Raw genomic sequence first — 72089 nt, 5'->3', positions numbered from 1 at the left:
TCAAAACAAATTTCTGAGTGGGATTCAACAATTTAAGTGGAATGGGTCATCTTGGGAAGTATCGGAAGAAGGGTAAACTATCACTTTAGATCTTGTTCCATTAGGACCTATTTGGTTGACTTCCAGCAGATCAAGCTGACAGGCATCATTCTTATCAAAGAATGGTCTAATACACCATTGAATGCATGCTAAAAGCACAAACAATGATAAATTCTCAGGTTTTACAATTTTTTCCTATTTTCACATTATTTTTTTAAGAATTGTTTTGTGCTAAAAAAAAATTTGGTTGATACAGGCCTGTATCCATCCAATATGGGTCTGTTTTTGTGCCTGTCCGATATTCCCACCAAAACCGTATTCAAAACCTTGTTTACTTCAAGGATTAGGATGATAGACTGCAACTAATGTCAATCAATATTTATTTTCTTCTCTTTTGTGCACGTTTTGAAGATTTATGGCCTTTGTTTCCCCGACTCTCGTTACTGAGGGGATAGAGGTCGAAGAATGGGCTATTCATTAGAATATGGACAGCAACCATTAAAAGAAGAATTTTCTTTACATAACGAGTTGGCACTGTTGCTTATCTTCATGCAGGTTTACATATATTCTAGCGGTAGTAGAGAGGCTCAAAGGCTTCTCTTTGGAAATACAGCATATGGGGACTTGAGGAAATATTTATGTGGATTCTTCGATACGGTGATAGGGTAGGTTTCCTTTTAGCATTCTTCTGGGAAAACATGTATTTGTTCATATATAGGCATTCCTGCTATTGTTACACTGGGTTCAAAGGCGACTTCTTATTTATTTTTTTCCCCTCCCCTTTTTATTTCTGTTTGCAGAAACAAAAGAGAAACATGCAGTTACTTGGAGATTTCACAGTCAGTTGGAGTTGATAAGCCATCTCAGATCTTATTTGTGACAGATGTCTTTCAAGAAGCTGTGGCTGCAAAGGCAGCAGGTAATTGTTTGCGACTTCTCTAAAGAATAATGAACTGTTTCCTTAACTTTGAACCTTTCTTGTTTTTTTTTTTTTATTCTGAAATGATCATTGATATCACATGTTCATCTTTCAAGTCATTAAGTGCAAGCTAGCAAAACCCTATTTCATCCACATATTCCTTCAAGGAGATGTGCAAAGTCCACTTGCCAGAGTATTATTTTGCATACTACTCTCAATAGGGCACATATGCGTGAGACCTAGGCTCTTAATCAGATGAGCCCCACTTTCCTATACCCTAGCCAGTAAATCAGGTTGGCCACACTATCAAAAAATGGAAGTAAAAAGAATTGGTCAATGGTCCACATTTGATGTACTCGTGACCACCTGATGACTGCAACAACTTGATTTTTGATCCATGAAGTAAACACGGCAGGGCCAACCTGATGGCCTGAGTCTTGCACAAACTAAGCTGTTTGATTCAAGATCTGATGATCTTCAGGAGTCCCCAAGGTTTTCTTTCTCGAATACCTTCTGTGACTGGTGAAAGAGTGTTTGAGATAAGTTCCGGTACATTCATGCAAAACTTGTATGCATGGATTTTACCTTTCCCTCGCTGATATTTCAATTACTTGCTGATGCTTTTCAAAATTGTTTTTCTTTGTTCTTTTGTGGTCTGTGTATTTGGTAGGCTAAATCATTCAATGATCCTTCACTAATTTAGCACGTTGATGCAAGAGTTTGATGCTTTGATGATAAGCAGGAAAACCTATCCAATGACTCAAAATTTTAGTTATTTCAACTTGAAAGGTTGATTTTTTTATTTTTTTATTTTTTGGTAAATTTCTAGTCTGTTTAAATTCTAATATGTTGCTGGAAAAGATGTCATATCATGGGTGTTTTACTAATCGATACTGCAAAATCATTGTGTTTCAGGTTTGGAAGTAATAATCTCCATCCGTCCAGGAAATGGAACTCTCCCAGAAAACCATGGGTTTAAGACAATCAAGACCTTTTCAGAAATCTAAGCAAATGCCATCTAGAGAGAACCTTGAATTGTTGCCACTTCTTTTCTTTTCTTCTATGGGTGAAACTTATTAATGGCCTGGTTTTCATAACCACGGCAAATGTGTACGTTCATCAGGCGCCTTACCTTGGATGGTCTGTATCCCAAAATTTCCACATATTGTACACTCCTAAGTCCTAACCCTTGGATTGGAGGATTCTCTGTGGTGGGCTTCTTTCCAATAACCATCCATTTTCTTTCCCCCTGGGCCTCCATTGATAATGGTTAGGATTGAAGATGGGTATGATTTCTGAGAGTATGGCTCATCTAAGGAACAGGATAATTGATGAATAGTTCATATGTTGCATTCGTTTGCCACGTGTTTGAAAATTGAGCTTCTGATAACTTTGGTGAGAAAAAAAGTGACAAACAGTAGTCTTGCCCTATACTCTGCATCTTTCCAGATGATATTGTTACTGAAAAAATGTTATATGGAAATTTCAGGATACTAATAAAAGTTTTCTATTACAAGTTCCCCAGTTTTCTTTGGTAATTTGTTTTTCTTTTGTGAAATGAAACCATAAACGGATGAATAGAGTTGCTATGATGCCTACATATACATATGGTGCCCCCCCTATGCATATGTGGTTTGTGGGTATGGATAAAATCCTGAATTAAAATAAATAAATAAATAAAATATTCAGCTTCACATACAGGCACCATATCAGACACAGATATAGGGCCCATCTGATTACCATTCAAAGTTCTGTTCAGCTTTGCTATTTTAAATGGCATCCGTCAAGCTAAGGCCTATCTGAATAGGCATATAATGGGTAGGCTTTCTTCATTACTGACTACTGTTTGTCAAATGCCGTGTAGACAAGCATGCAAACAAACGATACACTTGTAGATACTTGCATATGTGGCATGTGGGTCGCTTGAAGATGCATGCTGACAGAAGTTGGTTGCTTGAACATGCGCAGTTGCATGTGAAGCCTAAGCACATGATTGTTGGCACATGTGGCACGTATTTGGCGCTTGGCAGTTGGATGTGACATGTAGGGTGCTTAATGGACCTAGTTTGGATTTTGCGTCACAGTTAACAATCCATGGCATGTTTGTCAGGGCTAGCCAGTTATGGACATGCTTTTGCTATTTGATTTCGTTCCATCACTTGTTTATCAAACACCTTTGGAGCATGGGCAAGATAGATGGTGGCACACTTGAAAACTTAAAGATTAGTTGATAACACAACTACACATTTATGCGTGCAACCAACACGTTTCACAGTTTTTAGTACCTAAGATTGTTGGTGACACCCACGCACACACACACACTATATATATGGATGGTTGCACACACGGCGCATTGGACCGTGCCATACATATGTATGGATGAGTGTGATCCTCACGTGTGCCAAAATCATATCAATGAGTTTTTTCTCCCCGTAAACCTCAGCTTCTACCCACTGGGGTTTCTGAACTACCCTAAACTCTACTTTCCAAGAGTAAACCCCTGCCATACCAATTAAATATTTGTAAACGAAAATTCCCTTGCTGTATGGATTTTTTTTTTTTTTTTGGTTAGCTTGTTAGTACACCCCACTGTCAGTTCACACTTCACAGTTAGCTACCCCCATTAGGGAATCTATACCAAGACCTTCACTCGGTCTACCACTTGAGCTAATATTCATCTCACTCACTAATATCCAAAAACCTACATATGCATCTTCTTTTCATCATTTTTTCTTCTTAAAATTTCCATTGAATCTTCGTATATTATCATTTTACATCTGCCATCTTGCTCAAGGTTCCATTCATTCCTTCAATCTGGTTGCATTGATAAACTTGGAATCTTTTGGGTTTTCTCCATTCCTTCAAAATGGTTGCATTGATAAACTTGGAATCTTTTGGATTTTCTCCATAAAAGTTTTTTGCAATCTTTCAAAAGATTTTAAATTGTGTTTCACTTCAACGCATTCTTCTTCTTCTTCAACTCAGGTTAGGAGGTAAGGATGTTTTAAAAAGTTAGTGGGTTTAAGGTGAAGTTTACAGTGAGAAAAATCTCAAGAATGAATATATATATATATATATATATTCATCAACTATATGTGCAAATTCAACTAGTAATTTACTGAGAGTACTCAATCAAATTCAACAAGTGCTCGCTGGAAATTGATGAAGAACTCGCAAAAATTGAGCTAAAACTTGTTGAAAATAGACTGCGAATTCGATGAGATTGACGGAGAACTCGCTGAAATACACCAAGAAGTAGATGAAAATTGACCAAGAAGTTGTTGAAATTTACCAAATACTCAGGCAATTTCACCGAGAACGCGGACAAATTGACCGATAACTCATAAAAATACTCGTTGAAATTAACCTAGAACTTCATGAAATTTCACCAAGAACTCTTTGAAATTCATTGAGAACTCGGCTAAATGCACCAAGAACTCGTTGAAATTGACCTAAAAGTTGTTGATTTTTTACTGAGTAGTCATTACAATTGACCGAGAAGTCGGGCAAATTGATCGAGAACTTGCTGAAATTAATTGAGAACTCAGTGAAATTGACTAAGAACTCACAGAAGCTGACCAAGAATTGGTATTTTATTGAGAACTTAAGTAACTTCAAGAAGTTTTCGGTCAATTTTATGAACTTCTCAGTCAATTTCATGAAGTTTTCGGTCAATTTTCGCAAGCTCTTGGTTAATTTCAGGAAGTTCTCGACCAATTTCATGAAGTTCTTGGTCAATTTTAAGAAATTCTTAGCCAATTTTATGTAGTTCTCAGTCAATTTCCGCAAGTTCTCAATCAATTTCAGGAAGTTCTTGGCCAATTTCATGAAGTTCTCTGTCAATTTCGTAAAGTTCTCGGTCAATTTTCACAAGTTCTCAGTCAATTTCAAGAAATTCTCGATTAATTTTGTAAACTTTTCGACCAATTTCATGAATTTCTCAGTCAATTTTATCGAGTTCTTGGTTAATTTCGTGAAGTTCTCGGTCAATTTCATGAAGTTCTCGATCAATTTGACCGAGTTGACAGTCAATTTCATGAAGTTCTTGATCAATTTCGTGAAGTTTTTAGTTAATCTTACAGAGTTCTTGATCAATTTTGTGAAGTTCTCAGTCAATTTCACTTAGTTTTCGGTCAATTTTATTGAGTGCTCGATCAATTTCATGAAGTTCTCAATCAATTTTACTGAGAACTTCACGAAATTGCCCGATAACTTCACGAAATTAACTGAGAACTTCAAATTGATTAAGAACTCGGTAAAATTGACTGACAACTTCATGAAATTGGTTGAGAACTTAGTAAGAACTTGGTAAAATTGACTAAGATCTTCATGAAATTGACTGAGAACTTCATAGCACCGACAATTGCCAACCAATCTTACGTACAAGAGACGGAAATAGGAAGAACAGAAAAAATCATATCAAAATTGGTAATTGCAACTCCAGATACCAAACGGATATCTAAAGAAAAAAAAGAAAAGGGGAAGAAAAGAGCTTCACATAAACAAACACATCAAAGTGATAAAGATCTCATAGCTGAGGAGAAATCATCTTTACCATTATTGGTTCCAGTAGTTTCACTAAAGGAAATAACATCGAGTTGATTCTCCATATCTTGCAAGAGCTTCATCCAATGCTAATTGCGACTCAAGACTAACAGCGGATGAGGATTCTGCCTCTCTTTCTATAGTCTTTTCACGTCCACTTTGTTCACGATCAGAACTAGAATCTGCACTTGATGAAGCTCTTGTCAAATCAATGCCAGTGCTAGCCTGGAGAGACTGGTACATGATTTCCTACAAAAATCAAAATAGCCAATCATATTACACAATTAAACGGAAGATCAAAATCTACTTCAACCAATTCAAAGTTCAGTAACTGAGCATATGTATATTTGCTGGTATCAGCAGTTATCTGTGGCAGCTGAAGAACCAGAGATTTGTTACTTGACAATGAATAAGCTTAACTTGTAAACCACTCTGTGAATTTTCCACCATCTCTCAATTGCTGGGGACTCCTCGACTGCACATGAATCATACATGCATGCCAATCCAGAACACCTAAATCTTCGCCCCCCTTGTGTATAGAGAAAACCCAATATCCCAAATTGGATGATACCATATGGATGGTCTGGATTGTCCAATCAATGTCATTTGCATAATATGCTACATCTAGAATGGTGCCCACAATTTAGATGATCTAGATTGATGTACAATTTTTCTTAACCAAATTTAATTACTTTTTTGACTAAATATTCATGGAAATATATGAGACTTGGACTAAAAATTTAAAATTAAAGTGGTTAGGCTGTAAATGATTTGCAGGTAAATGAAATCACAGCTTTTCGGAGTGATTTCATTTGCAGCTAAAAGCTGTAAATGATTTACAAGCTGTAAAATTATTTACAGGCTTTTTTCAGGATCCAATAGCTGTAAATGATTTACAAGCTGTAAAATTATTTACAGGCTTTTTTCAGGATCCAAACACTGACTGGCTGTAAGTCATTTACCTGTATTTCATTTACAGCTAGCCCAATTTACAGGCATCCAAACGAGCCCTAAGAAACAATCAGGCATAAAACGAATTAGAACTTGGACACACAGAGACATCTTACACATCTCTCAAGGCGGCAAAAATGACACAAGCTGCAATAAATCATTATCTATCTCTTTACCATCAACAATGATGAGAGATACTAATCAGAGCTCACCTGATCTTGGAGAACCTCTTCGATGGAAAGATCACCATGCACGAGGTAATGCCCTTTGAAATTCTCTTCGACCACACAAAGGGACACCAGCATGTACAAAATGAACTTCCACATCAGTCCTGCCTGACGTCAATCTTCTTCTTCAAGATGAACGAAACGTAAGTCTCTCTAGAAAACAACTCTCTAGAAAACAATAGGAAATTTTCAAAATCTGCAAAGATAGAATAATCCCAACTCAAAATTCATCCCAGAACCCATTGATCAACCATATCTGCATCGAACAATCTCCCATTTTAGCATTTGGGTCTTTGTATCTTCACATTTTCTTCATCTAAATCTCGCGGTGACCAGGGAACGAGTTTCTAACCACCCTCTCATAGACTAAAACAAACACTACTTGGAGCAAAACCGAATAGGTTGTAATTCCAGAAAGCTCTTCATGGGTGTGGTGAATTATAAGAAACTAGTCGTAATAAACTTCAGTTCGATACCAAAACACGAATTGTGAGCATAAATTGCAGAAAATCAAATGACCCAGTTCAGATTTGAGCTAATGAAAAGAGACGTGCCTTTGAGAGAGAGAGAGAGAGCCTTGCTCTACTGTTCTCCAATCTCAATCATATTTCCATTGAATTATGAGTGATATTAAAATGTTCGGTGCGAGTGACAAACAGCAAAAGCAGAGCTAGAAAAAACAGAGGCTTTTCTTTGAAAATTCTTCAATGCAAATAGATACAAGAGGATCCTTGGGTCCCTCTTTTTAACCTTTTTATGTAGAGTAGAAAAAATGCCACTAGGCTTCACCTCTCGTCCATGTTTTCCACTTCGAACAGCAAAGACCCAACTAGTATATTCAGTGGGACCCATCATGGGTGGGCCACAGAACAAGATCTCACCACATTTATGTATTATGGAGGCCTCAAAACATACAGTTGAAAACAAATCATGGCACAAAAGGACGGATAATAGTCGGTATATAATGGGCAAAGTTTATTACTTTTTCTTATGTGATCGATTGCGAGGCTTGCATGGACGGCATTCAAGACCTCCAAATTGGACGCAGATTGGCTGGTCATGATGTATGTGTTTTATCCACTCTGTCCATCCATTTTGCCAGTTTATTTTAGGGCATGAGCCTAAAAATGAGGCAGATCCAAAACTCAAGTGAACCATACCATAGGAAACGGTAAGGATTGAAGGCATACCAATGAAAACTTCTTACAGGCCACTGCAATGTTTATTTGCCATCCAACCTGTTCATAAAGTCACATAACCTTGAATGAAGAGAAAACACAACTATCAGTTTGATCCAAAACTTCTATGGCTCCCAAAAAGTTTTCAACAATAGGCATTCAATTCCAACTGTTTCTTGTGGTGAAATCCACTTAAGCCGTGGATCTGCTTCATTTTGGGTTCATGCCCTAAAATGAGCCGGCAAAATGGATGGACAATGTGATAAAACACATACATCATGATGGGAGCCCACGGAGCTTTTCCTCCAGCTACCTGGCTGGTGTAGGGGTCACCGGCCAATCCGATGGCAACCACCCTTTCACTTCTTTTTAACCGTCCATTGCATTGCTGCCAATGCCATGTGGATGGTTGCCATCGTTGATCAGTGAGTTTTTCAATTTCTTCTCCATCCACAGTGGGTCCTATGATTAGAATGATCTGCGATTGCCCTACTGTATGCCAGACGGCTGCATCATGGCCTTGCATGAAACCCCCCTTTCACACCACGGTCTCACATGCATGCGGGAGAACATCTGGACCGTGCAAAAGCTGGGCCAAAACATGCAACCACCTGCCGCGACAATCAGGAAGATCCACGTAGAAAAGGGTCCCACTCGAACACTCAACCAGACCATTGGCCGTAGTTCACAACCGTTCTTCTGTGAGATTACCCAACTTGTACAGCTCATTGCGGATAGAGCTAAAAGCAGCTGTTTGTCGAACAATCATAGCCATCCAGATGGTAATTAATCAAGTAGATATAAAGTGTAAAATGGTCAGTAGCCAAAACTTCAAATTGCAAAATCAAAAAGGCTGAAATGATGGAATCTCACTGTCACATGCCCAAAAAAAGGGGGGAAAAAAACCATCCAAGCCATAGAGAATTTGGCCCTGCATCAATTTGAAGGATGACCCTTGTGTTTTCTTTCTTAACCTTTTCTTTTGTTGGACCCATATTGACATGTTGAGGATCCTCTTAAAGTGGTTGGGGGGTTTTATTTATTTATTTTGCCGGGACCATGGACAACGCACCATATAAAGTCAAGACTAGGGCCGTACACGCAACCGAGTTAGCTCCGTCAGCTCGCTCGACTCAACTCGAAAAAGCTCAATTCAACTCAGTTTGAAACTAAGTTCGGGCTGATTTTTTGAGCTCGAAAAAATTTAGAACCGAGTTCAAGCTTGCCCAAGCTTGACTCGGATCAAACCCTAACTCAAATCGAACTCAGATTGAACCAATTTGGTGACTCGATTACTTTGATATTGATTTTGCTCACCAAGTGTTTGATGAAATGACTCATTGAAGTGTCCACTGGTGGCAAAGAAGGCATGCATATGAAACAAATACTCTTTGATGAAATACTTGTAAAACCGTTGCGTTGTTGTTTTAAATATAGTGAGAATTTGAAGGTGTGGTCCATATGTTTGTGAAAATGCTGCACAGGTGAACTCAGCTCGATCTTGGCTCAAACTCACCAAACCGAGCCGAGCTGGCTAGTTTTAAATATAGTGAGAATTTGAAGGTGCGGTCCATATGTTTGTGAAAATGCTGCACAGGTGAACTCAGCTCGATCTTGGCTCGAACTCGCCCGAGCTGCTGACCGAACCGAGCCGAGCTGGCTAGTCAGGCTTGAGGACCGACCTGAGTTCGAGCTGGGGTCAGCTAGTGGCTGAGCCGGTTCGACTCATGTGCACCTCTAGTCAAAACGAACAACGGCCCCACTTGGACAAAGTACTAAATTGCTGCATGACCCCATGGCTCTTGCTATTATCCATGCAATTCCGTAGCTCTCATGGCTCTCCATCACATCCATCCGACGAGAAATAAAAAAAAATAGCCCCCTTTTTCTCCAGTCTTTATGTAAATTAATCCAAGGAATGGAATACACGCAGGCATCTTCATCACAGGAGGTCCCCGGGTCCTTCAGAAGTTTATAAAAGAGTACAAGAGCAAATCTTCCATCATCATCAGGATGCCCTTTTTTCTATGGACGTTATGATTACGACATACCAACTCGTGCCTGTGGCATGTGCGGATTCATCATGTATATTTGACGCATACATGGCATGGGGCCCACCATAGATGAGTAACAACAACCCATCTCCACACTGAATGGATGGACGGTCATAACTGGCCTGTCGGTGTCCTACCAGTGAGCCGTCAACATATAAAATCAATCAACATCAAGTAAGCAAATGTCTGTTAACCATAAGTTAAGATCATTTAACGGATCTGATTCTGGGGCCATACTCCCCCATCTTGAGTAGGTCCCATCCCCATCCATGGAACATGCCACAAGTTGTAAACGAAGAGAAACAAAGTTTGTACAGACCATACACACTAGTTCTATAGAGGTACCAGTCAAGATCTACACACCATGAACAGGACTGATATAAGTTTTGTTCCCAGTAGAAACCTAACAGGAATAGGATTGAGATTGGTTGAGATGTAGAGAGATTTGCCTTCATCAGTCACCACCAACTTGCCTCTTCCAAGAGTCTTCTACAATCAGCTCATCAACCCCCCAGTCCTCATAACTGCCATATTTCAGTGTTAACACCATCATGCATGCATGCCATAGGAATAGGGGAAATTAATAATAATAATAATAATAATAATAATAATAATAAGAATAAGAATAATAATACGAAGAAGGAAAATCTCACCTTCCATCTGGTAAATAGCGACGGATCGTAAATGGTATCTTGCGCTCCCGAAGCTCTTTCATTGCAATCTAAAATCACAGGGTGATAGATCAAACAATCTGATAACAGTTGCCATTTCCAAAGAAACCTAGTATCTCCAAAAGGCTTTACATATGGCAATGTGGCTGTTCTGACTTTTCAGCAGTGGTTATAGAAAACTGAATTCATTTCACACAAGAAATGCACGAAACAAGAGAAATGCAAGCATAATCACATTGGGAATCTCATGGGCACACTCTTTGGCATGGGTGGCATATGTGTGAGAATCAGACTGCTATCAGCTAGGCCCCACCACACCCTAGCCTAAAAGCAAAGCTTGTCCATGTATCAGGTCACCACATGGTTTTTTTTTTTAAGGGTTTTGCCACATGTAAATGTTAAATGCAACTTGTTGACCCTTATCAATATCCATCCTTTATTTCTGTAAATGAGTGGATTGTCCTGTCTATTAGGCCAGGAAATCCACATGGTTGCCCACACAAGGACAGCCTGGATCTCACGCATCCCGCCGATGTTGGCACATGTGCCCTCAAGTGCCATTAGCAGTGCTCCATGAGAAATTAACAGTTGTCATTATTTAAGTCTGATCTTTTACAAACATAAGTGGAAAATACAATGCTTTTATAAAATAAGTTACCCAAACTATCAACAACCTAGTCATTTATGATAATCATCTTCTTAAGGTCCTGTTTGGTTGCCACTTAAAAATGAGTTCATTTCATTTTTACTTAACAATAATTATGTATTAGAAATTGCTGGTAAAGGATTAAAAGCAATCTTGGTAACCCATAATTTACATTAACTATAATTTCTAATACTAGAATACATAATTACTGTTAACTAAAATGAGATGAACTCATTACTTTTAATTGGCAACCAAACAGGGCCTCAGTCATTTTAAAGAATGAATACTGGAAATTGGGTCAGGCAGACTTCCATATTTCTAAACATTTGGGGACATTTCATCCAGCCAGACTCTGCAACTAGCTTACCTCCAGCGGATCGGTCTCGCCCTCCAACTCAACCATCACTGGGGCATTCATGCTGCACCAAAACAAAAGAGTGCAAGTATAATAAAAGTGTTGCCGTGATTCATTCCAGTTCAGAACAACAAAGATGCCAAGAAGTTTCAAATACCAAACCTGATCTGCAGGGCACGGGTGCCCAAGATTCTTGCACGCTCATACTTTGTCATGTATTTTGACGTCTTCCGAGGCCGTTGTACTGGTTGCTCCTCTTTCTCCTCACCTTCAGTCCCAACAAAAGCATCAGGAGGCTCTTCGTTATTATTTTCCAAATCCTCTTCTGCTCCTTCCTGCAACCATCCAAATGGTGGTTAACAATATCAGTTAGATCCAACAAAAAGTCAAAATAGTCCTCCAGAATGTTTGGGAGAAAGTAGAAGTTGCAGGTTTAACCTCAGGCTCAGGTTCTGGCGGCTCATCATCATATCTGTAGCAAAACAGATCATGTCAAAGAGTTCGTATTTGACCCGAAAATAAGATCAGAATGAAAGAACAACACAGGACAGAAGAAAGGTTGAGAGATTTTGAAGATTATCAATGAAACTGCTTTAACAGTCATCCAGGAAAACTGAATTCTCAAAGGAAGTGCTGCAGGCAGGAAAAGTACAAAATGGAAAGCAAATGAAGTGTGCTATATATGTATCTTGAACTCACAGCCAGCTCAGATTGAAGTCACAACAGCAATCTGGGAGGTGTTCCTAAAGCATTTTAAAATATGTTTCATACCTCTGGAAGAAAATTCCAACGGTATGTAGAACAAAAGGGGAGGTTGAGATCCTAGAAATGGAGAATTACTTCTTTGTTTTCAAGTTCACCAATATGGAAGACATGAATGAGGTTATATTCGGCGGTCCATGGGCTATGAAAAAACAATACCTGATGCTCTAATGATGAAAAGTGAATTTCTTCCAAGTTAATGTGGTAAATAACATAGACGGTTATGTAGATCATATTAAAAAACCTCCTAATGGAATGTCAAAAATGGAATTCGTCATCCACAGTCATAGGATAAGTCAAAAGATTGCTTAAGAGTGACAAAACCAAGGAGAATTAGAAGAGGGTCCAATTCATCAGAATAAGTGTTGAGGTCAAACTCTCAAAACTGATAACCAATTTCATGGAAATTGAAATGAAGAGGGGAACAAATATCTGTTCCATCAAATTTGGCGTCATTAGTTGAAGCCATCACTCGAAAGGACATCGTGTTGGTTCCAATCTACAAAGGTGGTTCATCAGTCTCTTACTTGCTTTTTGCAAGCAACACATTAATTTCCTTAAAGGCCACAAGAGGAGATGTGAAAACATATTGACCATTGAAAATCTGTACAATGTTGAGGTGGGACAAAGTATTAATCACGAGAAGTAGGTTGTCATTTTCTCTGCAAACACTAATGATTGAGTGAGAAGGGCCATAGAGAGCAATTTAGGTGTTTCAATCCTCCAATCTGATATGTGGGTACCATGGTGCTTGGGTTTAGGCCTTAGTCCCTCCAACTCCAGGAGTTGATGGAGAGAGTCCAAAGTAGGATCCAAGGCCTGGAAAAGCAAATTACTGTGGCGAGCAGGAAGAGTCCTACTCCTCAAAGCAGTGATAGTTGGGCTTCCTTCTGCATCATGGCTATAATTGTCCTTCCATGCTAGAACGTCAATTAAAGGCCTCCAATGGAATTTCATCAAGTGGAACACAATCATGAAACCTAGAGACCAAAGGACCTGCAATTCACCTACATAGAAGGTTCAACAAGGCTCTAATCATGAAGCTATCTTGGAGATTCATCTCTACTAAATACAACCTTTGAATTATGATCCTACGGAAGAAACAACTCAAGGAAAACCTTTGGCAATGCCTGAGCCTCTCTTATCATTGATATATCCAAAAAGCCTTTTTGAATGGCAAACAATGCTTCCCAAGGAATCCTTATGGAAAATAGGGGAAGCCAATTGTGATGCAGGACAACTAACCACTTGCTCTGAAAGCTCAAATTGATAGAGCATGGCAAATCAATCCCTTCATCTCATAGCCTAGGTCCCACATCGCATGGGTTAGAACCTCGGCCGAATTCCCCTCGTGGGCCCCACTTCATATGGGTTCCGCCTCACATGGGCCGCCCACCCCAAGTGTGCCCCTGCATCCCACATGCCACACCACTCGAGCCCAGTGTGAAAATCCCCTTGTATTAGTCACCCACAGTGAGGAGTCTCGAACACGAGACCTCCTGCTCTACTACCAATTTGATGCAAGACAACTAACCACTTGCTCTAAAAGCTCGAAGTAATAGAGCATAGTGAATCGATCCCTTTATCTCATAGTCCAAGCCCCACATCGCATGGATTAAGACCTCAGCCGAACACCCTCGTAAGCCCCACTTCACATGAGTTCTGCCTCGCATGAGCCACCCGCTTCACACAGGTTGGGCCCACCTCATACGGACCGCATACCCCGAGTGTGCCCCTGCATCCCACAAGCCACCCCACTCGAGCCCAGTATGAAAATGCCCCTACATTAAATTGCATCAGCATTTGGAAAGATAAGTGTTTCCTTCGAACAGGGATGCCACTAGTCTTATCTCACAAAACCTTAGGCGAACTGGAGCATGATCTCGTTAGTGAGCTTTTGTTGCCGACTGGCAGCTGCAATGAAGACCTAATTTGATATTTTCAATTCAAATTCCAAGCAATGTGCTAATTTTCTCTATTGGAAAATGGAACCCAAAGGGATCTTTACATTAAGGTTAGTTGTTAAGCTACGAAAATAGTACCCAAAACTTCCCAATGATGAGAGTCTAGAACCTTCCACGTACCCTATAGATTCAAATATTTGTGGAAGGTGGCCCATCACAAATTGCCTATGCTGAATAAGAAGAAAGCATATGATCCAGCACATGTTACCACTTGACTGTGGACTTGAGGAGTGCCTTGATCATTTGTTGCTTAATTACAATCTTGCAAAAGGTGTGTGGAACACTAGAACCATATGTTAGGTGACATATGGTTCTAGAGTCGGACCATGGGAGGAAAATTTCTTGGGAGCATGAAGGTTATCAAGTTCTATAACCCTTGGAGACAAAAACATGGACAACCATGCTCATCAAGCAGTCATAATCATGTCAAGAAGTCAAAAGTTCGTCAAATGGACCCCTCCAAAGCCTAGATGACCAAGCCCAACTTTGAAGGGGTTGTTATTGAAACCCGTTGATGGAGGGTTCTAAGGCCATTATTCAAAGAAAATTTGCAAGATTAATTGCTCCAACTAGCTCAACACATAAGAATTGCAATAGCAACTTAGTTGAATGTTTTGCTCTATTTCATAATATATATCTTGCCCTGAACCTTAAAATCAACCACCTTGGGATAGATGGTGATTCCCTTGTGGCCATCAAAACGATCAAAGGGATTTTTACATGGCAACCATTGTTCTCGATTGCAAAGGGTTGCATCGCATCAACATTTCTCTTATTATGATATGAAGCACATCTATAGGAAAGGAATGCCACAACCGATTACACTGGTCTCTATGCAGACTTGGATTCATGACCTTCCTCTATGCATTTGTAATAGCTTATATCGAGATGCTTTGGCCCTTGTTTCTTTTATTTATATTGAAGTTCCATTTCTAACACACACAAACAAGACTCTTTAAGTGAAACATCTTGCTCAATGACCTGACTCAATGCTATACCCACTTAAAATGCATAATCAGTGAGAACCTTCATTCCATATTCCTCCAGGTTGTGTATAGTTCAACCATCAAAGCAAAGCTATTCTATGCAAACTCCATCCTTCTTTGTATTGGCACCTACCCACACCCTTTAGACCAGTGAGAAATCAGTAACAAGTGCAGCAGAGAAACACAATTTCATCCAATGACGAATGCATTCTCAATTACCACGATGCACCTTATCAAACAGTCCCCCTTTGACAGGAACATCCTCTTGAAGCACTAACGATTCTCCTAAAGAATGTGATATCACAAAATTATTCTTTCCACATATATCCCATAAAACACTAAGGGTAGGAGCTTATTTTTCAGTCTCTGGCCTATTCAAAAAAAAAAATAAAAATTATACGATGAATTGACAATTCTGATTTGTATTGACTAATTCGGTATATTCCACATTCATATAAGTACATCTATGTTTCTGCTTCACAAATATGATATTTTTTGGGCATTTCTAATAATATCAAGCGCTATTCCTATACTGGAATTTCTAATTTCCGGGGTTTTAGCCCCGATTAGTAAATGGCCAGAGAAGCTTTCTAGTTATGAATTAGGTACAGAAACCCATGGGGATGCTTGATTACAGTTCTGAATCCGTTATTATATGTTTACTCTAGTTTTTGTTGTTTTTATTTATTTATTATTTTGAAATGGTCTTTCTTTATCCATGGCCAATGAGTTTCGATGTATTGGGTGCATCTGTATTTATCGAAGCTTTAATTTTCTTGTTTGTCACAATTGTTGGTTCAGTTTATACATGGCGAAAACAAGTATTGGAATGGTCTTAGCTCCTGAATATTCGTTTGAGTTTCCGTTACTTGACCGACCAAACAACCCAAAATTCAGTTACTTCAACTACATCAAACGATCTTTCGAATTGGCCAAGACTCTCCCCAGTGTATGGCCGCAAAATATCAAGGGCCAAAAGGAATTCTTCAATGCTATCAAAATTATCAGAATTTTAATAGATATTGGAAGCTTACAGCAAGTTTTTCAGAACAGTTCCTATCTCCATAACATCTTAGAAAAAAAGAAAAAGAAAAAAAAAAAGGTATGTTTGGATGGCTCTACGGAGGCAGGGCAGGAGAGGTCCTACCTGAAACGTTCTTAATATTGATTTTAGGAAAATAAATGGCAGAAAACAGTATTTCACCAATCGCAGTTCCCATTTCCAGATGTACAGAAAACGGAAAACTATGCATTCCGCTTGAAATTTGCGGTACATCCAAAAACGAGCCCTAAACGACAAGCTCAGGTTAGAAAAAGGAAATGAAATTGAAGGGGGCCTTCGAAGACACAGAAGCATTCTCCGTGAATTGTGAAACGTAAAAGGAAAACCAAAATCTAGTCATCAGTTGTTTCGATTTTCAGCGAGGAAATAGCACAAACACTACACAGACAATATCAAAGGGAGAAAAGGATGGATATATATATATATATATATATAGAGAGAGAGAGAGAGAGAGAGAGAGAGAGAGAGAGAGAGAGAGAGAGCAAGACGTACGCCCCGATGTCGTCGTTGTAGTCTTCGTCAGCCATTGATGAAAATCTAAATCTCTCTCTGCGTTTGTTCTTGCTCTCAAAACCTAACCCCTGCGATGGGGAAGTTATTTATGCCTGCTGTTTTGGAGAGAAGCGGATTGGCTCATGTACCACGCACCAGCTATATATAGCTGATGTAGGTACGTGTCGTGCGAAGACGGGACGCGCATTGCGTACTACCCCAGCCCGTCACTAGCTCCGAACGGGCATGTCTGTGGGCGGGCCCACCGTGATGTATCTGTACATCCAAGCCGTCAATCCGTTTTCTCAAATTATTTTAAGGTATCCGTACAAAAATGAGGTAGATCCAACGATCAAATGGACCACACTACATAAGAAGATTGGTTGCATTAAATACACAAAGCATTAAATGTCAGTTGCATTAAATGTAAGAGTCACCTGTGGTGTGGTCCATTTGATCGTTGGATCCGCCTCATTTTTGTTTTGATGCCTTAAAATAATATGATAAAAGGGATAGACGGCTTGGATGTAAAGATAAATTACAGTGGGCCTGACCAAAGACCTGCCGGTTCGGAGGTAGGGACCAGCAGGGGTAGACGAGCGGTGAGCTCGAGCTGGGCACTTTTGGCCCGATTCGGTGGATCCGACGGTGGATCCGACCTGATCCGAATCGAATCGTAGGTTTGAATCGGTGCAGTTCATCTTGAATTAGTTAGATCCGACCGTTCACTGGATCAAGGTCGGATCATAGTAAATTAGGACCGATGGGAACCGAAATCCGAACCAAATGCCGTACCAATCCCATCTAATCTGGAGTTATTCAATGTGAAAATCAATACTTCTACTTTTTCCTTTGCTATGGTTCACTTGAGCTTTGGATATGCATCAATTTTGGGTTCAACCACTAAAATGATCTTAAAAAACGAGTGAACATTGCGGATAAACCACGTGCATTCATGGTGGCCCAACAAAGTTTACTAAGAGACATGCTGTGCACGTCTACCCCTTTCATGAACAGCACGTCAGTGACAGGTTGAGTAGCTAGACTACCTAATGTAGTTACGTCAACAAGTTCCATGGGCGCCACCATGTTGTATGTTTTGTATCCACACCTTCCATTCATTCGAAGAGATCATTTTAAGGCAATATAGAAAGAACCAGTTAAATCCAAAGCTCCAGTGGACCCCAGCACAGAAAACAGTGGGACAGTGATGCCCACCATTGAAAATTTCTAAGGGCCACAAAAGTTTTGTGTTTTCCTTATTTCATGGTTTTTTTTTTTTTTTTTCTTCACGTTTTCTTTTAACTTTTTAATAGGTTGGATTTCAAATAACATTACGATGGACCTTAGTGTGGAAATCATTCTCCCCACTGTTTTCTTTAGTGTGGTCCACTACAGATTTTTATTTACCTCATTCATTGGTTTGTACCCTAAAATGATATCTAAAAATGGATTAACGGTGTGAATATAACACATACATCATAGTGGGGCCCACAAAATGCCAACTCAACCTCTCATTATCTAATCCACGTCATAGGCCATAGCCTGTATTCATTTCGTGCCCAGCACGCTTGATACGTGTCTTGCAAAAAAGAGTTCTGACAGGCCTCAAGCTCCGAGTTGTACGAATGGCTCAAATGAGATCAACGTTACATGGCTCACAGTTACGTATTTATTATATCCACAATGTTCATTCATATTTTGAGATCATTTTGGAGCATTATAAAAATAAAAATAAAAATCATATCCAAAGATTAGCTGGACCACACCACAAAGAGCAACGAGAATAATGAATTTCACCGTTAAAAAATTTGTAGGGCCCACTATAACTTTTTTTTTTCCATCTAATCTGTTAAGGTTAAAAATACATGGATAAAGAGGAAAAACAAATTTCATATTACTCCGAAACTTATATGATCTCCAAAAGGATTTCAATGGTAAACGTTCAATCCCTTCTGTTTTTTGTAGTGTGGGCCAACTGATCTTTACATCTGTCTTATTTTTCGGCTCAAGCCTTAAGACGAACTCTACAAATGGATGGATAGTTTGGATATAACACATACCTCATAGTTTGACCCACAAATCTAACCCGATCCAAATCGTACCTAACCCGATCCGACTCGGTTTCCTGACCGGGTCGGACTCGGTTCGGGTCAGGCTAACTGTGCATCGAATCAGTTTGAGCCAGGTGTTTCGGACCCAGTCCCGGATCAGATCGAGTTCGGATCAGTTCATGTTGATTTCAGATCGGATCGAGTTGGACCCAATCCGATCCGACTCGGTTAGATGCCCAGCTCTAGCGGTGACGCTTCTCGAGCTCCGAGTTGTATGAACGGTTCAAATGAGATCAAAGTTACATGGCCCCACAATGATGTATTTATTATATCCACACCGTTCATCCATTTTTTGGGATCATTTTAGAGCATTACGCAAAAAATAATCATATCCAAAGGTCAACTGGACTAAACCAGAGATAGCAGTGGGATAATGATTTTCACCATTAAAAAAATCATAGGGACCACCATAATGTTTATTTTCCACCAATCTGTTCACAAGGCCACAAAGACCCGGATGAAGAGGAAATTTTTTTTCATAAAACTCCTGTGACCCTTAAAAGGGTTTTAATGGTAGACGTTCAATTGGCAGTGTGGTCCACTTGATAATTAGATCTGTCTTATTTTTCGTCTCAAGCCTTAAGATGAGCTCGCCAAATGGATGGACAGTTTAGATATAACACATAACTCATGATAAGACCCAGGGAACTTGCTGACGTTAATACACCAGTGTGTGCTACACCAGCCAATCCGCTTCCTGTTTTGGGGGCAAGTGGATTGCATGTTGTGTCACACACCACCGACGTCCGTGGTGTATTGATGTTGTAGATACCCCATTTGGGCTAGCAATTTAATAAAGCATGGATGATCCATAGGAACTGATCCTAAACTCCACACTCTATACAAAAACTGCATCCATTTCTCAAAAAGGATCCAAACCATAATCGAACCTGAGCCATTCCATTACCCCAAATCCTAACTTAACTCAAGTCATCACTCAAGCCAAAGCATTCCCAAACCTTCACCCACAATCAATCCATTTTCCGAGCCAATTTCGAGCCATTTTTTAATCAAATACCCAAAACGAGCTTTGGGCCACTTTCCGGGCCCGAAAAAAGCCCATTGGCTAAACTTTAGAAGCAACTATAAGAAGGTGGTAATCCGATTACCGCCCAACTCGACAGATGTGAGCCAAAGTTCACAGTTGTTGCTCCTCTCTAAAGTCAACTATATTGATATGTTCGATCCCAAAATTCACCCTATTTACCATTTTGCCAGACTCTATGAACATGTAAGGAAGTGTCATATGGCATCCTCCATCCCTCCAGCAATCCCAAGCCACCACGTCATCATTTACCCTTCAAAGTCTCTAGAATTATCATAAAAGCCATCCCAAGGGGTTATAAATGCCCCACTCCTCTCTTCATCTAAAAAAAAAAACAACAACTACCAACCAACAAACAGAGAGAGAGAGAGAGAGAGAGAGAGAGAGAGAGAGAGAGAGGTTGAGTTCTCAAGCTCCTATGCCATTTCAAGTGCAAACCAAAGATCATGCAATCATCTCTAATATTCATATTTTATCAATCGTATCATTACTTTCCTTCTCAACCCCCCTGCTTTTCTAGGTTACCATTAAATGTATGCTTGCGACTTGCCGAAACTCCGGACCCCGTCACATCAAAACTCATGGTATCCTAGTCTTCTTATATATCACATTTGTATCATTTTAACTTCATTTCTCCTCTAAACATTTTTAGATTTATACTTTGTGGTTTGTTGGGATCTCGGACCCTGCTACATCAGAAATATGAGTCCGTCCAGTATCATTTTAATGGCTTGCATCCTATTATCTTATTCCCTAAGATCATCTTACCACAAGAAGTAAAGACCAAACACCCGTACGGGCAGAAAGGGTGTTTAATATCTTCCCTCTTTGTAACTGAGGTCTCTTACTCAGAATTTGAGGTCACAGATCAGAAGTCAACTTAAAGCAATAGAATCTTCGGATTCCCTAGCTTTACATATTTTGCAGGTTCTAGCCGACTGCAAGATTTTAAATTAATTGGCTAGTGGCGACTCCAAGTTTACTGCATCAACAATCCAAATTAGCCCACCCATCAAACCAAAACAAACTTAAATCAGTGTGGGCGCCGATTCCAACGTTCACAAACGTCACCAAGTTTTGTGGGCCCACCATGATGTATGTCTTATATTTACACCTTCCATCTACTTTTCAAGATCCTTTTAGTGAATGGGCAGAAAAATTAGGAATAGTAAAAGCTACATTGGACCACACCATAAAAAGCAGTGGGGATTTAACGCCTACCATTGAAAACTTATGAGGGCCACATAAGTTTTGAATGGAGTTGATATTTGTGTTTTCCTTCCTTCACACCTGTGTTACATTATTAACAGTATAGTTGTAGTTGTACATGAGTTGAATCAACTTGGTCATCTCGCTCGATTTGATTTGAAAAAGCTTGACTCGCCTCGACTCGAAGTTGGATTTGTACCAGTCGAGCTAGTTTTTGGAGCTTGAAAAGATTTCGAGCCAAGTTTGAGCTTGCCCGAGCTCGACTCGACGCAGATCGAATTAGATTGGTGACTTGGTTATTTTGATATGAATGTTGCCCGCCGAGTGTTTGATGAAATGACTCAAGGAAGTTGGCGAGGAAAGAACGGATATGCTGGGTGGTTGATTTTGACACAACTTGCTATGTGTTTGATTTTGTTTGATTTTGATGTTACATGCGGGGTTTTTGATTTTGTTCAATTTTGATACCGTACATCGGGATTTTGATGAAATGCCCATAAAGTGTCATTTCTGTTTTGCATTCTATGATAAATTTAATATGCATTTCAAGTGTTTGATAAAATGCCACACAGGCTTGAACTCACCCGAGCTGTTGATTGAACTGAGCCAAGCTACACAGGCTTGAGGCTTGAGCCGAGCCGAGTTCAAGGTGGGGTGGGCTACTGGTCAAGCCAAGCAGGGCTATGCCAAGCTCGACTTGGATCAAGTCGTGCACAACTCTAATTAACAAGTTAGATTGCAAACTTCACAATGGACTTATGAAAGTTTCAATGGTTAGCATCATCGTCCCCAGTGTGGTCCACTTGAACTTTGGATCTGCTTTATTTGTGGGCCCATGTCATGAAATGATCTCGCAAAATGGATGGACGGTGTGGATATGATTCGTACATCATTGTGGGATCATTGGTGACGTCAACACATCACCAAGGTCCGTGGGTGGTGTATGGCACACCACGCAATCCGCTTCCCTTTGGGAGCTGCCCCTGGACACAACTTGCCTGTAACCCGTAACTGTGTAGGGCCCACCATGATGTTTTTGTTATATCCAGTCCGTCCATTGGTCTCGCCTACTCATTTTAGGATAGCAACCAAAACATACGATAGATCCAAAACTCAAGTGGGCCACACCATCGAAAACAGTTAGGATTGAACGCTCACCACTTAAATCTCCATGGGCCACAAAATTTTTTGAATCAGGCCGATATTTCTCTTTTATTTTCGTCCAGGTGGGAATCACCTTATGAAAGGGGTTAAATGGTATATCAACGTCATGGTGGGGTCCAAGAAGGTTTCAACGGTGAGCATTTCCGTCCCCACCTTTCCTACGATGGTCCACCCGAGTTTTGAGTCAGAGAGGTGTCAGGGATGGGTATAGGGCAGGGCCGGGTCTAGCTCTGTCAAGGCCCAGGGCGATCCTATGTTTTAACATATGTCAAAGCCGGGACTGGGACCATAACGGGCCAATATTGTCTACCCCAAGTCCACCCAAAATATCAAACCCAACTTAAAACCAATATGCAAAGGCTTAATAGGTAGCCATGTGATAGGTACCCGACTCCATAGGTTTGGGTCCCGAAATTCGGGACTAGGACCTGAAAGGACTGAGATCTCAGAAGACCTGAACTCGATGAGCCAAGATACGAGCAATCTTAGCACCCACCTTTGCTTTGGTCTATCAATAGAAACTGTTGCTTTTAAATTATTTCTCTAGAACCGTTTAATATTATCACTGTTAAATCGCTCACTGCCAGTCCCACATATGTTCTGACCAAAGAATCTTTGTATTTACAAATTTACTCCTCTCTTTGTATCGTAGAGTCATCTAAAAAGAACACGAAACTTTGTGGGGTCACTTTCATGATGCTTAGGGCATGCCCGCCCCAAAATTCAGGCTGATTCAATCCGTGGGGAAAAGTTTTTAGTAGTTGACTCTTTCTTGAGTTGTGGCTCACTGGAGCCCTATATTCGGCTCATCTTCTGATAACCCAACTAAAATTAACTCGCCAAACCTGTGAACGGGGTGGATTTCTCTCAAATATCACAGTCACCTCACCATCACGGAAGTCATCTCCATTGCTTCCTGACATTTATTTATTTACTTATTTTTCTGTTAGCTGGTTAGTACACCCCACCGTCAGTTCACACTTCACCCTTAGCCACCCCCACTAGGGATCGATACCAAGACCTCATTCTAACATGACACAGAGCCGTGATGCTCTCTCTCTCTCCAACTCTCTGAAATCGGATTGCGTACCGAGTAACTTAGTATGTTCTTATCGTACCCCACCGTGAATGTATCTTGTCTATCCACACGTCCGTCTGTTTTTCCATCTTATTTTAGGGGTTGAAATGAAAATTTAAGCATACCCAAAGATCAAGTGAACCATACCATTGGAAACAATTGGAATAATGACTTCCACCGTTGAAACCTTTCTAGGGCCCACAGTGATGTTTATTTCTCATCCAACCTGTTCGTAAGATCACACAGACATGGATGAAGGGAAAACACAAATACAAGCTTGATCCAAAACTTTTGTGGCCCCCAAGAAATTTTCAACTGTAGATGTTCAATTCATAGTTTCCTATGGTGTGGTCCACTTGAGGTTTATATATACTTAATTTGCAGGCGCAAGACCTAAAAATATCTATTAAAATGGATGGACAGAGTGGATAAAAAACACACCATGGAACGTGCCAAAAATCAACCTTATTTGAAACTTAGGTGGGGCATACCATATGAAACTATGGAAAATCATGCCTAAAATATTTAAAAGCACTTGGTAGGGTCCATTTGAATTTGGAATGGTCTGAAATTTGGTGCGACCCCTCATCCAAGTGGGACACACATGATGGATGAGCTGGATGTCTAAACCACATCTCATTGGGCCCCATAGACAATTAGCAAGGTTTCAATGGACCACTCTCAACTATTGTCTGTGGTGTAGCTAGCCCACCTGCGTCATGTATTTTGGCCTGATTTAGGACTCGTGGCTCATTATGGAAAAGTGCATCTGACGTAGGACAGCCCTAATTATGATGCATGCTCATGGAAATAATTAAACAGCGGAAATAAAAGGAATAAATGATCTAAAATTCTAATAATAACCATCATAACTGAGAAAATCATAAAGGAAACATGCAATGGAGCGGGCCATCACTACAACCATGGAGTATGGAATTCAATTACTACTTAGGTTGGATCCGGCGAGGGATGAGACCTCCCGATCTTGCATGGTCACACCCAATCGATCAATGAAGATCACTAGTCCGAAGAACCAAGAAGTTTCTCGGATTAGGGATTTGAAAATTTGGGGATTTAGGGTTTAGATCGGTTCTCAAGATTTTGATCGAAGAGGACTTAGCCAAAACAAAAAAATAGAAGAAAGAAAGTTATTACCTTGAGGAAGTTGGAGGGGCACAAGAAGAAATTAGAAGAAGAAGATCAATGGGAGAGAAGAAGCACCATTAGAGAGAAGAGAGGAAGGAGGCAACCAAAGGGTTTGCTTTTCATTCATCAATAGTTGAAATTCGTGTTTAGGGCTTTACCCCACTTAAATAAGCAAATAAAGACATAAAATTACTAAAATACCCCTAGAATAAGCAAATAAAGATATAAGATTACTAAAAGACCCCTAACTAAGTCAAAAAATGCACAAATAACATAAGTATGGGAAATTTTGTGCGCTCGGTCTTCTTTCTCCAATCTTCCTTCACATGTGTCTTCCCTAAGTGAGGTCTTCTATATGTCCAATCACATGTGAAAGGTCTTCAGCTCCTCAATATTCGCCTATCCACAAGGACGACACTTGTGGTTGGCGCTTTCTTCGTTGGTACACCTTGAATGCACCTGTGTCCGCATCAATTCCCCTCGGGTGAGAAAAACTCGACTCCGACGAGTTGAAACTTTTGTAGCGCTCGAGTAGATCTGGATCAATACCTTGCAATGCGTCGCCCGACAGCCACGTAGATTCAGACGATGGTTTGTTTTTCCACCTGACAAGATACCTTTGGAAACCCCCATCTCTCGTGGATACTATCTCGTCATCCAAGATTTTCTCAATTGCTTCTTTATGGGTAATGGGTGGAGGAGGTGGTGGAAGGGGTTGGGTAGCAAACTCAGAAAAAGGCCATGAAAGGGACGATGTATCAATAATGGGAGTATGGGCACGGACTAGATCTTCCACATTAAAAGTTGGATTAATGCTCATTTCGGTGGAAGGTCAACCCGATACGCGTTGGACCCAACCTTTTGTAATATCTTGAATGGTCCAAAGGACTACGCGCTTGTAATTTCTTTGCAGATCCTTGAGAGAATCGCTCTGGCCTTATTCGCACCATTACATAGTCTCCTTCTTGAAATTCTTGCACTTTACGATGAGAATCATCTGAAACTTTATAATTATTATTGCTCTTATTTAACCGCTGTCTAATATGTGTATGCAAATCATGAATATGGCATGCGAATGCATCGGTTGACTCAGAAGACCTTTGGGTAACAGACATAGGTAAGAGATCTATGGGCATTCTAGGTTTATAACCACTTACAATTTCAAAAGGACTCAACCCCGTAGATCTATTAACTGACCCATTATAAGCAAGTTCAGCGGTTGGTAAAATTAGGTCCCAAGTCTTAACATGTTCACCCACTAGACAACGTAGAAGATTTCCAAGGCTACGGTTTACCACTTCAGTTTGACCATCTTTTTGTGGGTGGTAAGCAGTAGAAAATTACAAACGAGGTCCCATAATGTGCCACAGTGTCTTCCAAAAATAGCTAGTAAATAGAACATCACGATCCGACACTATGGTTTTAGGTAACCCATGGAGACGCACCACACCATCAAAAAAGATACGAGCAACATGAGACGCATCCGACGTCTTCGAACATGGGAGGAAATGCGCCATTTTAGAAAAACGGTCCACAACGACAAAAACGGAATCGTGCTTTTTATAGTCTTGGGAAGCCCGAGCACGAAGTCCATACTAATGTCCTGCCACGGAGCATGTGGCACTGCCAATGGCGTGTAAAGCCCGGTATTTTGCTTTCTTTGCTTTAGCTGACATGTTCGACACTGCCCTAAAACTTTGGCTACGTCTCGCTTGAGGCTTGGCCAATAGAAACGATCTTCCACGAGGGCAATGGTTTTATCACGACCAAAATGGCCAGCTATCCCTCCCGAATGAAGCTCCCAGATGAGGAATTCACGAAGGGACATACGGAAAATATTTTGTTCAATTTTGATACCATACATCCGATCTTTGATGAACATATTCACCCATAATAGTGGTCACTAGTTAGAATGACGCGTAATGTATCCCCAAAATCGACATATGGGGTATTCATGTTTGCTCAAATGCCGACTACGCTCTGACACTCAGCGAGTTGATTGAAGCCACTACTCTAAGGCATGCAGGTTTGTTTTCAAGCCCCGGCCTTGTGTTTCAAAACAACCGAGTATTCTGAAGAAACGCTACCCACTTGGTCAATGCCTTGAGCAGTTGAGTTTCTTGATGCCAATATCTCGAAGCCTCATGGATCAAGTACGATACGAATTCTTGCGGTAGGAGGTAGTGTCGCCAATGTCTAGGGGATTGCACTACCGCATAAAATTCTTTGTTGTAAGTGGAGTATTTTTATTTTGCCTCATTCAGTTCCTCACTGAAATAGGCCACTGTGTGTCCTTCTTGACTCAACACTCCACCTATACCGACACCATGTCATGACACGCTACTACAAAGCAGAAAAGTCGGATGGACGCATGTGGATATGAGCTTCGTACCATCATTGCCCTGGGATCATTGGTGACTTTAAACAGCATGACCAAGGTCCGTGGGTGGTGTATGGCACACCACGCAATCTCCCCCCTTTCATGCACTCGGTAATGGGAGCCATGATCGTGCTACAAAACTCCTAATGAACCGACGATAAATAGTTGCTAGGCCGTGAAAACTCCGCACCTCATGAATGTTCCTTGGTTCTATCCAGTCCGTCCATTGGTCTCGCCTACTCATTTTAGGATAGCAACCAACCCTAAACCCTATAAGATCCTAAGAACATCAACGGTGGGCCACACCATCTAATGCAAAACTTAAGTGATTGGATATCCACCACTTAAATCTTCCTAAGGCCCACTATAAAACCTTCTTTAAATGTTCAAGGTGTGATTTCTTAGTGTTACTATAAATAAGAATATCGTCAAAGTACACCACTAGAAATTTTTTCATGAACGGCCTCAAACTTGGGTCATCACCCGCATGAAAGTACTGGGTGCGTTAGTCAAGCCGAAGGGCATGACCAACCACTCATACAACCCATCTTTCGTCTTAAACGCCGTCTTCCACTCATCTCCTGGGCGTATACGAATTTGGTGATATCCACTCTTGAGGTCATTCTTAGAGAATATAGTGGACCTGGCCATCATGTCAAGCATATCATCAAGTTTAGGTATAGGGAACCTATACTTGACAGTAATTTTGTTTATGGCACGGCTATCCACACACATGCGTCACGTGCCGTCTTTCTTTGGCGTCAACAATGCAGGCACGGCATATGGACTCATACTCTCTTGGATGCAACCCTTTTGCAGAAGCTCATCAACTTGCTTCTTCAACTCTGCATGCACTGCAGGGTTCATCCTATAGTGAGGAAGGTTCGGTAGAGTAGACCCTGGGACAAGGTCAATGGCATGTTGTATGTCCTTCATAGGTGGCAACTCATTCGGTAAGTCTTCGGGAAATACATCACTGTATTCCTTCAGGACCGAGGTCACCTCTGAACTCGATGAGCCAAGATACGAGCAATCTTAGCACCCACCTTTGCTTTGGTCTATACACCATAGAAATCCTCCTTAGCCTCTTTCAAACTTCTTCGATTATATGTAACCGACTTAGGTATTGGATTTCCCCATGTTAAATCTGGCTCACTTGCCAGTCTCATCCTATGTTCTGACCTAGTGTATTCTCTGTGGCATGGGATTACAAATTTGACTCCTCTCTTCGTATCGTGGAGTCATCATAAAAGTACACGCATTCAAACGGCCAAAGATCGTGACATCATTATCGAATAGCCATGGTCTACCTAGGATAACATGTCCCACATCCATAGGTAAAACATCACACCACAGGGGGAAAAGTTTTTAGTAGTTGACTCTTTCTTGAGTTGTGGCTCACTGGAGCCCTATATTCGGCTCATCTTCTGATAACCCAACTAAAATTAACTACGGGTCTGGATGAGGTGTGGATTTCAGTGTTAAGCGATCTAAGGTGCTAGTGGAAATCACAGTCTGACAACTTCCACTGTCCACTAGCACCTTACAATTGCTTTTCACCACACTTGGCAATAGTGTAGTAGATAGTGCTTCGACGCCAGTCAACACTACTTCTAGCCTGGGCTAGCACACACGCGACTACCGTCAGCGTTGCTTCTCCATCCACTTCTTCTTCATCCGGAGTCCTCCTTCAGGGATCGATACTCTTCAGACCTTCATAATCTACCATGGTCATCGTCCAGCCTCGTGGGACTGCTATAACTAAGGCTCTCTCCAACGGTCTCTTCGTAGGACATCGGATTAGACATGTGGCCAAGGTTGCCACACTCATAGCACCTCACTTGGCTCATGTTACTCGGACCGGCACCAAGAACCCCTTTGCCCTTGTCTTCCCTAGGCCTAGGCGAATGGTCGCTGTGCCCTAGGTTGATTACCAATCTTAGGTCTAGTTCCTTGGGAACTGAAGAATTTAAGCATGAGTCTCGGACTAAACGATCGAACGACATGAGCCATTGGAAACAATGCTCTAAACTTCCAGCACGACTTGATATGCTTCATCTAAGGTCCGCCCACAGCGATGTTTATTTTCATCCAACTTATAAGATCACAGACATGGATGAAGGAAACGTCTTAAATACGCGAGAGCGTTGATCTAGAGGGTCTTTCTCGGATATCCACATCGCATCACATACTCTTCAAATTGAGCGATGTAGTCAGTATTGACCCTTGGCGTAAGGATTGCCATTGATCAAGGAGCTTCTGACGGTATGAGAGAGCAAGGTACTTCTCCTTCAACTTCTCTTTCATCTCATACCAATGTGTGATAGGGGCTCTCCCAACTCTCTCTATCCTACGCTCGGTGTTGGTCCAAAAGAGCTTGGCTTGACCCACAAGCTTCATCTTAGCAAACCGCATTTGACGGTGTGACATGTCATACCATATGAAAGTAGTGGAAAATCCATGTCGCTAAAATACCTTTAAGGAATGCACTTGGGATCAGGCGTCCATCTAAATTTGGAGCCTCAACTCTGACACTCTTGGTGCGCACGCTCATCGGATCATCCAACGGTCTTGATGACACACATGATGGCTCGTGCCTGGATGCACCTACACACCCTACCACGATCTCATATGGGCCCTCACTACCACCACGTGTAGCAGCACGTTCTTCAATGATTCCCTTCCACTTGGGAGTGTGCATCTTCCCCTACAGCGGGGTTTTCCATTTGGGACGCCTCTAGTTGCTCCACCTTATTCATGGTGGTGGTAATTTGGTTCTCAAGGCGGGCAAACTCACGCCTTTGACCCGCTTCTAGTGCGGTTATCTTTTGTATCAATTGAGCAAGTTTGCTCAGATAACTGCTCGTTATTCATGGTAGGTTGAAGTCCGAAACCTCTACCTATTCTCGTGGGCATACAATGAAGACTTGAACCAAACTCTACCTAACTAGCTTCGGGAATTACGAAAGCTTAACCTACTAATGAGAATAAGAAGACCTATTCGCCTTTATTTTGAGAGTGGAGATGATAAAATGAAAATAAAAGGTTTGCAATAAAGCTCATGTACATGCTAGACATATGCTGACATGAAATCTAATTCATCCATCAAGTTAGACATATGCTGACATGAAATCTAATCCATCCATCAAGTTAGACCAACCTTTTACATGTTTTTCCAAAAAGAAAATCTAATTCTTCAATCAACATGTGGGCCCCAGTTGGAAGCATGTGGATGAGTTGGAAATAACTTTATCCAAGTTTTTTAGAGCTCTTCATTTGTTTTGCAAATAATAGGCCATCTGATGGGTGAATCAATCTCATTACTGGGCCACGGCATCAATATAGTGCTGCCATTCTAATGGACCTATCATGCCACACTAGCACATGTGTGGCGTGTGAATAAGTAGGCCCCTCTTCTCCAGACTTATATGCTTTAAATATATTGAAATGTCATTGTGTTTCAACTGGGGCTGGTGCTAGTGGATCTGTCATCTGGATCACCAGATCAGGACCCCACACATCCACAGCGGTCCCATTGATGGACCATCCAACAATGCACGTAAGGCTCACGGGGACCTTAATACTTCACTCCAAAGGGGACCCTAATACTTCACTCTATCCACTTTACACATGCAAAAGGCTGGATGGACGGGAAGCGTCTATCTAGTGGGCCTTGCCATGGATGGAAATAAAGATGTCAACGGACTTTAGACTATCTATATTTTGGGCATGGCTATATTTATTTTTATCGACTGTGCATATGTAGTTAGGAATATCAAACAGATCATGATCTTCAAGATTTTAACATGTCATTAGTTTCACCATACACGGGACGCCTATGATATAAATGGTTTGAATCATCCATCCATGAGCTTCACATGCACAAAATACAATGAATGACCGGACAGATTTTTAAGCCTACATGGACCCTCCATCTCTTTCGGAGATTGTACCACTTAAAGGTATTTACTGGACATCCAAGCCGTGCATAAAATGGCCCACACAGCGGTCATGGCAACTCACTGCCATGCATTACTTGCACACCCATGATAGTTACAAAACTTGCCAATGATATTCTAATACTGCACTTTGATGAGTGGGAAAAGGTATAAGCTTTTGGCCTGAGTGATATAAAAAGTGAATTCCTGCCAATGCACGGCTAGGATCATCCCCCGCATAGCATGTTAAAAAATGAATTCTTGCCAACGCATGGCTAGGATCATCCCTCGCATAGCATATTAGCAAGTGCGGTCGTGTGTACTGGTGTTGTTAGCAAAACTTACTTTTTAAGTAGAGAAAAACTTTAATACTTTGACAAAGTGTGACACTTGATAAGCAGTCGCATAGAAATTACTTAGAAATTGCATGATAGGCGGACACTGGGAAATTAGTTAGAAATTGCATGATAAGTAGGCACTTTGAAATTACTTAGGGCCTGTTTGGGAGCGTGGAGTCGGAACACCCAGGATTGGAAACCCCCTGGATTTGCAATCCTCACGGTGTGTTTGGCACCCTGGAGTGTGAATGAAATTTAATCCAAAAATACCTATGCATGTTATATTTATAAGGGTTTCAATTTAATTACTAATTAATCAACTTTAATATCTCTAATTAGTGAGATATATAATTTTTGACACTATGGTTGTGATAAGCCCACTGAAATGTATGCTTTGCTTGAAATTGATGAAATTCCAAGTTTCGGATGGACTGCAAGCACAAGATCATGTTTGAGTGAGTAACCAACGATTTTTAACTATTGATTAATAGGGACAATGTTTGGACGGTGTTGGACAATGTTTGGATGGTGCTGATTTACATGGACAATGTTTGGACGGTGCTGATCATCATTAGTGGGATACATGCCTAATAGAATAATAGTATACAGTGACACACATGTCACACTTGTAACTATAGAAATGATTTTAGGGCCCGTTTGGCCAACTGCATTAGGTGAGATTAAGGTGGATGGAATTGTAAAAGTAACAATAAATGCATATGTAAGGTATTGCCTCTGGATTGGGTGTATCCCATGTTTTCCCATACCATGTTTGGAATGCATGCAATTAAAAGTAAATTTCGGAATTTCCTTTCAAATTACACTTGGAAATTCATCATCATGAGATTTGGAAATCCCATCTCACACTTTCCAACACAAGGCTCATTTTCCAAAGCCTATAAAATTAGTTTTAATCTTATCCCACATTCCTTCCAAACATGCCATTCTCAATCCCGATGTGGGATTAGCAATGCAATCCCATTTAATACAACTTAATACTATTGGCCAAACAGGCCCTTTAGTATAATTTAAGCTCTCACGGTGGATTGCAAACCCCCTCAAAGAGGGGATTAGTAGGGTTGAAAGTTGGGCGGGTTGAACTCGATCGATCCATGACCAACCCGACATTGGGTTGGGCTTGGGCAGGATGTATAGAGTCCGATCTCAAGATTGAGCTATACAAACCCTAACCCGATAAAACTTGGGTTGGGCTCGGATTGAGATCTTGGGTTGCCCAACCTAACCCAACCCAAACCCAAACCCAAACCCGATCAATATATAAGTTACTTATAGATAATAATTGAGTGTGGACCGTATGTGTTGAAGACAGAGAAAATTTTAGTACTATTGGGTCTCGTTGGTCCACATCATTTACGATGACTAAAGCTAACAAGAAATGTTGGATTTCTCTCTCCTAAATAAATTTTGTGTTACACAACACGACTTTTAAATACATAGTTGTCATGTATTTTTGCTTGTTTGTTTAGAATAAATGAAGTTCTTTATGATAAATAAGTATGTATATGATTAATAAAATTATAGATATAAAAAACTAAACTTGTATTGAAAAATAATAAACTACTGCAATCATTAAAATATTAGCATATATGTACCCGATCAACTTGACCAACACGGCGAACTTGCTTGGGTGGGCTTGGGTTGAGAATTCCCAACCTAAGGTGAGGTTGTGTTGGGTTGGATTGGGTTGGGTTGAGTTAGGGTTGAGCACCAATCCGGCCCAACCCAGACTTTCAGCCCGGGGGATTAGAAACCTTTGAGGGGATTAGAAACCCCCTGGGTTTGCAAACCGCAGTTACTTTATGCACCGAACAATCATGGGTATTTGAAACCCCATCCAATCGCCTCCAATCCACGGTGCCAAACGACCCCGTCTGGGATTACATTTGTTGGACTGTTAAAAATGACAAATATCGTGAGGTGGTATTTCCAACCCCAAGCATCCACAATCAGCGGCTACAATTGTTCAACCATCTTTTCTTGCGATTGTGACCGGCTATAAATGGCTGCTGAATTTAGTCAGCTTTACTTGATTTAATATGCAATAGGAGTACAATTTCTGAGCGATTGCATGTCAAATGTCATTCTCAGCTTAAGAATCATAACTCTTCTTTTAAATTTAATTTCTGGTTTTGCTAAGGCCACATGGGTGGGGAAAAAAGCTAATGTATGTGCCACACATGTATCAATATCGCACTATAGGTCTAAGATCCAATCCATCCATTACATCGACACCACTATATTAATGGCCTAGCTCAAAAATGAGGTTGATCCACCTCTTAGATGGGCTACATTTACAGAAAAACTTAGATAAGTTTTTTTTTTCCAACCCACCCGCATGTTTCCATTATTGGGGCCCACATGCTAATTGGGCCAGATCTCTTTTTTGGTAAACATGTACAAGACCTACAAACCTGATGGATGGATTATATTTCATCCGGCACATACATGCGTTTACAGGAGCTTTGGCAAAACTCTTTATTTTTTTGGTTCTCATCATATGCATTTAATGCATTTAATGAAGGTACTTATATAACAAATTCCCTAAAATAGCTTTAATATTTTCGAGTTAATATTGCAATAAAATGTGCAATTTTAAAATCTGCCGAGATTTTGAAAATCTTGGATGATATTTTCAAAATCTCGGCCATTTTGTCACCACCATGCTCAATGCATGCGTGACCCAAACAAATGGGCAGATAAAAGGTCAAGATTCCCGGCCTAACCTTCCAATAGCCTTTTGACAGCTGTTGGTGGAAAGAAGAGACCGCACCACATGAAGTGAAAATGCAACATATCTGGCTTTGAGAGAGTAGTCTCCTCGTTAAAAACCAAGTTCCTGAGATCTAGAAATGGGAAGGGGGGAGTCACCTTCCGCTCTCTGTCTTGTATTGCACTTGTTTTTTTATTCTGTGGTCTGGCCTTTTGCTTAAAGACAGCTCAAGGTCAAGCTTCCTTTTCCAGAATGCCTTCTTTTCATCCTCTCCAATAATAACACCACAAGAAGACCTTTACAGCTTATACAGATGCAGATTGACAGCAGCTCATAGATTGTGGTAAGGATTCTCCATAAGTGATTTCTGTCCACAGATTTGGAAGAAGAGGCAGGAAGGAGAATTGGGTATGGAAGGATGGGAGATGGATCTGGTCAGTTCATTTAATGGGTCTTGATTGAAAAACACATTAAACAAATTATCACTATCCAATTTTCAACTGAGAGCCATTTTTCATATGGACCCAGTAGATGTATGGTCTGGATTCATCACAGCACTTGCCATGATTTCCATTTGAATGAAAATGCAAGAGAACAGAACCAATGCAAGAAAAGAAAACGGAGAATGTTCTTTCTCTTAAAAATTCATATCATATCACAGAAACCATCCATCCATCCAGTAGAGAAAATAAAAACAGCAAAAGAAAAAAAAACCATCTTGAGATCTTTTATCTTATATTGATCTCCATAACAAGCAAGCAAAATGAAATGTCGAAGAGAGGGTAAGCAAAAGCAATCAAAAGAGATCAAATTGTACAATTGAAGCATGATCTCTACAAATAATCCACAACCCATCTTTGAAAATCATTGCCAAAATCCTTACCAATCTCAAGAAGAGCCAGACACCCTCGGAGATGTCACTGGGAAGAGCGGCAGTAGCCGGGGCTCTGACTCCCGAGGCGTTGTGATCGGAGATGGGTGCAAATAAAATCCTCTCTCTGCAATCGCCCTCTCCTCAGCCGACACACGAAAATCCACCGTAGAGGGGGACGGCCTGTTGAATGGGTCGGGGCTCAACGGCGTAACAGGGCTGAGAACAAGGGAAGGGAAATTGAGCATGCTCGGCGATAGGATCTCAGGCTGGCGTGGGGAGAATCCACTGTTGGAATTGGTTTGGAAACCAGGCATGAGTGGGTTGATTTTGAGATTCTTGAGGCTGTTTCTCCTCTCGTAGAGCTTGAAAGATGGTTTCTTTGGACCTGTTTTCATGGGTGGGATTGCGGTTTTTGATAGTGGTGGATCGACGGGCTTGGAGGAGGGCTTGGTGGTGTCGGAAGAGCCTGTGAGCATCTGGACTACTTGTTTGAAGGAGGAGGTGTCTGCTTGGATGAAGGTGGTTGGGTAGGCAGCATTGGTTTCAGGCCTTGGGATGGATTTGGGGGTTAAAGAAATTCCATTGCTGCTGCTGCTGCTACTGCTGCTGCTGCTGGTGTTTGGGGATGTTTGGTGAATTGGGTTTTGCTTTTCTTGGAGTTTTGAGTGGTTTTCCATTGGTGGGTGTTTTTTCTTCTTTGAAAGATGTGGAAGATAAGGAGAGAGAGAGAGAGAGAGAGAGAGGAAATAAAGAGATGGGTTGTGTTGGGTTTGGGTTGGGTGTGCTTTGAAAATAAAAAATGAGAGAGAGAGAGAGAGAGAGAGAGAGTGCTTTGAAAATAAAAAATGAGAGAGAGAGAGAGAGAGAGAGAGAGAGAGAGAGAATAGGTGAGTTGTGTGTGGAAGAAGGTTGATGAAAGAAACTCTCCCCTCTTTGAAATATATTAGCAGCTGTTGGTTTTGATTGGATGTTTTAGGTGAAGGCAAGTAAGATAAAACAAGATGTGGGGCCCACCTCGGAATTCATCTTTGATGAAGTCGTCAAAAGATTCAAAATGTTGCATTGACTTTGTTTCTGGCGCTGACTCTTATGTTGATGTTGATGACACACATGCGCCACATTGTGCTTTTACCACCACTACTCAAAATTTTGCTGACTTGGTTGTGGGATGGGTGTCAATCCTGACCGTTCAAATTCTGGGTATCGTAGAAGATGGAGCTTGCTCCGAAAATTCTTCTGATTATATATTCTTAACCGTCTGATTTATTCTATTGAGCTTTGAATGGCAATCGCTTTCATTTTGACCATCGAATGAACCACTAATTTGATGGTTAAGATCGTCCAATTATTGTAATTTTCAAGCTACCCTCCATCCATAAGATGGCCCACAGTTTGGATTGTCTAGATTAAGGTGTGCATATTACAGGCATAAACAGTAGATGAATTGCCATAGTTTAGTGAGCTCCCATGAACGCACATTATATCTCTACCCGTTATTTTTCAATGATCGGCCCAAAGCTTTTGCTTGATTTTCAGAACTACCCTTTCATTGGGAAGCGTCTCGGTTTTACCACCAGCGGTTTGGATCCCATTCGGCGATCCGCCAGACCACTGAAATAGATGGTCCCCAAGGTTGAAACGACAGGAATCACATGTATTCAATTACCGACCGATGCTATACGAGTGGGTCCCATCAGTTCCACCAATGGGTGTTTGGGGGACCATTTGGTAGTGGACCACAACCCTTTCTCGTGACAGATTCTCATAAGTGCATCCATCTTTCAATGTCATTTTATGGGACATGGAATAGCAATCCAAGATTATGGAAATCGAACTGATTAGAGATATTTCAAAGTGGGCCTGTCCTACTTTTAAGTAATTTTTAAAAATACGCTAGAGATCTCAAGTGGGCCGGTCCAACTTTAAATATATTTTAAAATTTCACTAACATTTCCACCATTTAATTGGCTCAAACCATTAGATAATTTTAACCAACCAAACCATACAATTTTAACAACATTCAAAATATGAAAATCATAATGATTAGTGAAATTCCAAGTGTGCCAATCCAACCCAATTGAAATTTGAAAATTTGCGAACATCTCCTCAATCCAATTCGAGAGAATCATTTGAGAATTTTAATAAAGTATATAGTTAAGATTTTTAACGACATTGCTGAAAGCTGGTATAGTGAAAGGAACGTAGTAAATTGAATTGAAGATAAAGGAGAATGGTAGAGCATCGAATTCTCATCTATGATGACCAAAAAATAAAAATAAAGGGAGGAAAGGGGACCACAACGAGCGTCCCACGTCGTCATTAGTGCGGGAAGAGACCTGTCATGAAAGAAATTCCAAGCATGGATTATGGAGTATCTAACAAACACCATACATGATAAAGCAGTGGCCTAACCACACTCAAATCACTTGATTAAAACTCAATTAATAGAGCCAACCCAACTAATCTTACCATGAAATAAATTTCCATGATTTTTCTTCTTATTTAAAGAAAGGTAGTTAAAGAATGAGGTAGGGGTTGGTACTAAACTCTAGTAAGGAGTGGTGGTCCCCACTCCAGTTGGGTATTGGGTCCCATCATTCAACAGTCGATCCCCACGGGTTATTATTAGGAGGTCCCATTATTCCACCGTTCACACAACGAGTCATCTGGAGGCTGCATCCACTGCAAAGCTTTGTGTGGGGTCCACCATGATGTGTGTATGACATCCAGTCCATCTTTCATGTGCACCCTCTCATGTTCTCCTTGGAAGCCAAAAAAATCAGGCAGATACAGGACTCAGGTGGGCCACACCACATGGAACAGTTGGAACGAGGGTTCTATCTATTAAAACCTTCTAGACCGTTGATCTGATGGGAACCAATGTTGATATAAAATTCCATAGTAAATCAGTGGATTGGAAGATCATAGTCATCCACTGTTTGCCCCCCTTTTTTCTGTAAATGAGAATTATTCCTGTATTTTCTTCATCTATCTGTTGGCCACTTAGCAAAGGTTGTGATTCTTCCATCATCCGTAGTGGGGCACATCAGATCAAAGGTCTATATCACCTGAGGCATTCACCCACTTGTCCAAAAGGTTCAAAAGGCCTTGTGCAGATCCTTTGTTTGAATATTATAAAACTACTAGCTATTGCAATATCCAATAGATAAGGGATGGTTTGGCACCGTGGATTGGAGGGGATTGGCCATCCCTGTTTGGCAGCATAAAGAAACTGGGGTTTCAAATCCAGGGGTTTCTGATCCCCTCTTTGAGGGGGTTTGCAATACATGGTGAGAGCTTAAATTACACCTAAAATCATTTCAATAGTTGCAAGTGTAACATGTGTATCACCGTGCACTATCATTCTATTTGGCACATGGCCCACTAACGACGATTGACACCGTCCAAACATTATTCAGCACTGTCCAAACATTGTCCATATTAATCAACAATTAAAAATGGTTGGTTAGTCACTCAAACATGAACTTATGCTCGTGGTCCATCCAAGACTTGGAATTTCATCATTTTTACGCAAATCATATATTTCAGCGGGCTTATTACAACTATAGTGTCAAAAATTATATATCTTACTAATTAGGGATATTAAAGTTGATTTAGTAATTAAATTCAAACCCTTGTAAATCTATCATGCACAGTATTTTTTGAATTAAAGTTGATTCACACTCCAAGCTGTCAAACACACCAAGAAGATTGCCAATACAGGGGTTTTAATCCTAAGTTCCGAATCCGGGGGTTTCAAATCCACGCTCCCAAAGAGGCCGTAATGGATGCATCAGAATTGAGAAGGTTTCAACTCCCAACTTGTTGGACCATAAGTTACCATCCAAACGAAAGATGACTTCAAATATATCATATGCGTGACAAATCTAATCCGTCCAATAGGTTTTTCCCAAAATATGAATAAACTTTTTTTAAAAAATCAGCCCCATCCACTCATCAGGTGGACCAAACTTATATTTTGATATTTATCAGTGGCTGTACACTGTTTTCTATTATCTTATGCATTGCATCAGTCTTTTCTGCTGATTTCCGTCAGATGTGATCCTGATGATGAGGCCAACCAAATGGACGGGTTATACAACATACCCATTGACAGGTAGGAAACTATCCTCTGATGTACTCTAAATTGTCATCCAACTCGTTGGACTTGAGAATTCTCATGGACAATGCCTCCCATCCTCCCCTGATTTTAAGTTTGTGCTAGTGAGAACCACGGTTTGGGAATCCAAATCGTTGATCAGATGGACCCCACCGAGGATGATCCTTATATCGAAAATAAACGATGTGGGGTTATCCCAACCCTTCAATTGGTGGCCAGCACACAGACGGTTTAAAAAGTTCATTGCTTTTGCCAGTGTTACCTGGAAATGGGCATTTTAGTAAGAATATTCTAAAAGGAAGTGGCATTTTGAGAATTCCAGATGAATCAAATGCAAATTGACTACCATGTTATCCAACTCTGGTGGGGTCCACCTCTCAGCTGCCTCGGTCAATAGTGCTGGACAGATAATTACATCATCCACCGGCCACCACTAATTAATAAAAAATGTAAGTACTCCTCATTAACTCTAACAAAGCTTCTCTAGAATTTCGGGGGCCCACCTTGCCCACTTCTCTGATGAGCTATTGCCGAAGATTTTGTGCTGGCAGGATCATATCCGTCCGATTAATGGTTTGCGATTGGACGTGTAAAACTATGAAATGAGCAATTGTCCATCCTCAATTGATCAAGAAAAGTCCATTAATCAGATGGGTGAGATCATTCGCTAGTACAGATGGCCCATCGACATCAGGGACCATATTTTCTTATCCCTTTACTCGGAGGGACGAAAATGGTAATTTCTCAAAAGTTGATGTTGACATATGACTTTCATCTGAAAATGAATGTTTTTAATGGTCCAGATCGACTTAAGGATAGTGCAATTAGATGGTGGCCGCAATGATGGAAATTCGACACCAGTGGGGCCCACGTATATCAAATTCATATTGCAATTTCAACGAAAATGGACCCACAGAACTAAAGGCATCTCTCTCCTCACACTGATATAATATGGTACATCATACGCATGTACACAACTTAGATGTACACCAATCCAAACCGTCCAAATAATGGGAGTATCAGCTGTGCATTTGGTAAGATGCAAAACCCATTTTAACACGTTGATTGGATGACCCTAGCTATCCAATTAATCCTAACCGTTTATTCTCAACTGTAACTTTGATGATCGATGGATAGATGATTAGATCATCAGTTTAATGTGATATTTGGGCTAATCTCCCTTCACAGTTTGACCAGCAGTTTGGAGTGACTGTTTAGATTGAAATACATGCTTGCCGCGTGTTGAGTGGGTGTCTGCATGGATACGATATTCCATACTCCAGCAGCGTATGCTATAAGTCTGATAATCTCCTTTCATGTCGTAAGATTCCAGGGCTTACGCATTAATTAAAGCGGAACATTGTGTTTAGGGAGTTATTTGTTACTCTGATAGAATATGACGGTTGCTACTCAAGCAGTCAGAAAATCTACACGTGGTGTACGTTTCTCAATTTAAACCGTCCAAGTTGAGGGAACCAATGTAGATGGGTTATCTCCATAATATCATATTGTTTTAATGATCCTAAACTCTGATTAGTGGACACCTTCTTACTGAATTCAGACCATCTAAATTGTGGCTCCATTTGGACGGTTTAATTTCAGTTACACTAGCCACGTGTACAATTCCTTAGTGCCTGCGTATCAACCACCACACTCGCCAGAGTATCAAAGATTTCCTCGTGTATAATCGATACATAGAAACTTGGTTAACAGCCATTCTTAACCGTTGGATCAGTATACCATTTAGAAAAAATTATCACTAATCGAAGGCTCACAGCTCTTGAAAAAAGTTATATCCATCTAATGATCCTAACCGTTGGATCAGTACACCTTTTAGAAAGCTGCCCCATAACGTCAACTGACGTCAAGAACATCTGATTGATGGGTCCAAGAGGTGTCCCATCGAATGGATCGCCCATAACGATAGGCATATCAATTGATTGGACACAACAAAATGTTTTATTTTATTTTATTTTATTCTTATCTTCATCACATATTTTCTTCTTTTTCATTTTTTGTGAATTATTTTCTTGGGTAACGATCACATGCATTCACACGCATGGTAATTAACATACGTTTGAGTTGTGTGGGGCTCATCCATTATGTGTAAGTGGAATCCAAACCCTTCATCGGGTGAGATCGGGTAGCATACATCCCATCTACCGTCCGTATTAAAAACTGAGGGGGGGAATATGACAAGGATCAATGTACAATCAAGCCTACGGTCTGTATATATATATATATATTCTCTTGATGGGGTCTACCTAAATTTTGAAATGTTTTGAGCTTTTATGTCTCTTAATCCTGGTGGGCGCACTTGATGACTGGGTTGGATGACATCAAAAAACATGGTGGACCCCACATTACATCTGGACGTTTCTATGGTGGGCGTGGCCTCCCCAATGTCCGCAATGGACGCGGATTGCGTCCAAGTTCCAACCCCCGCCCGTCTCCAGATGGGAATGGGCAGGAGCTTTGAGTGGCCACCTTGATGTATGAGTCTTATCCACACCGTCCATCCATTTTTTTGGTATCATTTAAGGGTATAGGACTAAAACTGAGGCAGATCTAAGGCTCAAGTGGACTACATAATTGGGATTAAACTTTTACCGTTGAAAACTTATTGGGGGCCACAGAAGTTTTGGATGGAGCTGATTTTTTTGTTCTCTTCATCCAAGTCTCTGTAACTTTATGAATAGGTTGGATGGAAAATAAACATCACGGTGGGCCCTAGAAAAGTTTCAACGGTGAGAATCATAATCACTTCTTCTTCCTGTGGTGTGGTCCACTTGAGTCTTGTAACTGCTCAATTTTATATTCACGTTATAAAATGATATGGGAAAAATGGATGGACGGTGTGGATAAGAGTCATACATCACAGTGGCCACTCAAAGCTCCTGCCCGTTCCCAGCTAGAGACAGGCGGGGTAGGACGCAATCCGCGTCCGTCGGCAATTGTTCCCTTTGGTATGGCCACCTGAGTTATTGATCCGCTGGTTTCTGTCACTTAGGCTTATCACTTGGGTTGCATCTACTGGACGGATTGGATGAAACCCATACATCAAGGTGGGCCACTTGAACATATGGTAATTACCATGCATTCCAACCCAAGTGTTCATTCCCTTCCTTCTTTTCACTGCTTGGGACCACGATCCAACGGCTGCACATGTATATGCATCTGACCCCACAAACATCACATGTGCACATGTAGACGATAAAGTTTGGGAGAGTGTTTCTTCTGGCTCTTTTCGTTTTGGTTGGATGTGGGACTTTGAATTGAAAAAGTGAAAGGAGGCTTGACTTTGGTCCCATGCATCTTCTAGATGGTTAGGCAGATCTAAGTTACTTATTAAGCACTCAATCTCCTTATTTTCAACAAATATGTATGTTAATCCGAACCGTTCATCTATTTTACCCTACCATGGATAGGCTGTCCACCGAAAATTGGACCAGTAAGATAGTCCTAACCATCAATTTGAGAAAGTTTCTTCATTGAACTTCGGCCGTTGGTTAGAATGTTTCCTTTACTTACCTGTTTGTAATCTTCATGAATCCTTCAATCAGTGACTAGAATCACCCAAACCCACCTTATCCACTGCGGGTCCCAACAGATAACCGGTCTGGATCTCTTGAACGTATAGCTCGTGTACCGATATTAAATGCTCGATGCCTAACTTTGGATAAACACTGGTATCATTGGATCCACTTTCTTGAAAAAAATGGCCCAGCCGCTCTTTTGGGTGGAATACAGGTCCAGAGGCGACGTTTTAAAGATAATGAATTTTGATACTCTGGCGGCGTGATGGATGATATGCAGGCACATAAAACTCACATGTTCCACGGACCAAAACTCACGTTAATTTGATAATCTGACCATTTAATTGGTGAATATTTATTGGACGGTTAAAATGAAAAATATCCAATAGCCCTGTTTCAACGAACAGGTGTGCATTAATCATAGGATTGTTCAACCAATTTGAATATGGAACTATGACTTATAGAGAGGCAGAGCGGGTACTTCCCTGGCCCGTCAGGGGCTCTGAGGGGCCACCGTGATGTATGGGCTTTATCTAGACCGTTCATTCATTTTGCCGTATTATTTTAGCATATGAACTCAAAAATAAGGCAGATGGAAGACTCAAGTGGACCACACCACAGGAAGCAGCGGTGATAACGAAAACCACCGTTGAAACCTTCCTAGGTCCCACTGTGATGGTTAATTGCCTTGGAAGTGTATGGTCCAAAAAGGTTCTCAAAGGTAGGTATGCAATCGCCTCTATGTGGTCCACTCGAGCCTTAGAACTGCCTCATTTTTGAACTTTTGCACTAAAATGATATGGAAAAATGGATGGACGGTGTAGATAAAACTCATACATTATAGTGGCCCTTCGGAGTCCCTATCCATTCCTAGTTGGGATTGGCAGGGTAGTACCCAATCCGAGTCTTAGACACAGTGAATTCATTCCGTTTGGTTCGAATTAAGTACAATTCCGAAGTGCATGTGCATCAAGTTTCATACATCAGAGTATCAATTAACACTCCTCCATTTTTAAATAGGTGGGAGGTTGCACAGCCTCCCTTTGAACCCTTCTTTTCTCTTGTGATGCTGAAGATCCTTTCGGTGGTAGGAAAAGCTTACTCTAGACAGGCTTATATTAATATTGTTGGTTTGGACATACTATAATGGATATGGGTGGGTCTCAAGATTTTAAGAATAATAAAATTCCTAAAGTTGCCAGAAATCTTGGACAACTTATTATTATTATTTTAGTTTCTATATAGAAAAATAATAAATGATAACAATTTTATAAGACTATGTACCTGAGGACTAAATTTATTATTATATGCACACCAAATTTATTTGAAACCTTTCGCATTGTATATAGACCTAGTGAGATGTGGTTTAGACATCTAGACCATCCATTGTGTGTGTCTTACTTAGATGAGGGGTCACCAAATGTTTTTAAATATTTTAGTCATGATTTTCCATGGTTTAAGATGAATTTCGGCTAGGATTGATGGTTGGCATATCCCATAACTTAAAAGAGACCTACCAAGTACACGGCGTGGATGTCCATCACACATCACAGCAAGGCCTAGAGCTCGACCTCATATATACCATCATCAGGTCCACGTTTCATCCTAGCAGGGTCCATGTTGGTTGATCCATTCCAGTGGTGGCCTCTGAATAAATGATTATATTCAACCCCAAAAGGCCTAAGATTGGACGACTAGAATCTCCCAATCTATATGGATTTTGGGGTAGGGTGTATCTGGGGGGAATCTTTTTTGCTTCAACGGTCTAGATCACTTAATCATAGCTCCAATAGAGCAAACTTAAAATCCCAAGATACAATGCAAATCGTGGGCATTTTTCTATTGTAATAAATAGAGTAATCCTATCCCTTCTTTTTTAATGGGAAACTTGGGACCACTCCCATGCTTTCGCAGATGGACTGCTTAGAAGGAGTGGAGACATTTCTGGCTGTCACGTTTGCTTTATATATATATATATATATATATATATATATATATATACACACACACACGGAAACGCTCCTGCGAACCAGTTCGTACTTACTACATACGAACTTTTTCGAGAACCCATCATACGTGATGTGGATACAAAATCGGAACCGTTCATGTGAAGCAGCACCTCGTGAAACCCCTCAGGACCAAGTTTTACTTTGATATAAGACTTTTATGGGCCATGAAAAATGAAAACAGTTTCCTCACTTGATTTGCATTACTCTTTTCTATGGCCCACCAGAATTTTAGATCTAGGTGAAAATTTGTCACAGGGGTTTTCATGGGATTCCTCATCACATGGACCGTTCAGATTAGACACCCATGACACGTGTGCAAAGGTGCGCACGTGCGTAGGTGCGCAGGGGTTTGCTCAGCCCACACGCCTGTATAAGGCCATCTCATCTACATGCTGCCACGTGTGCCAGTGTGAATATAGGCATGAGATTAAAGCCATCCATCAGATGGGTCCCATTGTTCTGATTCACCTCCACAAAAATCAGTCTGGTCGGCTCCACAGATCAGTGAAAACTTACAAAAGAAATGGACGGATGAGAAAACCTTGGGCGAGTCTTTCTAAGCTGTTGGCCTATTTCTAATGTTGTCGCCCATCTAACAAGAAAACCAGTCTAGTTTCTAGGAAATGGGACCTACATGGTGAGACCCACATGGCTGACGGCTTGGATCTCAACCCTGTATGCCACGTTAGCACATTTGGTGGCACGTACATGATCTGACTTATGACACGTGTGGGCTTTAGCAAACCTCTCTACAATATAGGATTCGGGAGGCTACGCCCGGAAGGACGCAGAGAAATATGGAAAAAGAAAAGGAAACAGATACAAAGGACGGCTGAGATGAACAGAGCTTTTGTACATATTTTCCTTGACCCGTCAAGAGAAAAAAGACAGATACAGTGATCGTGCATCGTGGTTGAGAAATAAACAATAATATACGGATAAGAGTACGGTCATAGTTCACCACCGGCTTTTAAGTTGTGGTGTCTAGTGCACGAAACCTGTGGAATCTAGACCATCCAAATTGCAAGTCCAGCTATGGATATGGAATATCCTGGAAATTGCATTGACCCAATGATCCTAATCATCAGATTGACAGCAATCAAATGGACCGTTAAAAATAAGATGGCTATCAGTTGAATTCACTTGGTGAAATATGATGGATGATTAAGATGGTTTAATGTGTGCAGGTTACAGCTATGCTTCATTCACAATGAGGCCTGCAATTTGAATGGTTCAGATTGCCCTAAGTGTGCAATGGAGAAGACTTGATTCGTATCTACGACTGAAAATTGATGTAATATAAAATTTATAAGATTTGTTATGTATTTATAAGAAAGAAATTTTAAAAATAAAATATTTATTTTTAAAAAATAAATAAATATCTTATATGTGAAAACTTTATTAAAAATACTAATTAATGGTAGGAGAAGTAATTTTTGTGGTTCAAATTTCCAAAAGGCAGTAAAATCACCTCATTAGGTGCACTTTGTGTGTACTATTGTCACAAGAAGTTTAAGGAGCTTAGTCTTTTTGACACTTCATTTTGATCCATTAGGCCCATGGTATACTTAGAGAGTGAATGAAAGTTTTAACTAGAGGTTTAATAGCTAGTGTTTAAAGGTCTAGCCATATTGTTAGGTAAGTACATGTAGCATCAGTATCATATTATTACAGTAATTAGGCTGATCAAGATTTGGGTGGTAATTAAGTGTATTATTATGTAGTAATAATTTTTATTATTGTTTAATTATCTTTGTTTAAAAGAGACAAAAATAATTGCCATAAGAAAAACATGTTTACTCACAATAATTATAATTTTTGCATATAAATGGGTGTGTAAATATTCTGAAGAAGCCCTTTAAAGAGAATATCATATTCTTTCAGGTTCTATATATATCTTTTGATAATATAGTCTAGAAAGAGAACACATCATTCTTATATCAAGTCATCTATAACCATGTGCTCTCCTCTTTGCCTTCTAGTAATCTTCTTTTTAAGAACATTTTAGTGGAGTATGCCAATGTCAAAACTTGGAGATCTATTTAATATTTAGAGGTATAAATCTTTGCGTTGAATTACAAATATATGAGTTCATTCTATCCTAAAACCAATTTACAATCTCTCTCTCTCTCTCTCTCTCTCTCTCTCTGCAGTTACTAAAATATTCAAAAAAGAATAGCAAATTTGTCTAGAAATATTTACTATTTCAACTTATAAATTTAATAATTTCAACTCAAGTTTCTTCATTTTCTCTATTATATACTACACTTTTCCAACAACTAATTTTTTAATAAAGACAATGTATTTACTGTACAAAACACAAGCTGAAAGAACTTCAAAAACTATTTGAACATGCCCATGTATCATGGTTGGTTCCGATGACTTTTAGCAGAACCAATCTGCTGCATTCGAGGTGGCTCACGAAACAAAAACTTCTCTATGCAGACTTGAGATTTGGGTGGACCACATCCTATCACCAGCTAAAAGCAGCTACATCCAAATGCTGGACCACATCCTATCACCAGCTACATCCAAATGCAAGTTTAACTCAGACGAATTTTATTCAAGGATATGGACAGGGAAACCCATAAAAGGTTATGATCTTACTACATACCGGCACTCCCATTTGATATATTGATCAGATGGGTGTGAGGATAGGATCCTTAGAAGGTTGTGATTCCCACACCTAAATAGGCCATCTTGTGGTGGTCCCTAAACCACAGCCATCAGATGCAACGTACAATCACACCATGAACCCACCATAAAACATCAACCATTTGCATGAATCTGTTTCAACCTCAAAACCCATCATGCATGTTTAAAATACATGCTAGGAGATCTTTGAGCTGTTATCTCAGGTAGTAATTTCATCAAGTGATCGATCGGAACTGATAAATCAACCCATGCTGACTTGGTGTCACATATCAAATGCTGTCGGAACAGCGCAACAATCGACGTAGTGCTGACTTGGTGTCACATATCAAATGCTGTCAGAACAGCGCAATGATCGACTCAGGTAAGAACCTTGAAGACTGCTCCCACAGAATCGCAGAAGGTGAGCATTGCCCATTTCATTTTTGAGTGGGAGAGAGATGGAACAGGAGACCCGATACCCGTATTGACACTATGAGATACCATATTGGCACAGACTACTCACTGCATATAGATAGATACTGCTAACATTCTATTCAAGCTCCTAATAACCGTATTTGCATACATATCCCTATCTGGCATCATAGAAACAGGTGTTCAGTTAGAGATGGAAAGGCTAAAGGTTGAATCATTGCATGAGAGTTGTTTGGAATATCACATGGTTGTTCACATTCATCCTTTTTCCATTTGAGAATTCAATGGTTCAAGTTTCCTACGCAGCAAAATCATATGATGATAGCTGCTTCTTGTTATCTGGGGACTCTGTATTTGAGCATAAATGGTTATATACCATGGTTGATGTATTTAACTTATATTATATGTACATAACATCTCAACGGCAGGCATTATGGGTGCTCTTTGCAATACTTTCCTATGAAAAATCCACTACCTTGACAAACCATTACTTCTTTCCAAGGACGAATATTTCAACCTAAGAACTTGGAAACAAGTTCAGTGTCATAAGCATGGAGCCTGAGTGGGACTGGCAGAGAACATGGACATGTTCTTTCAATGTTTGTTTATCATGAGAAAAAACTTTGATACTCTGGCAGAGAGTAATGAATGATGTGCAGGTACTTAGAAATTACTTGGAAATTGCATGTGGCATAGATGTAAGTTAATTTAAACCGTCCAAATTATGGGTCCCAGTTTAAATGTACCATAAACCAAAAGTTATTATCAGACCATCTGATTGGTGGGCATTTTTTGGAATGGTTTTTTTTTTTTTTCAAATCCAATGGAATTGTCCATGAATCAGAGGTTTGGATTGTTCAACCAACATAATTTTCGGACTACAGGTCAGTTTAATTTGAGTTAATGTATGCCACATGTACAGTTTCTGAGTGCCTGTGTATCACATCATACGCTGCCTGAGTATCATGTAACGCACCATTATCATTTTGATCTATCAAGATGTGAGATATTGTGCATTAGCATTCATTTATCACTCCCTTCATATGCATATGTATATTTTGTCATGCTTCTGAATCCCTCTCGCAACTTCTGATTAATGAAATGTAACAATTTCATCCAAGATAACAGAGCTAGACAGAATACACTAGAAAAGAATGATTGAGTTCAGCACAAGAGTCTGATATAAAATCAAACTGAAAAGAAAAGGCTGCTGACGCCACAACTCTGAAGCGCCCAATACAACACTTCAATATATCTTGAGAGGAATTAGAGGAACCAATTGAGGTAGTTGATGAACTGCTTCCGTGCGAATTGTCATAACATTCACTAGGTGTGAAGTATTAAGACTGAAAGACCAACTTCCTTTAAAATTGTAAAGCTGGGCTGCAAAAACTAAATTAAAGAGCTCGAGCGATGTTCTTGAACTCGGTCAAACAAGACTGCAATATCTTCTGACGTTTTTGCAGAGATTGACGTTCGCTCTGAAGAACATCGATAGCGCCAGGCGCTACGAACATGTCCATGAATTTCTCATCATTCACTGCGAACAAGTCTAAACCAAGAGCTACCACCAACCGATCTCGACTGCGTCACAATGAAAAACACAGTCATGGAGAATAAGAACAACATTAATCCTAAAAGATACACATCTAGTATATCTAACTTTAATACATTGGTTCTAGCTTGTATTTGAGTACTTAGATGGATATTAGAAACCATTTATCTGCAAGATTGTCAGCAAGAATGGCATGGACCCCAGATTAGAAGATCCCAGTCCCAGTCTTGACTTTTTGTCCCGTTGAACATAGAGACATTGTTGTACTTTCTTTTATTATATTTTTGCAGGCAACCAATCCAAGGGTTAGGATTATCCCACCCTGATGAATTCGGTGCATGGTTTTTCAGAAGGGGGGGTGTCAATGGGCCGGGCTCATGCCGGCTAAAATCAGACTTTTGAATAGGGCCGGCCAAATGGCCCAACCCAAAACAGTTCAAAATGTGGGCTGAGATCAACCCCAGGCCCAGCCTGTTGACAGCCCTATTCAAGTTGGTTAGGATCATTAAAAAGGTCAAATTCAGCCAAAGAAACAGAATCTCAGAGAAGCAAAGAATGAAAAATTCCGGTTTAAGACAATGTTTAAAAAATGGAAAAGAAAAACAGCTATATAGAGATGTGAATGAATGGTATATATCCAATATAAAAAATGTATTCTATATAAAGATACAATCAAAACACAAAACTTCAATTAAAACAGTTAGAACTTCTATTTGAATGATTAATAATGTACATAGGTGATCACATAGTGAGTTATTATCATTTCTTGTCTCTCTCAAATCCTTCCTTTCCGAGTAATCCTATATAAATTGATCCCAAATCTCTATTAAAAATTTTCTACCTTCCACTTAATTCTATCATTTGGTGACAAAGACTAATCTTTATCCTTAAATCACCATTTCTATTCAAAATGAGTTTTATTGGAAGAAAACAATTTTAATTTGGTTTGCCATAGGCAAAGTCACTTTGCCTCTCTTTTGAAATGAACAGTGTGTTAACCATTGTTATACAAGTTTTTTCTTCTTCTTCTTTTTAAATTGGTAACGATAAATTTATTAAGAGGGTTCAGTTTCTTTTTTCTTGCCAAAAGAAAAAGAAAAAAAGAGAGAGTTTAAAATGTAGTTATGCTACCCTGGTCTGGACCACTAATATCATATGCCCCACTAGTTGGGAAGGACTGAGGATATTATGCATCTATGCATATCCTTGGGAGGAGGATTGCACACAATTCCTTGTTTTCTGGAGTTAAATAATATTCAGCGAGCCAAGGTAAAACCAGCGATATTTTTCATTATAGCATCGTTACATATTGCATCCTTAGGATACAGATACGTATCAGTTATCACACGGGATATATCATTTGAATCGGGTAATTTATTGCACTTTTTGAGAAACATGGGGAAACATTAGGAAAATGGTTGAATTTTTCAATGAAACTTCAGGGATTATTAAAAAATACTTTAATACACACTTTTAAATCATAATATCTCAAAGAAGAAGTGCACATAATAGGTTTCCTTTGTATAGGGTCCTAAGCTATGCGTTGTCTGACTGAATTAATGCAACTATGAATGCATAATATTTAGAGAGTATATGATGATCATTTCATTAAACACTCCTAAATACTTCAAAATAGTCATAATTGCAGCTGGTTGAAGGGGAATTTGGAAAGAAATTTTTTTTTAAAATAATTTTTTAATTAAAAAATTATCTTTATTTTTTGAAAATTGACAATGACTCAACAAATCAGTAGATTAGCCCTCATATATGCTTTTTTTTTTTTTTGGAGTGCAACATTGCAAGGGAGAAATTAGGGAAATTTTGAATTTTCCCGAAATCGGACCACCTACACACAAAATTTGAAATTAGAGTGTATGTGATGATAAATTTATAAAATACTTCGAAATTGGTATTAATTGATAGCTGATTGAAGGAAATTTTTGAAAAAACCATGGAGAATATGAAGAACCAATGGATATCGAAATCAAAGCTCCAACTTCATGATTTTTCATGCAAAACATGAAGAACCAATGGATTTATAACAATTTGGCACTGATTTAACATAATTTCAACACAAAAAAGGGGATCAAAAATTGAAAATGCTCACTGGAATGAATATGTGGGATATATCGGCACTACCTGTGCATTTCGTATCGCACAGGTGGGATACAAGATATATCGTGGGATATATCGGCCAAAATCGTCAATATTTAAAACTTTGATAGCATCCACAATATCCCTCAGAACGCCTATTATCAACCTCGAGCTGGCATATGAAATCACAGTTCCTCAACCTCAGCAGTGAACTTGCAGAGGGAGCACCGATATTTCAAAGTTTCCAGGAAGTTCAGATTACTAAATGTTTCCTCATTAGGAAATGTGGAAGCATGGTAAAAAGAAACATACGAATGGCAAAACACCTGAACACTACATACAAAGCATATTAACAATTTTAAGATATGAAGAATTAAAACTGACACCATGCAATTTTTTTTTTTGTGTGTGTGTGTGTGTGTGCGTGCCCCTATTTAATGCACCAAAACAGGCTGCCTTAGGAAGAAGCTTACCAAGGAGTTAAGAAGCCTGAGTTTAATGTTGATAACACACTTCTCTCAATTAGAACTTCGCGGATTCTCGCAAAATGTTGTGCAGCTGAAGAGCAGATCTCTGAGTAAGCTGAGCCTGATCTTGAGCCAATATCGCCACCACCAAATAGAAGTCCACCGTTTTGGAGTCGATGATGATCTGAATTTCTGCTGCCAGCCATAATCCTCGCATGCCGTTTTCTCCCTCCAATCTCATTGCAGTTACCGTTTTCCTTCTTAGATCCATAAACTGCATCACTTGGCTGATCAGGAGATGGTGTCTCAGGTATTGTCATTTGGCTTTCTCGGAGTACTTCTTTAGCTTCTGTTCCTTTCCCTGGTGGCGTTTGCTGTTGTTTTTTTGGAGGTATATTCTCCTGATCATCGCCTACCATTTTGTCTTGAACTGTTGCACCATCTGATAGGTCGAGGAAAAACGGAGCAGCAAGAGGTTGGTTGAATCTGTAGATTGTGGTCGCAGTGGAGCCCAAACCTCCTGTGAAGTAGTTTTCATAGCAGACCTGAGAATATGGGCTTGTAGCAGAATCAAGGTGGTGCCGTATCAATTGCTTGCACTGCTTGGCAAGATCATGTATGAAGTTATCATAAGAGCGCCTTAAAGCAGCATGGAATCCAATGTACCCGTCCACATCTCCCTTCTTTCTCCCATCTGTTCAGAAGATAAACATGCTTGTGACTAAAATTACATATTCAGATAACTAAAGCAACCATATTATTTCGATCAGAAGAGATGACACATAACACAAACTTCTACAAACAGATTCTACCAAAAAGTGAAATTCGCAAACAGATGCAGATGGGGGTCTGTGAGTCTTAAGAAGTTGAAAGAAAATGAAAGGATATTGGCAATCCAATACCTGAAGAGTTAATATAACATCTGGAGAATAAGCAATTGCAAACAGTGATTTTGAATTTTATTGTGCATTTTAAGGAGGAAAAAACAAGTAATAAGCAAATCAAAAGCGTCAGTCTTTCAAAATAAACTTTTGTGTGATTGAAGCAAACTTGAATCTCATTAGCTGAGTGCCATTTTTGTTACACCAGGGAACTGATAAAGATAAGCCTGATTTTAGATATAATACTTGCAAGAAAGAAGGTGAAGCTATGATGAACATTGAACTTCCTTGTGCACAAAATAGATCTATGGAATATCAAATAATAAAGATGGGTCTGATACTCACTGAAAGAAATTTGATATCAGTCTGGAGACATGTCCGAGATAAATAGGTAATGATGGAGTGACCACTTTAGCAGATAAGAAATATGATAGTGACCATGAAACCCAATATATAACATGGGACAAGAGCTATTGCCACAGCAGAACCTAACATCTTTCCTCACAATGATAAGTTCAGTTTCGATCTCCTAATTCTTACAAGAGTTATCATCACAGAAGTCAACATTTGCCATTGAGAATATGGAGTTCTACCAGATTAATTAAAGTAGACAAAATATGATTGTCATCGTCATCATAATGCTCATAAAGAAACAACCAATTATCAGACCAAGCAAGTAATAGATGCCAGAGATGGAGGAGGATCGTAAAAGACTGCATCACATCTGCTGAAAAGAATGGGTTTACCTAGCTCCTTGCAGTTCGAATCATGGCTATGGTTGCGTTCTACAGCAAGATTGAAGAGGCTTTTCAAGACAAATGCAAGTCGATCGCATGCAGTGTCTAGAAGAGGAGAAAGCCATGATCGTGCTGCTGCACGTGCTATCTCTGCAGCCGCCTCTGTAACACCCTTACCTCCACCTCGTCCAGCATGGGCAAGTAAAATGTTCGCAACCTGTTACAAAAACAAGAATCTTGTAAGTAATTCTCTACCCAACAGCCAGTTGCCCACATGAACTACAGAAAATTTCCACTTCTGGGATAGTTTCAGAGGTGACCTTCTCCCTTGACACTGGTGGGCATTCAATAGAATATGTAGCACAACGGAATTCATGTATAACCCTCTCAAATGCTGCCCCACCATAGAGCTTAAGGGTGGAATTGGGGGGCTTTACATCTGCGGTCACACCGGGCCAACTCCCAACACCACTCTCCGACTGTTCCTCATTGGTTGTTTTCCCCCACTGCTCTGGAGCAGGATCTGCCGCTCCATCAATCAATGCTCCCTTCAAAAACCAACAAAAGACAGGTAAGGTGAGGTTTATTTAATGAAACAGTGCATATTCAAACAGGAAAAAGGAGAAACATGAAAACTGGAGCTGTATGGTATGCATACCACATGACTACAAATAGAAGCCGCATGGAGCATTGCCGATCTTCGAAGATAGGCAACATCAGAAGTGGCCTGTAACTTGGATTCCATGTGAGCTAACTCAGTAGTGACTTCACCACAGCGTTGTTCTAGCAAAGCAAGTGTTGCTGGGGCAGCATCTTTATACCTCTTCTGAAGCTCAGACTCCAAGTACTCCCTAAGACAGCCGAAACCAATGAAGGGACGGAATTTCTCTTCATCAAATCCACCATTAACACTCTCACGTAAATGACGAATAACTTCTGTGTCAACTTGAGAAATTTGCCGGCGGAATTCCTCATTCGGCACTGTGCCCCTGTCTTTCGGCAGTGCCACAAAAAATGGGTGAATGTGATCACCAAGGTAACCACTTGCACTCAAGTATCGATCCACTTCCCATCGATCACTAAATTCCTGCACATGTTATGCTTTAAAATTTCACAACCATTGAATTTTGAGCTCAATTTACAGACGGAAAAAAGTTTCATCAGTTTTCACCACAACATTTCTATTTGTAATGTGGGTCCAACTTTGGTGCAGCGTACGCCAGAGACCATGGCAGCCTACATGTCAGGCAAAAATAACAACAGATCCAATTTTGAAATATGTGGTTGGACTCCCACCGTTCAACATCTTTGGATGGTGGGCAAAAGGTTGGCATCGACTCTCAGTTTACAATGTATAGGCAGAAACTTTTTCCTTAATAATTTTACCTTGAGCCGATTGTCGAACTTGGAAACAACAATGATTGTGCGCCTGAAAGTTGGATCGATATCACGAATGGCATCTAACCACAGTGATGAACACCACTCAACACTGCTCTGTTGAAGGAACAAGAGAAGGCGATGAGGGGGGCTTGCTAATGACTTCACCATCGACAGAATCTCATCAGGTGTGCTCTCTGGCTCACCTTTCTTCGCCTGAAAGATGAAAATTGAAACTAGGTTAATGAAAAATGAACAATTCCAAATTACACATGTTTCTTTCTTCTATGTATCAAACATATTTTAAGTTACACAAGATTCTTTTGTGTTAGACATCATGAACCAGAGAAAGGGAAAGCACCTTTAGAACAAAGCCGGGTGTGTCAATTATGGTTAGATTGGGACAATGGGCATATTCTGCTCTCATTACGATAGGCTTTGGAGAAACTGCAGTTCGGGTCTTCTTCAAATGTGCCTCAGTTCGCTGTTTTATGATATCAGCAATTGTAGAAGCTGAAACCATGGGACTTCCATATTCTTCAGAATCTTCCTCCTGCGGTCACAGTCATGGTTTAGTGTCTTGGCTCATCATGAAAAAGGAAAGAACTATAGAACCTTTAAAATGGATGAGCAATGAGGGAAAAAACAAAGTTGTAGAAATGAAAACCAAAAGTTGGCCAAAACATGAAAAGGGAAAATTTAAGAAATGGAATCAGTTGGAAATGATTTCCAAGATCGGAAGTAACCCAATATCTAAATTTAAATCCTGATAATTAAATGAATAGCAAACTATAGAATTACAAATTAACAGTACCCACAATTTCAGACAGAAAATAGCATTAAAATCAAGAGGTTTATACGATGCTTGGCCCAAAATAGAGGCTCTTGTTTCAGGCCAGCATTATGTTCAGTAGTTCAGAACATCCTACAAATGGGTCCAAAATGGCTGGGCAATGGACCAGCAGACCCTTCTCTGTTGCAAATGGAATGCTGCTTATATTTTTATTTTTACATTTTCCTTTGCAGGCTAGTAATAGGATGGCTAGCTTATCTGAAAGGGAAGTTATATGCAGCATGAAGTTATATGCAGCATCTTCGATCCATAGTGAGGCCAACCAGTAGTTGTTGTAGTAGAACTAGGAGCTCACCATCACCGAACTGGGAAACAAACCAGGCTCTCACTAGTAGAATTTCTTCGACCCTATGTGTAGCCGATTGCATGAATATAAAGTGAAATAACCATGAGTATCACTATCACCACAGATTTGGCCAAGAATCTGATGAACCATAAAAGGATTAAAGCATATTTCCGTCCAATACATCATATTTGGCAGGTTACGAAAGAAGACAAGGTTTTGTTGTTAAAGGTAGGAACAAAAGAGAACATCATAGGCACGCTAAGCCTATTCAAATAGAGAAGTTGGAGTGGAGCTCAACTTCCCTGCATTTCAAGAAATGGTAGTGATGTTGAATTGGCAAGGCAAGTGGGTGATTTTGCAATCAAGGTGGAGATTATTGAGGTGGCACTATCAACAGTTGGGTTGTTGATAATCACTGCTCCAATAGCATTTTGGTCTTCCTTAAATTGTTGTAACAAAGGCTTGCTCCTTGGAATATAAAAGGTCAGTGTAGAGAGAGAAAAGAGAGTAAAATAAAGTACGTTTCTTTTGGGGTGGAGATTTCTCAAATTTGAGCTTGCTCAACGAATTTTTCTTCTCTTTCCTCCAAATCAAAGAAGCCATATGACTGATTTTTTAAGGTGGATCAGATGCTTTTTGTGGTTCTTTATGGTTGTGTTGCGGGCAGAAGAGATACTTCTATGTGTTTTCATTAGATTGGTGAGTGCGATCTACATCCCCCAAAGTTGTATTTTCTTCCCAAATGTATGTAATGTTGTTCAAAACTAAAACATCACCAGTTTGGCTGCCAATTGATGTAATGCATATTTCCTCTAAAAAGAATGGGTTATTTTTAGTCAATAGATACAGCTCTCAAATGCCTATGGCAGCCAAATCCCAGAACTGAAACCCTATAAATGATGAAGATCAAATCGAAGACACATGAAATCACCACCAATCACATCATTCAAATCAAAATATACTTATCAAATCAAATCCAGCCACCCACAAAATCAGTAATTGATTCAAGCAAACCCACAAACGCCTTATGTGCACAATGTTGAGGGTCAAATATTGCATATTAGACCCCATTTATTACCTGATTTTACGAACATGATACCGTTTAATGCCTTATTTTAATCGTGTTTGTGATGCAAGGTGAATTTACGAGCATGGATTGAAAAGGATGCTAACAGCATGGATTTAATGCTCATGAATCACCAAGGCAAGGGATGGGCTCTAGGGGACCGAGATCGATGATTTTACACGGCCGACATTCAAGAAAATCCCGTATGTCACACTAAAGAGGCCTGAAAGTTGTTTAGAATGCAAGATCACAAGGTTGCCACCATCCATTCGGCTCGAAACTTTAGAGTTGGCCTGAGGACCATAAATTAACCGTACACGTCGAAATTCAGCCATTGGATCCCTGTGGAAGTGGTCCGTGGAAGTGGTCCAACGTTCAGATCAGTCCATGAATTAATGATTTGGGGCCCACCTAAGATCTGGATATACTTCAAGTGCGGTTTCAACCCATTATATAAGGTGATGGAACATATGAAGCAACATCACAAGTGGACCCAACTGGCACTGCCAGTGCACAGGGCACAAGTGCACTCAACGTGCACTGGACCAATTCCTTTGGTCAAAATCGGTTTGACCGACTTTCCAAAGAAACAGAGAAGGCCCCTGTTTTGCACCTGCTGCGTTTTTGAACCAAGCCGATTGTTAAGGTGGGCCATTCGACCCACATCATGACTTGGTTAGGAAATCCGGACCATCCATGAGACTCACATGGCCCCTCTCACTCAGTCCTAGGTGGCGGTATTTCGAAAGATAGTAGAGAACGGATCTCAACTGTCTAAACGTTAGATGAACGCCAGAGCAAAAGATCCTGTGAGTCTCATCAACAAAAGGCCAAAAATACACATTTCCGACCGAAATTCCAAGAGGAATCCGGTGAACGGCATGGATTTCTCAAACGTCAACTGAAGTGGGCCCCATCAATCATCAGCGCAGACCACTTTCACAGGCCCTGTTTTCACGTCTAAATGTTGATTGTTTTTGCGGTCAATTGCACAATCATGGCAATAATCGGATGGTTCATCTGGACCGTCCATCTTGTAGTCCATCCAAAACTGTCCAAAGAGGCGCTGTTTTAACTGCTTTTGATGGATGCTAGGAGGACTAGCGGGAGCAAATTCTTAGGCTTTCACGCAAAGCGCGTGCATGACTGCGAAAGCAGTGCGTAATTCCTTACGCACTCCACTCGTCCAATTTCCACCGACTCCAGCACCCCTTACGCACTCCTAACCGACCTCCATCAGCTATAAAAGAAAGAGAAGTGGAAGAGAGTATTCATCCAATCTTTTGGACGGCAGTGAGAGAGAGAGAGAGAGAGAAAGAGAAAGAATTTCAAATTGTTGTTTTCTTTCTTTGAGAATTAGCCCAATCATGGTTGGCTAAACCTCTTAGCTAGGGCTAAGAGGTGAAGCTTGTGGCGTGATGGGAATGATTCTACGACTCTGATTTATGTTAGACTGAATTGATGTTGATTTTAGTTTGATTAATAGGAATGCATTCAGTTTTTAATGATTTGTTGTGACTTAAATTGCAATAGATCTGCGATGGCTTTGAGTATATCCCTTCCCTTATTTTGATTGTGTGAAGATAGGAAGCCCTATTATTCACCATTGCCCCTTGGACATGATTGGATGATGGAATCCTTCCTAACATCCATACATCTGTCTGATTGGTTGTTGATTGGTTTAATTTTGTTGTTTACTTTGTCTCATGGGCATGGTTTTGTGATGGGATTATCTCTTATTTTCATACCTTTCATCTCTTTGAAAACTAGATCAACGGAAGTTCAGATTGAGTTTTAGTGATGTATCTTCCAACTGGATGAAGATGGGACTCGAAGTCCAATTGAGTTCATGAATCAAGTGTAGATCTCCCTGATCTCTACAAGTGGATCCTCTGAATCCCTACTTTCCCACCTTTGAATTCTACAAATTTCAGTTTACTATTTCACCATTATTCCCCTCATATTCACTTGATTTAAATTACATCTTCTTCTAGTTCTATTTCTAGCTACTTTCAGATTACGTACAAGGTTCAGTCCCTGTGGATTCGACCTCGGTCTCACCGAGATTATTACTACATCACAACCTTATACTTGGGGTGTGAACACACAACCAACGACCACCAACACCACCAAGAATAATTTGCAACAAAATATGGGAAAATAGAATGGAGAAAATGCACCAACATACAAATCCACAATCCACAAGATACATACAACATTTACGTGATTCATCACAAAGGTCTACTTCCACAGCCAAAGCGGTAAGCAAAATCAATCCAGTACTTTTGGGAAGAAAATGCAACTTGGTGTAAAGAAAGAAACATTCACCAATTTGATAACATGTTTGCCAAATCATCTCCCTTTCCACCACCAAATGAAACCACAAACAATCACAAAACTTCTTTCATGTAGTCATCGGCACTGCCAAAAAGCACTTGATCTATCATTGATAAACAAGTGGCTTATGATTTGAAGGAAAGAGAAGAAAAAACTCCTTACAACCTGAGAAATCTCACCCAAAGGAAAAAAAAAAAACCCTCTGTCCCTTCTTTTCCTCTTTAAACAAAGAGACCTTTTATATTCTAAGGGACAACTCTACTTACAGTTTCACAAGAAAGATAAAAATGTCCTTTAATTGGTGATTTTGATGTCGCCAACCTATAAGCTGACATACCATATCAACAATCTCCACCTTGATAGCAAAATCACAACGCGTGTCATGCCAATTCAAGAGACTCAACAAGTCAAGTCTTAACTCTCAAGTGGCAAGCACACACTCAAGATTCAAGTCAACGAACAACAAAGTCTTTTATTTTGTACTTTGTATTTTCTAGTTTTTAGCTTTTAGTTTTTTTCTAATTTTTTAATTTCTAGTTTATTTTTAGTTTCTACTTTATATCAAGTTTCTATTTTGTAGTTTCTAGAATTCAACTTTCATATTCAAGACTTCCAAGTTCAAGAGAATAAAGGTTTTCAACTTTCAAAATCAAGATTCAAGACTCACTTCCAAGACATTTCCCCCTCCATTTACAATATATACTTACTAAAACTCTCAATACACCGTGGATGTATGAGAGCAAAAGAGTGTGTATTGAGAGTTTTAGTGAGTATATGTTGCAAATGGAGGGGGAAGTGTCTTGAAAGTGAGTTTTAAATATTGATTTTGAAAGTTGAAATCTTTCTTCTCTTGAACTTGGGAGTCTTGAATTTGAAAGTTGAATCCTAGAAACTACAAATTAAAAAATTGAACTAAAGTAAAAACTAAATATAAATTAGAAACTTGAAATAAACTAGAAATTAAAAAATTAAAAAAAAAAAACTAAAATTTAGAAACTACAAACTACAAACTAAAAACTACAAAATAGAAGACTTTTTGTTGGTTGACTTGAATCTTGAGCGTGTGCTTGCCACTTGAGAGTTAAGACTTAACCTGACTCTTGAGTTGTTGAGTCTCTTGAGTTGAAGACTTATTGTTGGTTGACTTGAATCTTAAGCGTGTGCTTGCCACCTGAGAGTTAAGACGGACTCTTGAGTTGTTGAGTCTCTTGAGTTGAATCATAACTCTTGATAAATGATATAGATAATCTAATGATAGAAATAAAGAATAGATAACACAATGCAAGTTAGAAACTTAGAATATAGATTAGAAATTAAAAATTAGAAGAAGAGAATAGAAGAGAGAAAGAGATAGGGTGATTCTTCTTCTTGCTTCTTTCTCTTGAATCATTGATTATTGCCTTCAACTTCAAGGGAAAATAGTAAAGAATAAATATAAGAGAAAATATGAAGAGATTAAGAGAGAATGAGGGCTTTAGAATGATGTATGAGAGCAAGAGAGTGAATTGAGAGTTTTAGTAAGTACATATTGTAAATGGAGGGGCAAGTGCCTTTTTATAGGCAAAACTTCCAATAATAATAATAATAATAAAAGTTTCAATGGTCAGATTTTTTACTGTTGGAATGTATGTGATCGCATAATGGCATATGCGATCGCATACCATGGCATATGACATATGCGACCATCGCATATGCCATACGCATGGATTTATGCAATTATGCAATCGCATAAGAGAACATTGTTCATAACTCGACACTATATATAGATAGGAGTTACAACACACTTTTCCACAGGTATCCAATACGGGACTAAAGTTGCAAGACAATACAAAACATTTATATATATATATATATATATATATATATATATATATATATATATATATATATATATATATATATAAAATGTTTTGTTGATATTTGAAGATTTTAAGAGTCATATTCTCATGGCCATAATCAAGAAAAATGATAGGATTTGGAACAAGTGTAAATTAAGTGAACTTCAGCAAATGCTATTAATTGTAGTGTCGTTGGTGCGTGCAAAGGGACATACAAGTATTTAATGTAGGACTAAAGTTGCAAGACAATACAAAACATTACATATATATATATATATATATATATATATATATATATATATATATATATATATATATATATAGAGAGAGAGAGAGAGAGAGAGAGAGAGAGAGGGAGAGGAATGCTCACCTAAGCACCTTCTTACGTGAGCATCTGTGTGCACCTTTGCACACGTGTCATGGGCACAAAATCTAAACAGTCCGCATGATGCGGCACCCCTTGAAACTTCACAAGCCCAACTTTCAGCCCGATACAAAACTCTAGTGGGCGATGTGGCAAAAGAAAACAAATTCCTCCCTTGATTTGCAATTCTCTTTGCTATGACACGCTAGAGTTTTGGATTAGGCTGAAAATTGGGCTCATAGAGTTTTAAGGGGTGCCGCATCATGTGGACTGTTCAGATTTTGTGCCCATGACACATGTGCAAAGGTGCGCACGGGTGCTCACGTAAGAAGGTGTGCAGGTGAGCATTCCTCTCTCTCTCTCTCTCTCTCTCTCTCTCTCTCTCTCTCTCTGTGTGTGTGTGTGTGTGTGTGTGTGTGTGATTTAAGCCTGTATTCTCAACACTCCCCCTCAAACTCAGCATGCTGAGGCTCAAGATCTTCAATTGAATCTTGTCTTTAGATTGGAGCTTCCAATGTCCACTGAATTCACTTCAAATAATAGCCATAGCCAACCTTGGCAACCATCAAGCTGCCAAACTGTCATTCGCATGCAAAATTCTCTCAAAGACACGAGCAATTTTGCACATCAGGTGAGTAAACTATACCCACAATGCTTGAGAGCAGAGCAGATGCAGAGCATTACATCAAACAGTTTGTGTGTCAAGGAAAACAAAAAGATTAGAAGTCATTTTGTTTCGGGGATGGCTAGGTTGTGCAACAGACATTAATCCACAGCTTAATCCAATGCTCTAATAACAATCCACCACAAAGATGGGTGCTACAAGATGAGCCTGGGGCACTGTGCTAGATTAGAGCTCCCCGGTGTACAAGATGCAGCATTGCTTGCACACCCCTCCATTTAGGCGTCGTTTGGATGCCTGTAAATTGGGCTGCCTGTAAATGACATATAGGTAAATGATTTACGACTACATGACTCCTTTATATAGATAGGAGCGACAACCCACTCCACTTTCCCATGGGTATCCAATGTAGGACTAAAGTTGCAAGACATAAGAAACATTAATTTTGTATTCTCAACGAGTAGGCAATGGACCGAAAAGCTCCTGCAAACAATCCAAGCCATACAATCACTGACACTTTCACACTACACCTGGACTGCTTTCTCCATTCTACTTTAAGCTATTGATTTGCAAGCAAGCCAAGGGAAAGATAAGATTTTGGTAATGGATGTATATTAACAGTATCATCCATCCAAAGCAAATTCCAACAGATGAACGGTTTGGATCATTAATAGGTTCTCCCCCGTTTATACGAAGCTATCCATGACATGGAAATTCAGGCCAAGCATTGACATTTCGTCTCAAAGAAACAAAAGAAGAAGAAAAAAAAAACCCTAATGCAAGAAACAGAGCCAATCGAAAGACCTGGAATCGGCAGCGGGGCTCCAATGCAGATGAATCATGGACCATCTGGAGGATGAGGGGCCGGCGGGTCCCCATCTCGACCTCTCGGACATTGAATCGGAAGCCGAGGAGGGCTTCTAGGAGAGAACTCTTGCCATCGGATTGTCCGCCGAGGGCAACGATCTCCGGTATCGGGAGCTTCTCACCGAAAGCGACGGCAGCGGCCTGCAGGCGGTTGTAGGCCTCGAATCGGGACCTGAAATCGGAGGAAGAATCGGATGAGTAGGGTTGGGATCTTTTAGAAGAAGACATGGGGGCCGAGAAATTCGATGATTTAGGGTTTGGAGTTTTGACTGGTGTAGAAGATGCCATGGAGAGAGAGACAGAGAGAGAGAGAGATTGAAATTTGAAAACGGTGGAGGGGGATGTATAGCCGTTTGGAGTGCTTTTGCCCTCTGTCGCGACTGAGAACCCAGCTCGTGTAGCTTCCCACCAGGGCCCACAGGTTGAGATGGACCGACTATTTGTACTGTCCATATTCTCCTAACTATTAAGTCTATTATAAACACGCTATCATTCCATGACCAGACTTTAATATGATCTCCACCATTGATTTTTTAGAGATGAATGAGAGCCATTGAAAATGTTCTTTTCATTGTTCCTAATTCATATACAGACGGTGATTGTAACCATTGCCTTTCACCGTAATGAGCCTCATAGACTAGATTTCACAACATGGACGGTTCCGATTATTGTAAAACTCAGTATGTTGGCCCCAGTTGGCAGCGATAGACGCGTTATTCTAAATCGCGACAGAGACAAGGCCAACTCAGCCGTTCGCATTAGGTTCACCGGCACAGACGGTTGATTCACCGGTTTTCTCCGGTCATTGATGTTCATGCCCCACTGGCCCTTGAAGATGGAAATATTGGAATTAGCACTCGCGAGAGTAGCCATTTGAATCTCTCCCTTGAAATTCAACGCCCAAGCGTCAAAAACTTACTCGGACACGGTAACGTTTATTTGCCATCCAACCTATTCAGGTCACGTGACATGTACGAAGGGAAAGTTCGAAACTTTTGTGCCCCAAGAAGGTTTTATGGTTCAAACCTACTGAGTTGTCCACTTCTACTTCATTTTTTGGATCATGCCCTAAAATAGCTGAAAAAAGTGTATGGATGGTGTGGATATATAACACATACATTAAAGTGGGCCCCACATGGCAACACCTGATCCGCTTCCCAAATCCGCTCCATTTGTGCGGGAGACGATTGGATGAGGATGGGGAAACACCAAGCTGGGGACAGGTGCCTATCCGTGGCTACTATGATTTATGGGTTTTATTTACATCGTCCATCCATTTTTCCATATCGTGCTGAAAATGAGGTAGATACAAGAGTCAAGTGGGCCACACTATAGGAAACAGTGGTGATAATGACACCCACCATTGAAACCTTTTTATGGCCCACCATGATGATTAATTGTATTCCAACTTGTTCATAAGATCACATGGACCTGGATGAAGAGAAAACACAAACATAACCTTTATCCAAAACTTCAAAACTTTTGTGGCCTTCATAAAGTTTCAAACCGTACGTATTCTCGCAATGTGGTCCATTTTAGCCTTCATATTGCCTAGTTTTTGGGCTTGTAAAATGATATATGGTAAAATGGATCAATGGTGTATATAAAACCCATATATCATGGTAGCTCTACAAAGGCCCAGCCCATTTCATGTTATCTATTCGTTTTACCAAATCATTTTAGTGCATGTTTCCACAATTGAAGCATATCCAAAGATCAAGTGGAGCACACCATAGGAAATAGTGTGAGCTTAACTACTATGGTTGAAAACTTCTCAGGGCTGACAGAAGTTTTGGATCAAGCTTATATTTGTATTTTCCCTCGTCCATGTCTGTGTGAACTTATGTCCAATTTTTCCTATTGTATAGTCCACTTAAGCTTTAGATATGATTCAATTTTGGAATTATGACCTAAAATGATTCGGAAAAATGGATGTGCAACTTGAATAAGATACATACATCCATGGTGGCCCCCATAGAGTTTACTCAGTATGCTCAACTTGATATTATGCAATCTGCTCCCTATCCATAGCAATAATGTAAGGAGATTTTATTGGGCCAAGTGTTGCTATTAGAGGAGGCTATTTGCATTTGTTTCAAAATGGTTTGGGTGAGGGTGTACTCAGCAGAGCTAGATTAGTCAGATCTTGCTACATTAGGGCCTCATTGAACTAAATTGTTTCCCCCATTTCTTTGAATACACTCCTCATTTGTGGGTTCGTTCATGGAACCAGATTTGGTGAGGCAGGGAAATATGGACTTGCATGAGATCTTGATATGGTGAGATTTGATTGGTTGGAGATGAAGAATACATGTTGTGCATTCCAATGATTGGAGAAAATTTCTTACAATACATTTTTTTACCCACCCACCCACACCACGTGGGCACTCGATGTCGAGGTCTCAGTGTTGAAATAGGACTCTCTCTACAACTGATCCGAGGAGCCACTTCATAAGAGAGTGCATGTAACAAAAAGCTCATTACCGAAGGTCCTAAACCCATTGCTTGTGTGAAGTACAATTCCTTTTTTACCCATCGATGCTAGACAAGAGCCTGAAAGTAAGACCCATGGGAAACTCAAGTAGGCCTGTTTGGGAGTGTGGATTTGAAACCGGCTCCCTGGATTTGAAATCCTCTTCTTGTGTTTGGCACCCTTGAGGATCAACTTTAATCTGAAAGTAGTTATTCATGGTATATTTGCAGAGGTTTGAATTTAATTATTAAATCAACTTTAATATCTCTAATTAGTGAAATTATGTAATTTTTGACAGAATGGTTGTAATAAGCCCGCTGAAATATATACTTTACCAAAAAATGATGAATTTCTAAGTCTTGGATGGGCCACAAGTACAAGATCATGTCGGAGTGACTAACTAATGATTTTTAACCATTGATTTATATGGACAATGTTTGGATGGTGCTAATTATCATATTAAAGTAATTATAGTGATACAATTGATAATCTAATTATTTTAGGATATCATTAGTAGGCCATGTGTCTAGTAGATTAATAGTCTAGTGATACACATGTTATACATGCAACTATGGGAATGATTTTAGATACAGACCTTGGATTTCAAACTCCCCCTCACTGAGGGGATTTGAAACCCCCAATTACTTTTTGGTACCAAACAACCGAGAATCCCCCCAACTCCATGGTGCCAAACAACTCCTAACATTTGGTAATTCTCCTTTCTCAATGGGATTTACCTTATGAATAGATTGGCCGACATATAAACATCCCAGTTGGCTGGTTGAATGACATATAAATATTATAGTGAGCCTGAGTTAGGTTTTGATGGTACGGCGGTTTAATGAAATTTAAGTCTCTGGACCATAACCCCCTAGCCACCATAGCCTATAAAAGGAGGGCCTGGATGGGTTTCCAAACCAGCTCAACTCACTCCAACAAACCCCATACGAACTGAGACAGCCAGTCCTTCTCCACTCATATATTATAGTGTTTCCAGCAACATAGCAAGGCTTAAACCTTAGCTTAAAGAACATACCAGCGGTATGGTTTAGGATGGTTCAACTGAACCAGTGGCTGAAGATTTGAACAAACTCGTGCAGAAGTCGAAACTATTTTTTCTCTTCTTTTGGGATTTTTCTTTTATACTGTAATACTGCCAGAAAGTATGTAATTGAGTTCCATTTGGTGGGCCTTCATGTTTGCTGAACGCAGACCCATACCAGGCTCGTCGTATCATAGAAGTTATTTGCCTGTAACCTATCAGCATACTCAATTCACTTGAGTAAAGGCAAATAACGCTTTAAGAACAACGTTTCAAACATGTTTCAGCCTGTCCTGATTTCATATTATTTTGCAATTTTTGGTTTCCACATTATACAGAAATACATTAATCTGTATAATTTCCAACCATCAGTCATCAGGCCATTTCCATGTTGTGGCTCACTTAGTTTTGAATTGGCCTGATTTTTAAGCTCATATCCTAACATAAGCCAGTACGAATGATAGATGCCATGGACGTTGCACACATCAAGGTAGCCCCATTGAGGTTTTGGTGGACGGGGCTCCCTTGCTTGAGAGTGCCTTAACCCACTGTTCGAGCAAGCTCGTTTTAAGACATTTTAACACATGAGTCCAATTATGAGAAAGATCTAAACCTCAAGTGGGCCGTGTCACAATAAACATTAGGAGACAGAAATGCTCATCACTGAAACTTTCTTGAGGCCCCACCACGATGTTTTATATGCCATCCCAATTTTCTTTATGCAATTCCCACATGGCTGAAGGGAAAACACATATTAATCTTATCTAGAACTTTTGTGGTCCATGAGAAGATTTAAATGATAGGCATGAAATCCCTTCTGTGTTTTTTTTTTTTTAAAAAAAAATTAAATAATATTTTTAGATCGCATCCTAATGTGAACCAACACAACCAATAAATGGAGAGGATATGCCACATATGTGATGGTGGCCCCATAAAACTTAAGGTTATAAGAGATTGATCACAAGGTATAGGAGAGCCCCCTTCGAATCTCTCGATGTAACAAATTTACATCCTTAGGAGGGGAAAAAACTTTAATGCACTTGCAAAGTATAATGGGTGATATATTAAGACTTGAAAATTTTTAAAATTACATGTGGAATGTAAATAAATATTTAAAACTTGCATGTGGAATGTAAGTAACGTGGTGGGGCATGGAGAATTGGTTGTCTTCTTCTTTCCAAGTGTAGCCTTGCATCCACAAAGAAAGAGAAAATATCTTTAAAAAAACAGATAAAATTAATATCTCTGATAAAAACTCATAATAAAGTTTATTATACGAAGCATCTTAATTTGACTTATATAAGCAATAATCTCTAAATTCATTTTTTTAATAGTAAATATGAATAAATAAACACTTCTACTTCTAAATTAACTCAAAACTCTTTTAGAGGGGTTAAGTAAGGATTTTAATATATTCTAGGACCATTCAAAATCTAAAATACCTTCATAATAGTAAAATTGGTAACTTACTAAAAATAATAAAATTTAACTTAAAGTTTAAAATTAATTCCTAAAATGATACAGGCAAAGAAGTGATGAAGTCAATCATTGTTTTCCTCAGGGATAATTACTCTGAATCTATGGAGCTTCTCTAGAATCCTCGTAGAGATTCCTCGAATCCATGAGGGATGAAAACAAAAATAATATCTAATAATTTGAAATAAATTGATTAATAGTTAAAAAACAAAATTACAATAATTTAAATAGTAAATTCAAACCTAGGACAAAGTTTTAGAATCAAACTCTAACTCAAACTTCTTAAAAATATGACTTACTATTTATAAACGGTCATGATTCCTACTAGACTTCATGGTTTTCGGCCAAAAATAGTAACAGTTCAATTCGACCTAACCACATTATTCTCCTAATTTTTCTAAGCCCTTTTCGTGTTAGGCACAAGTCCTAAACTTAAAAAATAAAAAGCTATGATGAAATTAAAACTTACTATTTATAGTAAAAATAAAAATAAAAAAGACTTTTGACTGTAGATCTAATGGATTTTCACAAATCCGGAGTGGGCAACCCCACATAGTGGGTTGGTTAAAGTAGCTTCTCCTACCCAAAATCATATATGATATATCGAAAATCTCATTCCAATTTGCGAGATATGACTGTTTTAAGGTTCTGACGGTCCTTATCACATTGACCTTCGATCAAGGCTTCTCTGGTCCTTCTTCATGAAAGTGTCTGTGGCCCACTCTACATCATAAAATAATCTATATTTGAAAAATATATATTTAGATGCTAATTGCCTTTAGCCTTAGCCAACTTATAAGGTCTTGGTAACTTCCCAACAATATATTACACATGTGAAATGAATAATTGGTCACAAAGTTATAGCTGCTGAGAAATATAATATGTATTAGACTCTTAGATCAAGCTTTTTAAATTGAGATTTAAATTTATTAAAAAAAAATAATAAAATAAAATCCTTAGCTATCTGGGCGGTTGCTCCTAACTTTGTCCTACATTAGTAGGTAATAAAATAAAACAACGCATGCAAGTTATATGCATCCAAGTTCAAATGTATCATGAAGCAAAAATAATGTTTGCTTGGTAATCTGATTATTAAATTGGTGGACGCTTGTCCGAAGATTAAAAAAATAATAATAATAACAAAAAGGTCCATGAACAACGGTTATCATATTTCAACAAATTTGATTTGCAAACAGTGGACTCATCGACAACAATATGTAAATGTATGCTGCCTATACAATTTTTTTTAAGTGTCCACGTAACCAATATCATACCTTATAGAGTAATAAATGACCCCATAATTGCAAGAGCTAGGTGATTTGATTAGGTGATCAAGTGGCTGGGCCTGATTTTGGTTTGGGCCCAGATTTTGAATTGTTCAGGCCAGGCCAGCCATTTACAGCCCTAGATAGGATCTGAGTCGGTAGAATCGGCGTATGGTAGTACCATATCTCCATGTTACACGTAGTGGAGCATGTGTTCACGGAAACCATCTCTCCCTTCTATGGATGTAGAAGGGTTTAAGGTATGCGTACATAGGATCATCCTAGCCATTTAAACAGTAACCTTCGAAATGTCAGCATTGAACAACAACGGTTAATGGTTGATACATTTTTTACTATTCTATTTAAATCTAATAAAAAAAAGGTTTCAACATGGAATTCAAAAGATTTTTTCGTTTTTTTAATTTTTGCATATAAGCTCCTGTACTACAAATAACCCCCTCACGTGTGTGTATTTGTAAAATATCATCCCTTATCATCACCTTTGGAAAAAAGACCATTTGGTTACTTTTGAATAAGTTCGATCACATCAAGAAAAAAGTCCTCCCACGTCAATGGACGTATCTATCACCTATCCCTACTTTGCAGAGTTTAAGACTTCGAAAAGAGATGAAAAGAAAATAATGGTACATAGCAGTCATTCACAGGGATTAAAATTTCAAGTAAGCAAAATAAAGTAAAAGAATATAGATAATGAGTATTATAGACTAAAAGATAAAAGAAAATGAGCGCGTGCTTCCGATGCATCTGTGACGTGTGGACTGAAATACAAATTAATTTAAAGATGTAAAAAGGTAATGAGAGACTCTACACTTTTTTATTATAAAAGAGATGTTCGTATGTTTTCAATTCCAACATTATTCTTTTGAATTTAGTATATTCTTTAGTTCCGGTAAATTCATGCTTTTATTTAGCCAACTCTAACAACTTTATGTAAAGTTTAATTTTTTGAAGGTGACAGAGGAAAAGTTGACAGATAGTTACTCTACAGAGCCATACATGAGATTTTCACCTCATGTGGCTCATCGTCAATTGGATCCCTTTCCCCGTTCTAGAATCTCCTCCCATCTTCCACTTCAACAGAAAAATGCTTTTACATAGTGACAGATGCTGTGTGGAGAAAATATTTAAGGTACACCAAAACCATGCCCGTCCATCAGATACACAACACCTGTTTGGCCTTGATCCTGAAAAATCATTTTGTTGCACACTCACATGGGCCATCCCATCGGTAACAATATAAACTTATACCTAAAACTCTTAAATCATGAGATATGGCCCACCTGAGTTTCTTAATAATGTGATTTTTGCCTAATGCTTTCATCTTGACGAGGCAGATCAGGTGAATGGATTGGATGACACATGGACACTATGGTGCCCCTACACAAAACTAATGTGGGTGTGGCCATCTTAACCGTTTCCTATGGAGTAGCCTACCTATGTTTTGGATCATCATGATTTTTGGGTTCTAGGAAGAAAATGAGGTAATTTACCTAGCGCGGCCAGAGTCATTGAACTGTGGGTTCAAGCGGGGGTGTCAATGGACCGGGGTAGACCTACAAATATCTGAATTTTGAATAGGATGACTAGTAGGGATGCAATTGGGGTACTACCCTTGTCAGTCCGGGCTTGGGACAAGCTGGGCCTCTGAGGGGCCACTGTGATGCATGGGTTTTATCCACACCATTTATCCATTTTTCGATATCATTTTAGGTTATTAATTATCTCAAAACGAGGCAAATCCAAGCCTTAAGTGGACCACACCATGAGAAACAGTATTTAGGAAATTGTACACCTATTGTTAGAAAACTTATGGGGGTCAGAAGTTTAAGTTTTGTAACAAGCTGATATTTATGTTTTCCCTTCACTCAGGACCGTGTGACCTTAACAGGTTGGGTGACAAATAAACATCACTCAGACCCTAAGAAGGTTTCAACAGTGGGCCTCATTATCTCCACTGGAGCTTTGGATATACTCCAATTCTAGGCTCATGCGGATAGAAAAATAAATGGACGACGTGAATAAACACATGCATCACAGGCGAGACCCATAAAAAATCCACACCAAGCTAGCATGGTGTGCTCCTCACTACCAAAATCCGTGTCCGGATTCCGTACTGACCTTGCCAGTGCCATGTTGCTCCTCAAATGTAGATTAATATGATAGAACTGAATATGCAATAATAATGATTTAATATTTAGATAAAAATATTATTAGTAGAGTTAATTATAAAGATGCCCTTAAATATTTGGGTAAGCGGAGATGATATAGTTATATCTGTAATCAATGTAATTTTAGAGTGAAGTAATCACACGATTAGGTAAAAAAATTTAAACAGAAAAAAATCTCATATCCATATCACATCTTTTTGTAGTAAATGTAAGGTTATTTGGTCGACGATACCGATTGTCAATCATAATACGATCGAAACATGCTTATGTAGTAGTAATGTAGGAGCCCATTAGGTGTCCCCATCTTATGATCTAAGACGGTGTGAATCTTGTTGTGGGGCTCACCTTGATGCATTGTTTTGACAAGAAACATATGTATTTGATTTGAGGTTATTTAATAAATAAATAAAAAAAGAGAGAACAACATCAATATATATTTCATTTATTCTGAATTGATTTATATCCTTTTATTCCTTGATTCTAAGTTTAAGTATATAGAATACAATTGCAAATATTAAATAAGTTTGGGTATCAATTTCGACAGTATTTCGGCTTGTGATGTATTCATCTTAGCAAGAGAAGTGTTGTGTGGATTTGAACATTCTTCACTCTATTCCAATTCATCTTGAATCGAGATTTCTTGTGTAAGAATACTGGATAACAGGATAAACACTTATATACTCTTATGAAGATCCGTCGA

General features: G+C 39.6%; 4 protein-coding genes across 5 annotated transcripts in view; 1 reads left to right on the top strand and 3 right to left on the bottom strand.

Annotated features, from left to right (window-relative positions):
* The window catches only part of LOC131240910 (probable bifunctional methylthioribulose-1-phosphate dehydratase/enolase-phosphatase E1 1), a 16078-nt gene extending 13600 nt beyond the window's left edge, over positions 1-2478 (top strand). For both annotated transcript variants that reach the window (XM_058239443.1, XM_058239442.1), the window contains 3 exons: positions 595-704; positions 840-958; positions 1874-2478. In XM_058239443.1, the coding sequence (XP_058095426.1) occupies positions 595-704; positions 840-958; positions 1874-1965 (321 nt within the window). In that variant the 3' untranslated portion in view covers positions 1966-2478. The remainder of the gene's footprint in view (positions 1-594; positions 705-839; positions 959-1873) is intronic.
* Positions 2479-10083: 7605 nt separating this feature from the next.
* LOC131240909 (DNA-directed RNA polymerases II, IV and V subunit 6A-like) lies at positions 10084-16992 on the bottom strand. Its single transcript, XM_058239441.1, has 6 exons — positions 16853-16992; positions 12024-12057; positions 11748-11920; positions 11598-11649; positions 10567-10634; positions 10084-10437 (listed from the first exon to the last, which is right to left on the bottom strand). The coding sequence occupies exons 1-6, from the start codon at positions 16885-16887 to the stop codon at positions 10368-10370; spliced, it is 432 nt and encodes a 143-aa protein (XP_058095424.1). The 5' UTR covers positions 16888-16992; the 3' UTR covers positions 10084-10367.
* A 17613-nt stretch (positions 16993-34605) lies between these two features.
* On the bottom strand, positions 34606-35692 carry LOC131240908 (VQ motif-containing protein 4-like). The gene has a single exon (XM_058239440.1). It carries the CDS (start codon positions 35544-35546, stop codon positions 34884-34886), a length of 663 nt encoding a protein of 220 aa, XP_058095423.1. The 5' UTR covers positions 35547-35692; the 3' UTR covers positions 34606-34883.
* Positions 35693-48693: 13001 nt separating this feature from the next.
* LOC131240907 (dynamin-related protein 5A) lies at positions 48694-63253 on the bottom strand. The gene is made up of 8 exons (XM_058239439.1): positions 62882-63253; positions 55073-55264; positions 54721-54927; positions 53993-54421; positions 53655-53882; positions 53344-53551; positions 51723-52410; positions 48694-49184 (listed from the first exon to the last, which is right to left on the bottom strand). Exons 1-8 carry the CDS (start codon positions 63230-63232, stop codon positions 48998-49000), a joined length of 2490 nt encoding a protein of 829 aa, XP_058095422.1. The 5' UTR covers positions 63233-63253; the 3' UTR covers positions 48694-48997.
* Positions 63254-72089: the final 8836 nt, after the last annotated feature.

Source organism: Magnolia sinica, chromosome 3, assembly GCF_029962835.1.
Source record: "Magnolia sinica isolate HGM2019 chromosome 3, MsV1, whole genome shotgun sequence".
Lineage (NCBI taxonomy): Eukaryota > Viridiplantae > Streptophyta > Magnoliopsida > Magnoliales > Magnoliaceae > Magnolia > Magnolia sinica.
This window is presented reverse-complemented; position numbering and strand designations above follow the sequence as displayed.

Excerpts from the sequence above, each read along its gene's own strand:
- LOC131240909 (XM_058239441.1), bottom strand. The coding sequence starts at position 16,887 with ATGGCTGACGAAGACTACAACGACGACATCGGGGC. Across the intron at positions 12,058-16,852 it reads TACAACGACGACATCGGGGC|ATATGATGATGAGCCGCCAG; the intron begins GTACGTCTTGCT and ends GTTTTGCTACAG. Across the intron at positions 11,650-11,747 it reads ACCCGTGCCCTGCAGATCAG|CATGAATGCCCCAGTGATGG; the intron begins GTTTGGTATTTG and ends GTTTTGGTGCAG.
- LOC131240907 (XM_058239439.1), bottom strand. The coding sequence starts at position 63,232 with ATGGCATCTTCTACACCAGTCAAAACTCCAAACCCTAAATCATCGAAT. Across the intron at positions 54,928-55,072 it reads CACCCGGCTTTGTTCTAAAG|GCGAAGAAAGGTGAGCCAGA; the intron begins GTGCTTTCCCTT and ends TTCATCTTTCAG. Across the intron at positions 52,411-53,343 it reads TTCGAACTGCAAGGAGCTAG|ATGGGAGAAAGAAGGGAGAT; the intron begins GTAAACCCATTC and ends TCTTCTGAACAG.
- LOC131240908 (XM_058239440.1), bottom strand. The coding sequence starts at position 35,546 with ATGGAAAACCACTCAAAACTCCAAGAAAAGCAAAACCCAATTCACCAA.